This window comes from Alexandromys fortis, unplaced genomic scaffold (assembly GCF_014885135.2).
Source record: "Alexandromys fortis isolate MF-2015 unplaced genomic scaffold, M_Fortis_MF-2015_v1.1 scaffold_28, whole genome shotgun sequence".
In the NCBI taxonomy this organism is placed as follows: Eukaryota; Metazoa; Chordata; class Mammalia; order Rodentia; family Cricetidae; genus Alexandromys; species Alexandromys fortis.
The window spans coordinates 2,017,876-2,084,751 of record NW_026067901.1 but is presented as its reverse complement, the minus strand read 5'-3'; the positions used below and the strand labels follow the sequence as shown (position 1 = coordinate 2,084,751).

The following is a 66,876-nucleotide window of genomic DNA, read 5'->3' as shown; positions in this document are numbered from 1 at the left end:
TCTTTGAGAAATCTATGTAAATAATAGTCAACAACATAGAGACTGTACAATTCTGTGTTATATATGTGCCTAGTGCTCTGTTGGCACTTAATAAATTTTAAGTAACAAAACTGGTGATCATATAGTGAAGGCATATTTTTCTTCCAACTTGAGACAGGATATGACTATATATTAATGAGACTCACTAGACTAAGCCACACATGAGAACTTGTCTCATTATTTTATAGCCATGCCATGTATGTTTTTTTAAACCATAAAATGACAATAAAACTGATTTTTAAAATGAGTGTTTGGATAATTGACTTCTGTATTGATCTTACACCATGATTAAAGTACTGAAAGACCAAAGAAAAGAGTGAGGCTCTTCCTCAGAGGAGCAAGAGTGGGACTTCAAGATCAGCCACAGAGGGCACCTCACACTGTTGTTGGTTCAATCTTACAATTCAGGAAAAGAAAGAGAAGGCATTTATATCCAGCTGATGCTAGTTTTTACTGCTCTCGCGCTGTGCAACTCTTGAAGGCCACAAACAGAAGGGACAACATTACTGGCTGGTACCATTACAGTCAGTAATCTTTCTCTAGAAAAGATTCCTGTTAACTTACCTGCATTGCTTAAAAACAAACAAAAAACTGAGGGGCTGTATTTTGTATGTAGGTAAGTGAATTCATTTTCTTTGGTAATACAACCACACTAAGAGAGTGGGATGGTTCATTCTGAAAATGAAGCACAAACACAAAGATCTGAATTAAATGCCCAGGACTGATACACACACAATGAAATAACTACAGATCTACAGCTACAATCAATATTTTAAGTGAACTAAGACATACATTAAAAAAAAAACATAAAATGCAGTGTGTTACTATATTGCAGCAAACCCTGATCCAAATACTGTTCACATACAATGACAGTCCCCCACGGCTTCAGATCCCACCTTCTCCTGAGCACCACTAACACATCAGAAAGAACTGCCCTGAAGCAGTCACTCGACAGCTTACTACTCGTCTCTGGGTTAGTTTTTTAGTTTAAAGACAGTAGTCTTAACTCAGCACTACTGCTGAAGGGGTTTCCCTATTGCCTATTACAAATGACGGTGCGAAGTGTCTCCTAGTGCCCTTGGGCATGTTTCTGCTGGCTAGTACTTGGGATGGACGTGTAGTTACTATCTCAAAATTCACTGCCATGCAGTCGCTCATGATAATTTACAAATCAGAATCCAAGTTGGCCTGTAGGATGTTGCAGAGCAGTCGTCCTCCTCCTGAGCAGACCCTTTTCATAGTTAAAAGTCTGTAATGGCATTGGAGTCAGTCAGGCGTGGTGGCACACGCTTTTAATCCCAGCAGTCCAGAGGCTAAGGCAGGCAGCTCTTTGAGTTTGAGGCTAACTTGGTCTACAGAGTGAGTTCTGGGACAACCAAGACTACATATGTATCCGTCTCAAAAAAGAAGAGGGCAGGCGGGCGGGCAGTGGTGTCCCAGCGGCGGAGCAGTAAGGCAACAGCCAAGTATTCGTTCCACTCGCTCCTTAGGAGCGCCGGCTTCCCGGCCTAAGGCAATCTCACTGGCTTAAACAAGACAGCTGTGTGCTGTGAGACTGGGAAGGAAACTCGCTGCAGATTTTCACACCTATGACACTAGTGAGTGGAACCTCCTCAGAGATCTTAGGAGACTACAAGTAAACTCAGCATAGAGGCTGTAATTACTCCATGACATGCACTGCTGCTGTGACCATAGAACTATGTGAGAGCTACGGAGAATGTCTATGCTGTGGCCACTAGATCTCAGCAGTGCACAAAGGTGAGGGCAGGACAATCATATTCAAGGTCACTCCCAGCAACATATCAAGCTCCAGGTCCACCTGGGACACATGCATCTATGTCTAAAGAAAAGGTTCTGCGTATGATTTAAAAAGCAACAATGCAATAATCTTACAAGGTAAGACTCCTTTCTACAAAGATTCCAGTGGGCGTACACACCTAACTGGGTTCTACAGCGCTTCACTTGCACCAGCTGTTCAAATACTCTGCAAAAAGTTTCCCATCATCTTTCAGTGCTTAGCAGGGGGAGGGGGTGTCTAAACCCAGATAATTAACAAGATTAGAACTTGAAGGTTAAATGTGTGTGTACCTAGATTACAAACCATGGGACAAGTTATACTTTCATGTTGGTGCGAGGGCTGAGAAAGCCAGCAGTGATTACACAGGCTGGGGTTTTCCAACCCTGACACAACTCTGCAGAACAGGCAGGAACTCAGAGACAATTTGTGCTGGGAGGTGACACCTTACGTTCTTAAGTTTTAAAACCAAGACTCCCCACTTGCCTTCACTTACAGATGATCTTCCCTAATAACTTCCACCTGCTTCTGACTTGGGACCACTACTTGACCACTAACAAACAGGTTTCTCAGCCACAAACCTATGGAGAGTCAAAACCATCAGCCGCCAAGTCCACCAAGTCCCAGGCACTCAAGGAGAGGAGCTGAAGGCCAAGGGGAAAGCACGCCTCTAGTCCTTTCTGCCCTGCCTCTCCAAGCCATAGTTTGTACTTTGGGAGGGAGGCATTATATTTTGATCATACTTTTTATTCCCACTATGGTAATGTAGAAGCCAAGGAAAAGATACAGAGTTCCATCTGTTGGTAGCCCAGAAGGAACTTCTATTTATGGTTTGTAATGGTGAATCTTTTCCTGTAGCTTACACCTGTAATCCAAGATGTGAGACTAAGGCAGGAAGACTGTCCACAGTCCAGTCTCAAAAAGAGTATTGTATATTGGTTGTACCCTTTCTCCATTTACTGTTACAAAAGCACCAATTTCTGCACACATTTAAAATAGTCCCCAAATAGCTTAATACAAATAATCCATAGTTTATATTAACCCTAACCCCCAACTTCACACTACTAGAGATAACATGTGGATGAGGATGTTTTAATCACAGGGGGAAAAAAAATCTATAACCTCTGTAAGGCTTGTATTTTCCAATTGCATTTCAGGGTGTTGTACAGGCTTGCACCCCACCATAGTTATGATGCTATTGCCAGAATCAATTTAAGTATTGCCTTGTAAAGTTGAACACTTTTGACTTAACCACTTCTATTGAGCTGTGGTGGTTTTACCACCCACCCTCAGTGGTGGGACTCAAACCCAGGATGCCTTCATGAATGCTGGGTACACCCTACCATTGAGCTAAACCTCTAGCCTACTGACTGTGTGCTACTAGCAAAAGGAAAATCAACTTGAAGCTACAGCTTAGCTTTAAACCTCCACAAATCTCTCTGGTAGCCACTCTGGGCTTGGGACTCTGACGCTAATTTTGGCTAGAAACACTTTCCATCTACTATTCCAGCTCGCTCATTCTCACGGTTTCACTGTCTACTGGTTAACTAAAGTGCCATCACTTGCCCACCAGGTCCTTGGAGCACCACACACACACACACACACACACACACACACACACACACCAGGTATATATACTATGTACCCACTTCCCTTCATGGTTTAATAAACACACCAAACAGCTGCACTACTAGATCACTATTCCAGTGCCTCAGATGAACTGCACTATCAAAAGACAACACATATAAACACCATGTATGTAATGATTCTGGAAATTAAAGGAGCATGGGGTGTTGCAAAAGACTTGATACATTGAGAGAATTCAAACATTTCAATCACCTAAACCAAGAGGCTACTACTCAAATTGACAAGGCCTGTAGTGCCTGTGGCCAACTGACCCTTAAGTAGAGGGATTTCCACAGCAGCCATGGAAACTGGTCAAGCAGACAGAAACAAAACAATCCTGCCTTGGGCCATGCAGAAGGAGGTAGTTCTGGGCATCTGGAGGAAGAGGGGCAAAGGACACTTCAGCAACAAAGAAGCTTCTGTAGTTCTGCCTTTCTCCTTCCTTTGCTAAAATGTAGATTTTTCTGCTGCCTGTTCTGTAACAGAGTTCTTAATAGTACAAGACAGGATCCACGTGGAGTCAACTTAGTTGCTCTGTTGATTTCAGGGAGGCAGCTTCTTAGTTTTGACTCATTTAAAAAACTTCTTTAAAACAGATATTTGTTTTCAATTATGTGTTTCACTGAGTGGGTCTCTGCACACAAGTGCAGGGACTCTCTGAGACCAGAGGTGTTGGTCCCCTGCAGCGTGAGTTCCAGGCAGCTGTGAGCTGATGGTGTGGGTGCTGGGATCTGAACTCGGGTCCTATGAAGAGCAGTGAAGAGCACATATCTTAACTGCTTGAGCCATCTATCAGTACCTCCTATAAACTTCTTATGGAAATGGTACGGCTTTTTAAAAAACAAACCAATGGCTTTAAGATCAAATGTTTCACATATGCAAAAGAATTATTAAAGTTTTTTAAAAACTAAACATGCCTGGATGTGAGTTGCTGGTAAAGAACTTGCCTGTAACACGTTCAAAGCTCTGGACTAAGATGAAGGGGCGCAGTTAGACATGACAGGCACACTCCCTCACTCACCACCTGTGCAGAACTGTGTCCTCCACCTTCACTTGGTGTCACCTCTGCTACTCTTCCTGTTCCTAACACGGTATCTATGCTCAGTCAAGCACAGACTTCAATGTCTACAAATCTGACATCTGAATCTAGCACTAAGTAACCATGAAATTAGATAATGGCTCATCTTTATACACCTCAATTTTCATATAAAATACTAGAATTGGCTTTATTTATTAAATGGGTACACAAATGTGCCAAGATCAAATGTTTGCAACATGTGAAGCAGCTCCGGGAGGAGAGTATGCACTGATGAGCGGGGACACACACACACACACACACACACACACACAGGGGACAGCGGCAGTCAGCACTGGCTGCCTGCAGAGCACCCACCAGGCAGCTCACAATCACTTGTGACTCCAGTTCCAGGGATCTGATGACCTCTTCTGGTCTCCATGAGCACCAGGCATGGCATCATGTGCAGAAAGATGTAAACACAGACACGATAGCTTTAATGACTTAAACTCCTCTCAGAGAATAAAGTATCCAGATTTAAAATATGAATATCCTGAAATTCAACGCACCTGAGTACACAGAAATAGAAGGTATAATCGTCAGTCACAAAGGGTGCTCTCTAGACAGCCAGAAAAAAAAAACAACACTGTCTAGGACGCAACCCTGCTTTAACAGAATGCAGTGGAGACAGACTGACACGTGAGGAGGCAGACACAGCAATTCAGAGCAGTGCTCACACCAGGGAAGGGACAGGAAATGTACTTTGTCTTACAAAGCTAGTCTGACAATGGGAAAAAAAAACATTTTCTGGTGGCTCTCTACAGACTTGTTCACTTTAAGTCAACAAGTTTTACAAACTAGTAATAACTCAATTTTCAGAAATTATATAATTTTTGAATATTTAGCAAAAATGACTGAATAACTAATTCTTCAAATTACTCATAAATAACAAAGATTTAGGTATAAAAATTTATCTATAAAAACATTTCCCTACTAACATCTTTAGGCTGTTCTGTGTCTTGTGTTTGAGAGTACTCTGTGAGCCAGGCTAGCCTCAAACTCAGCTGATGATCTCTAGTTCCCGATCATCCTTCCTCTACCTCCCAAATCCTGGAATATAAGTTACACCTGGGTAAAACATCTTTAAGTTAGTTAAACTTTACACTCCACTAATTTACTTTATCTACACTTGTAAAAACAACTTAAGTTGGGCATGGTGGCCTTTAATCCCAGCACTCAGGAGACAGAAGCAGGACCTTTGAGTGTGAGGCCAATCTGTTTAAGCCTAGCCAGGACTACATGGTGAGATCCTGTCTCCAAAAACAAAACATTAAACAAACAAATATCCCACAGTAAGGGACTGTTTTACGAATACATCTGTGTAATAGAATACTATGCAGTCACCAAAAGTCATGCTGTCAAATTAATTTTTATTAAAATGGAATATTCCCAGTACATGAATTGAAAAGAACGGATTATAACATAGCAATGTGCATTGTAGCCAGCCTTGAAAGAGGTTAACTTTGGTAGAATTACAGATGATTTTTCCTTTTGTTTCCAGTCTAGCTTTAGAAATTACTAAAGGTTTTAAATTTCCTAAAGTGATTATATTTAGGAAAACTACTATTAAAATATATGCTTATAGCTAACTCTGATTTTATTGCCTGGCTATTAATGTAATCATGATACTCATTACTTTGGTAAAAATCCAAGAAATAATTCAACACATTTGGAAATGGTTTAAATGATATAAAAGTCATCATTTCCCAGAAAACTTAATAAAATTTTGACACTACTTTGTTTAGCAAGAGAATTTATTAGGATATATTACAGATCACAATCTGGTTTAGAGTGTTGTTTCAGCAGACAGCACTGCAAGTCACACTGCAGTGTCTCAAGACTCAGGCAGCCACTGTGCTTCTGAGGCCACGTTTCTTTGGATGGAACAGTCAGCAGTACACATCATGGCCATGTAAAGGCAGATAATGGAGAAGATGTCAACAAACAGATACAAAACTTTTGGAATGTTAAAATAATGAGTAACTACTATTGGGCATTTCTACAACTTGAAACATGGATCAATGTGACTAGCAAGTTAAAGGGCCCACGGTTCCAAAGGTCAAGTCAATACTGAGTCATGATCAAGAGGAACCTGCAACTTAACTGTGTTAAGTTCATCATACACATGCAAAACTAATGTGAATTTAAGAAAAAAGAAAGAAAAACCAAGAATGTAAAAGCAATGTTATTTCTTAACTCAAAGCATGCATTTTCTAACTCATTCTTTAAAAGTTTGTATTTTAATCCAGTTAGAATATATTCTAGTATTAGAATATATTAGAATAGTAAACATTCACTACTTTAAAGCGCTCTAACCAGTGCCCTACCAGATATGGAACACACACCTGTTAATTTCAAGAACAGTGGAGTTCTCCCAAAGACGTAAGACCTTAACACTTCATCACATCACCTACCTTTTCTTCTAAGCTTTAAAACTTGTTTGCAAGACCTAAATTGTATAAACAGATTTTACAGTGTTCTCTACTTCCCAGGAGTCAGTGAAAACCATGCAGGGAAGCGCACGGCTCACCACTAGTCAGCAAGGAAGCAGCATCAGAGTTCCACACCTGTTTATGGGATTCTGAACTGAAATGAGTACAGTGTGCCACTGGTATATGAAACTACCTCCAAGCTTCTTCTGCCATCAAAATCTAAACACAAATTAATTAAAAATGTCTGTAAAATACTGCATCATAAATGCCCAGAAATATAAAAATGAAGAACAAAGCTTTTTGGAAATATGTATAGGACTGTAATCATAACCTAACAAAACTTATTATCTACCTAGTACGATCACTCTGGGGTTGAAATCTCAGAATGGTTCTGCCTACCAAAACTAGACAGGAGGCACTCTGTGGAGCTGAGAGTCAGGTACCTGCACTCACAAAACACTGCCCCCATGAGTGGGGAGTGGTAGGTCTCACTGAGCGTGTGTTCACCTTGATATATCACCATGCTATGGGACATCTTTTCAGATAAAAAAAGTCCTCAAAATTTTAAGTGGTATCAATGTTTATCATAGAATTTTTCTTTCTAGATGGCAATGAAAATAACAGTGCCAAAGCACTCTGAACTTACCTTTCATAAACATTAACATATCCCAATGCTTTAAAAAATAAAAATAAAAAACCCAAAAACCTCTTGTCCCTGATATCCTAAACAAAAACATCATTATCTTATTTTTCTCTCCTTCTGTCAGACACAATAACACCTAGATTTCTGCAGCATGGCTATCAATTACCAGATTAACACTTCATACACTGTAAGCACTCGGAAACTTCTGCAGTGTGAGAAGAACTGCACTGTGATTGGACAGCTGACCTATAGCCTATCTCTGAGCAATTCTCCAATTGGCACAAATAATTCACCATCACTGATAGACAGAAGATAAAATAAAAGAACAAAGTTTTTAAAGCTAGCTGTCTCCCATATTGGTCTTCTAAATTCAACAAAGCTTTGACCTGGCAAAGTTGTCATCCAGCAAATCAAACTGCTATTGTTTTTTCTGGGTGGGAGAGAAGAGCACAAAAGCAACACACACAGTGTGACCTTGAGCTGGTGCCGGCAGGAGAGGAGCACCTGCAGGCTTGAAGCTAAATCTCATGATGGTCTGCTTTTTACCTAAGCATTTACTCAGACATGTGCTTCAAAAATACATTAGGGACCTGTAATTGGTTTATTCTATTAATATCAGAAATATTATTAGTTGCAATACATTGTTCCAATTTCTACAGTCAGGTGGGGGAGTCATGAAGATCATGTTACTTTTCAGCCTGACAGAATAAATGTATTATACATAGATATATAGATATGCCTACAAGTTTCTGATGTATGCACTCCACTTAAGAAGTTGTACATCTTTCAGTATCCACATTAGAACACATTCCTGATAAAAACGCACATTCCATTACACCCTTAATTTTCCCTTGAATTTATTTTATTGGGGGTGGGGTTAGATATAGAAGTTGCAGTGCACAGCTATATTTAAAACAAAACATTATATCCTACAATAAAAAAAATAATTTTATCAAAACCAGATTCTGATCACAGTTGGTACACGTTGAATTGCACTTTGCAGATATCTTGACAGTGTCCTTTACAGCGCTCCCCATGTCAGCCTATGTTTTTTTCAGTAGACACGGGTTCTTCCAGAGCTTTCTTCTGGCTCCCCTTCCGTGAATATTTGTACTTGTCTACATAGGCTTTAACCAGATTTGCCACTTTAGTAGAATTGACTTCTCCACTCTTACTATGACAAACCTAAAAGAAAGGGGGGGAAAAGTTTTTCACACTCAATGCCAAGTGGATAGTAGTATGAAAACCCAAAAGAGAACATCCTGCTTCCATGTGCATACCGCATACAAACCATTCAAAGGTAAAGAAACAGATGAGAACAGGATCTAGTATTTATTAACTACACTTGAGCGTTATTACAGCAGAGGTGGTTAAAACAGTCCAGGCTGCAGCTACACTTACTTTGTCCACTGCTTTCCGTACGATCTCTTTGTACTCTTCCTTGGTGATGTCTTTATTTTGGTAAAAGGGCTTAATAGCCAATTTTACCTCCTGTGCTGCTTTCTCTTGAATTTGCAATTTCTGATGAGAAGAAAATGTGTAATTATTACCTGCCACTCTTAATCTCAAAAACTTTCTAGAAATTTATAAAACTGAAAACAGTATACTGTGACATTGTGAATAATTTTTCAAATATGACATAATACATTTATTAACATATATCTAACATCTCTAAAAATGATTATGCAATATTACCAGTAACATATCAAGCATCAATCCTTCAGATATTAGAATCTGAAACTTCCAATAATAAATCCCCTCCATCTCTCATAAAACCAAAGCTCTCATTTGGTCATCTTTATTATATACAGAATTGTGTAGGTTGCTCTCAACCTTGAACTTGCCTTGTCTGTCTTGGAGCTATCTGCGCTGGCCTCCACTGGAACACTTACTTTGCTTTCTGCCAATTTTACAGCAGCATTAGAGGCCTGGACGTGACTTGATGACGAAGCATTACCAGAACTTGGTCCCTGAACTGGTCCTGTGCTTCCTGGAGCTGCCGATGGAGCAGGCAAGACCTGTGTAGCCATGGTATTACTTACATGAGAAGCACTGGGAAGGCCCTGTTTTAAAGAGGTTTAACATCTGTCAACGGAATACTGTATTCAAAAAAAAAAATTTACTCTGTGTTATCAGGATCGACACTAAAAAAAAAAAAAAACTGGGCATGGTGGCGACCGCCCCCCTTCAATCCCAGCACTTAGGAGACAGAGGGATCTCTGTGAGTTTGAGAACAGTAGCCAGAGCTACACAGAGAAACCTGTCTCTAAGAAACAACAACAAAACAAAACAAAATACCTGACAAAGTGATTCGACCTTATTTCTAAGAGAAGTACCTACTTTAGAAGTGTACAAAGGGCCAGTTAAAGAAAAGTGAATATATTCTTCAACAGAGCTCTTACTTAAGTATATCAAATGTCTTTTAAATTATGTGTGTGATGATGGCAAGATGACTCTGAGTGAAAGTACTTGTCACACAAGCCTGACGACCTGTGTTCAATCCCTGGAACCCACAGGATTCTCTGACATCCACATGCCTACTGTGGTAGGCACTCAAAACAAACATACAACAATAAAAAGTAAGTAAGTACAGAGAAAGCTGCAGGCACCACGTTTTCAAAGTGTCTGCGTGGTTTTGGCTCGCACAGGAATTTATCTCCTCTTAGCACAGTAAACTCAAAATGAAACTAAAGGAGACGGTAATGGACATGTCTTTGTCCAAGGCTTACCCAAGCAGACAGCATAAACCTTATCACAAGTGCTCACGAGTTCCTAACCACCTTGCTCCCAAAAATCATTAAAATTTTAGGGAATTTTTTTAAAAAGTGAACTCAAACCTGATCCTAACTTGAGTTCACTAATTTGACCAAACCAAACAGCAGATAGATAGATAGATAGATAGATAGATAGATAGACAGACAGACAGACAGACAGACAGACAGACAGACAGACAAGTTTGAATGTAAATAATGGCATGCATATAGCCTGCACTTGTTTCTGGTCAATTTTCCTGTCTGGGGATAGGAATGAAAATTAACGAAAGAAATAATGATGAAAAATTTAGAAATAAGTAAAAATACAACCAAATATAGCCCTGTTCCTAAATGCCAGGAAACCCTTTATTATCCTATTTGCTAAATGTTTGGATGCTGATTTAACTCAAGCTACTAAGAACATACCTGTATTTGTTTGCCATCTGGTTGTGAAGCGACGTAGCTGACCTGCTGGGATGGTGGGGGAGGGGGTGGTGGTGGTGGTCCCTGAGGTACACTGGCAGGGGCAGCTACCTGCATGAGAGGCACTCCTGTGTGGAGGTGCAGGGGCAGCTGAGGGTGCATGGTGAATGGGTTACGCTGCATATTCATCAAAGGGGCATGGACGCCCACTGGGTATGGGAAGATACTCATGGGCTGAGGCTGAGCATTCATTGGGGGCTGCATCACATTCATGTGTGGCTGCATCATATTTACAGGTATCTGAGAACCATCAACTTGGTTTGTTTGGTCTTTTAGGTTAGAATCTGTTAAAAGAAAAAAAAGCTTTGTTTAAAAAAGAAAATGATGTTATACTTATCATAAACACAGAAGCAAATAGCAACAGCCTCGGTACAACACCAAAGCTACTTATTTAATCCTGTCATTTATAAATAATATGTAATCACTCTCTAACAAAAGGAAATGCTCACAACGACTAGTGTAAGTTCACATAACAAACATCAAAGTCAGTACAGAAAGCTCCAAGTAGTAGCTCATGCTTTCTAATGCCAGCACTCAGTTTTTTGGGTTTTGAGGCCACCCTGGTTCTACTTAGCACATTCCAGCCAGGAATAACTAATGAGACACTATCTTTTAAAAAAGTAAAATAAAATAAAATTAAGAATTATTAATTCAAACAAATAGTTTTAAAAGATCACATAAATTATAGATATCATACCGACTGAATATTCACGGCATTTATTTTTGGAGAAAAATGAAATACAAGTTAAATTACGTATAGTAACATTACAAATTCCTCTAATGCAGCTGTTGTTACGCATATAATATTTCAAAATAATAAAAATTAAAAAACTGTATTTCAGACTTTGTTGAAATTTGGTGCTAAAGAAATACTGACTTAGCCAGGCATGATGGCACATGGCTTTAATTCCAGTACTCAGGAGACAGAGGTAGGTGGATCTTGGAATTTTTAAGTCCAGTCTGTCTCTTACAGTCAGTTCCAGGCCACACACATATATTTGTATATATATAAATAAATAAAGTAAATGTTTATTTACTATGTGTTTGTATAATTAAGAGTGACTTATAATAACCAGGGTTTGGTTTAATAGCATAATTTTAGTACACTGCATTAAGGATCATTTTCAACTCAAGCTATTATCTAACAGCCTCTTTCTACAAGTTAAACATCAAGAACAAGCAGAGAATGTTACCCTGTTCAGGTGTTTCTTCCTCTTGTCTCATCCACCCGGACTGTGGACCTGAAGAATTCCTCCCGCGTCGAGAATAATAGTTCTGTACATCTGCTGGCAGAGTCTTTCTTACCGCCCAACTGGATGCAGATGTCCACCCTGACCTGTCTGCAGGTGTACCGAAAGAGAGATCTTGTTCATTTTTCCGCTTAGAGGGCTGCTGCTCCATAGACTTGAAGGAGTCACTCCCTGAGAGGGGTGTGCGGCTCTGCCACCTGTTCTCGCTCTGGTCACTGTAGGAAAAGTTACCTCTATAACTGCCTTTCCCTCGGCCACCTCGACCACGGTTGGACATCCAGCCTGGGCCAAAGTTTTTATTCCAAGAATTCCCTGAATTTTCATTTCTACTTTCTTCCCAATGGGAATCCTTTAACTTTTCAGGATTTCTGGTCCTTGGATCTGGCCCAGAGTTTATTTTTTCTGTTACCCAACTGGGACAGTCACTTCTATGCTTATCTGTGGAATTTGGATCATTAGAATCTGTAACGATGTCATTTTTTTCTTTTCTTGTGTTTTCATTCTGTTTCTCTGAGTCGTTCCTTCGGTAGCGGTCATTTCCTCGAGGACACCTCCAACCATCGTTTGTCCACCTTTCCTTCCACCGAGGAGAGTAACTATCTCTTTCATTTCTACCAAATGATGAACTCTTACTTTTTGTTCTCAATCTTGATGGTGATCGAGAGCGAGATCTGGACCTTGACCATCTTCTGGCTCTCCTCTCTCTATCTCGATCTCTCCTCTGCCCATCTCTTTCACTGTCTCGCTCTCTGCTCCGGGACCTAGACTGTTCTCTTGAGGAAGAATCTTTCACTCTGGATTGAGATCTCTGGTTCTCTCTAGGAGCATCTCTTCTTGGGGACACTGACTCCGACTTTTTGGCTTCCCTAGCATTCTCTCTCTTTGGAGACCGAGACTGCCTCCTTTCTCTTGACACATCTTTTTTCGGTGAGAGAGAACGAGATTTTCTTCGTCCTCTGCCAGACTCTCTCTTAGGCGATGGTGACTGAGAACTCTTACTTTCTACTGCAGCCTCTCTTTTTGGAGATGGAGACTGAGTCCGCCTCTTTTCTTGTGCAGTATCTTTGTTAGGAGACCAAGTTGTAGATGGAGAATGAAATCTAGATCTTCGAGTACGAGGCTTTGGGGCTTTATCCACTAGGCTTTCAGTTGGCTGAGCCTCAGTTTCAGTCTTCTCAACAGTAGGATCAGAAGGTAAGTTGTTTTCGGAACTGTGTGCGACAGAATCTTCACTCAGTTGTTTGGAGTCAGTCTTGACAGATGAGTCCATTTCAGACTCATTCTGGTCACTACAAAATGAGTCGCACTCCATAGGGACTGTTTCATTGTTATCTTCACTAAAATGTTTCTCACTCTGTTCAATCTCGGTGTTAGATAACTCTATGGGTAGGGGAACTTCAATCAGAGATTCAGTCCTTTCTTCTAAAGATTTGTCCAGGTGGGTGTTGTCAAGATCATGCTTTAATGAATTATCTTCACAATCTTGAATAGCACCGGAACTTTCATTTTCTGAAGTGTCACATGCTGGAATTACTTCTGTAGTTTCAGCCTGAACATGCTCAGGCAACTTAGTTTCTGAGCTGGCAACAGAGTGTCTGTCCAATGTGTGTGTGATTTCACCCTCAGAAGTTTCCAATTTGGGGCTCGCTACAAATCCGTCTGTATTTACTGAAGAATCTTTCAAATCAGTACTTTCCACTGTAAGACTCTCTTCTATTTTTTCATCATTACCTGTGGACCCTGTATTTGCAGACACTTCACCCAGGGGACTGGACACTGGCTGAGGTCCTTCATTGTCAGAAGTTGGACATGTAAGAAAATCATCAGGAGGGCTCTCTGTGCACACAAGTGCCTGAACCTCTGACTCTGAACTTCCAGGTGCCTGCTCTTTTTCTAATGGATCACTTCCTTTTGCAGAAGTATCTGTAGAAAGTTCATGGTCTACACTTAACTCCTTAGCCTCCATACCTGTATCTTCTCCATCAAGCACAGGAGGATCCTGAGTACAAGATTCAGAATATGAAAATTCCACTTCTTCTTCTATCTCATGATTCTTAGGTTGTTCATCTTCTTCTGTCTGTTCACTGCAACTTTTCAAGCAATTAACCAAATGATTTTCTCCATCTGTTTGAACAGAAGAAACGCTACTACTTTCCACACCTGACTGTTGCTCTTTCTCCAACATGGGTGGTGTGTCAGAGTCGGCTGTTTCTTCCTCTACTGAATCACTAGATGTTGTTTTTTCAGGGGGAGGTACAGATTTACGAAGTTTCTTTTTCAATGAAGGTGGTTTTCTTCCTCGTCTTATAGATTTCCGTTTTGGAGCCTGTCTTGTTTGCTTTTCTGATTCAGCTGGAGGGGAAATACTTACAGAGGAATTACTATTCCCTGGGGCATCACACTCAGAGTTATTTGACACTGGGGACTTCTGGTGCTGACTAACTGTCTCAGCTCTTGTGTTTCGTGTAGACCTCCTTGTAGGAACAGTTGTTGCAGGTTTTCGTCTTGATCCTCTGGTATTTGATGTGCCAGAAGTTTGCTTTTTTTCTCCTCCTCCTTGGGCATGTGCTAATGCATATCCCTTATGAAAAGTACCTGATAATGTTGAAAAATAAAAGGGTATTTTAATGTGTTTCAAAACATAACCTGACTCTAGTTAGTATCAAAATAACAACTGCCTGTAATATAGTACAACAGAGTATTTGTGAATCAAGCTGTTTAGTGTGTCTCTGCTAACAAATGAGTAATAGGTGGATTCATCAATATTTGGGGGACTGAGACAGTCTCTTATATACCAGGTTAACCTTAAACTCACTATGTAGCCAAGAATGACCCTGACCTCCTGGGTCCTCCTACTTCCACCTCCCAAGTGCTGACATGTGCCACATCATCCAGTCAGTCACCATTATTTTGTCAATGCTGCTAAAATAAAGGTACAGCCAGATCGGAGGTGGAAAACTACAGAAAAAAAGGAAGGCGTGGCTCTAGGCACAAACCATTTAAGAACACTTTCTAGGCAAAGGAATCAGGAAATGCTACCTGTGAGTGAATGTGAAGACTATTTGTTTATAATGAATTCACAGATGTGATTTCTAAATAGCCATGACTTAGACACTAGAAACCTAAACAAAGACAGTTTCTCCATGTCTGCTGTATTTTTCACATGACATTATAAAGTACATACTGTAAAATGAAAAAATCCAGCTAATTAACACACCATTCCCATAGCTGTATTTGTGTGTGGTATAGAAATTTCACAATCTCCAAGATGATACTATGAACATAATCACCGTATATACACTGGATCCACTGCCCTTATTCCTTACTCTGACTTTGTACTCTTTGATCAGTAACTTCCCAATCTCACGTCTCAACCATAGCCCACTCCACTTCATGGTAACTGCCATGGTGATCTCAATTCCACATGAGGGTAATTATGTTTACTGTCATTTTGTGCCTGGATTCTATCACCTAGCATAATGTCCTCCAGGTTCATTCATTACAAAAGATGGGGCTCCTCCCTTTTAAATGGCTACATGATAATCCACTGTGCACACACAGTGGTAATGATTTTAAAGCAAGAAAATACTCATTTACAGAAATAGTCAAGAGTTACTCTAATTAACTTAGTTATTCTAAATCATCAACACTCACATGTTTGTCAAAGTAAAAGGAGCTAATAATTATTTTTAAAACAAAAAAATTCACAAACTTTACCAAAATTTTCTAATGACGTGGTACTTGCTGGGAAAATAGTCCTTGGCAACACAGAGGCAATCAGAGGAAGGACTTCTGTCTCAATACTCCAAGGTACAAAACCAACTCTGAAAATTGAAGCAAAGGCTTCTTTAGTTATGTGGTCTAAAAACTGAGCTCGGAATTTAAAACTACAGCATTCTCCAAATTAAATTAGTAATATTAAAATGCAGAGCTTATGCTTTTGCCCAAATACCTAAACATGTAAACTCAAGGTTATTCACCACCCAAACATGGTCACAATTTGCAAAGGAAACAAAACAAAAAAAATCTAATGTTTAAAGGCGTTTTTTTTTTTTTTTTGGGGGGGGGGGGTGTCGAGGCAGGGTTTTGCTGTAGTTTTGAAGCCTGTCCTTGTAGACCAGGCTGGCCTTGAACTCACAGAGATCCACCTGCCTCTGTCTCCCCAGCACTGAGATTTAAAGGCCTGAGCCACCACCACCCAGCTAAAGGCATATTTTTATGTTAAAACAAGATAAAGAATTCAGAATATAGTTCCTTCTCTTTTAAATAATGAAACATTTTATCAAGATGTTGCTTGGGAGTATAGAACAATGTCTTAATGGTTAAGGGTACTTGGTGCTCTTTCAGAGGACTCTAGTTCAGTTCCCAGCATGCATGCTATGTGGCTCACAAACTGCCTGTGACTCCAGCTCCAAGAGATCCTATCCCTCCCATGGCCTCCAAAGGCAGCCACATATGTATTTACATATGTACATTCACACACAGACATAATTATATGTTTTCAAAAAAATAAAAGAATTTAGTCTTTACAAAAAGATTTTAATGTTTATTCTCTTCTGCTACTATAAAAAAATACTAACTTTGAGGTGAACTCAAACTGATAAGTTCCTTTAAGTATATAATTGATGACTTTTAGCCAATATGTATATTCATACATAAGAAGGACCATTTCTATCTTTTCAGTAAGCTTTCTCCCATTCTTCTGAACCATTCTCCCTCCCTCAGGTCACCTACTGAAAGAATTTTTATGCTACATTTACATTTTAAAATTCTTAAACTGAGTGATGTCTTTTCAAAGTTGTCAGGAATGGCGTGGACCAGTTAAGAGTCCTCAAGATTTTCTGCATTCAAGCCCGATCCACTTTTCAAGCATTTTCTATATTTATTTTCCACCATTTCTAGACAATGAAGGCATTAGGTACAGAATTCTATCACGGTGACAAGATCTTCTAACAGAGAAAGAATACAAAGTTCAGGAGCTCATCAATGCACGCAGCAGCTTGAGTCAGTAGTGTGTATCTGGCACTGCCCCAGCCCTGGGACTATTAAAAAGGACTGATTATAGAAAGCCTGAAGGCCAGGGCAGAGCAGGCACTCGACTAGATCATTATTCACAAGAGAATGTTTGGAAACGGAAACAATGACTCAGCAGACAGTACACAGATAGTCTTCAGTAGGCATTTGTAACACCAAAGTTTAATTCATTTTTTATTTTATATACTTTTAATTTATACTTGTAAAAGACACTCCTTAAGAAGATATGATACCATCAAATATGAAACATATACTTAAGAATTTAATGATATTTTTGGGTTTACATTAGCATATCAATTTTAGTGAACAATTTTTACCTTCCAATTCCAGGTAATGTATTAGGGAACCATGACAACTGCAATTCCTGTCGTTTTTGCCTAATCAATGCATTGATTTCACTGACTTCTACAGATTCTGTACTAAAAAAATAAATTTAAACTTTCGTTAGAATTCCAAAAATTAACAAGTGTAAAAACTGAGATATGAAATAATAGCAATAGTTTCCACACTTTCAAAATAAGCATATCCCTGCTTTTTTACACTACAAAGCAAAACATTTAAATAATGCACACTACACCTGGAATCCTACATTATGTGGCAGGATACTGTCTGCCTTGTGAAATGGTCTCAAACTTACTATGGGGTCAAGCTGACCTGCTGTACTGCCAGACTACAGCAGCGCTCCATCATGGGTACTTAGCGATGAGGTCTTTAGGCAACTTTCTATTCAGATATTAACTCCAACTGGTGAAAGAAATTCTTACTCAGGACAATCATGCCCTACTTTAGAACAAAATATGAAAATAAAAAGAGGTGTGGTTATCTTAACCAAAAATAGATTTAGCTTAGCTTTTCACAAAGGGATTCAGATGTAACTGTTTCTTGAGTACTCTGCCAAGCCCTAAAATATCACAATTGTGTTCTACTTTTTGGTTCAGTTAAATTTGTGTAATTTTAATTCAATATTTAAATCACAAAAACATATACTCAACATCTATCTGTAAATCACTATACATCCAAGGAAGACAGAATCAGCTCTAAAATAGGTCTGTTTTAATAGGTACTACTCTTACAATTTCACAAATACCTTGTTTCTCCAGCATATATCAAAATTATACACAGCAATTTACTACTAAAACAAAGATCACTGATATAGGCAAGCACTGTAGAACACAGACTATCACAAAATAACAAGTTTTCTCTTTGCTGGAACTAGTCTGTTTTTCAATAGGAATAACAATAATAAAAAAATTAGTTCTCATCACTTTCACTGAGCCCAGTCAAATTTTCTACCGAAAGTTAATTATGATTAAAACCCAAGTGTAAAGACCAAATACTAACCAGGAAGCTCTATGGGTTTGAGGTCCCACACTGTGGCTGCCAGAGGAAAACAAACTGGACACATAATTTCCGATACAAGGATCCGTACACTGATTTGATCCTTGAACCTAAAAACATAAAAAGTTGTTAATAAAACCAGAAACAAAACTACTTTAAAGTATTGGTATGCACCTTAAACACTAAATAACTATAAATGTTATTATCTTTAAAAGAAGGTATTTTTTTATTTCAACAAACCTTTGTCTTTACTGTGGCATTTTTCTTTTCCCTCATTTTATTGTTTGAAAAGTTTCCTATAAAACAAGCAAACAAACAAACAGAACCTGGTTACTGGTACTTGCCTCACATTTTATTTCAAAAGTCTGTACACCTTTGACATTGATAAAGAATGTCAAAGTGTCTAGGAGTGTTTCATATCTAGTATTATTTGCATTAAAAAAAAACTTTCCCAAATGCTAATTGCATAATATCTTACTAAACCACAAATAAAGAGAAAATGCGTAAGGCTACAATAAATAGAACTGTCATGCTTAGAGCCTTATGGGCATGATTCTAATCAACATTTTCTATCACCTTATGCAAATGTTTTAACTTTTAAAAAATTTTACATACAAGTCTTCAAGCGTTACATGCAATTAACATATTTAGGGCTTCCTATCCAGCTATTAGGACAGTTAGCTGTGTTCATCTCAAGCAGGAGCTGCCCAATGGGAAGTGAGGTGTTTGGCCTGGTTAGCCGAAGTCATTTTGGCCGCTGACAATTCAGATCAAGCGCCCGGTTCTTCCGCTGACTGTGGTAAATCTAAAGTGCTGACTGGCCTTGCATCTGGTGCATCAGTGCTGCTGCCATGTTGCTTATCACTTTTTCTTTTGTCCTCATCTGGAAATTATTTCTGTGTAATTTCAAATTAGGCAGCATAAAGCATATATTCTTTTTATTTTAAGATTTGTTTTATTATTTTTAAGCACATATGGGTGGTGTGTCTGTGTATGAGTCTGTACACATAAGTGCTGGTACCCAGAGTCCAGAGGCAACGGATTCCCCATAGCTGAATTACAGGCAGCTGTGAGCTGAGTGATAAACAGGTATTCAAAGTCTGACTGACTGATTCCAAATTTAACAGATTAGTAACTATATAGAGAAAGCACGTCCTTGAGAAATTCCTGAAAGGAACTGGAGAGATGGCTCAGGTGGTAAAACGTCTGCTGTACAAGCACAGGGATCTGCATGTGAATCCCCAGAACCCACGTAACAACTAACTAAGGGAACAGACACCTGTAATCCCAGAGTGAAGAACAGAGACAGGAGGATCCCAAAGGATAATGGCCAGCCAATCTAACTGAGCTGATGATCTAGTTTCAGGTTCAGTGAGAAAGAGACCCTGTCTCAAAAACTCAGAGTGAAAGACTGATTAAAGAGGACACCAAGACACACACACACACACTGTCACTACATACACCCCCCCTTAAAAAAAAAAAAAAAAAAAAGAAAAGGGAAATGCCTGAGACTTTTTTTGTAAGCTAAATTTACTACAAATGGTAAAAACAAACCAAACTTAAAATTCACTTCAAGGTAGAAGAGCCCTAAGGTAATGCTCAGCCAATCTATGCAAATACTCCAAACTCCAAATGTCTAAGATTCATGGACATTTTACACCTCCCCTGAATATGTGGAATAAGACTACAATACAGGTTACTAAACACCAAGTAATCAGAAAACTTTATTTTTCTCTTAACACACACTTCCTTTCCTTCCTTCTCCCTTCAACCGAAGCACAGAGAACAAAAATAGGGAACAGCACAAATGACCGCCATTTGTAAGGTAATGTAAAGTAATTTTGAAGAGATCTAAAAAGTTCCATTATCAACTATTTTCAAAATCAAAGTATTACTAAGAAATCTAGGGCCAGCAGTGGTAGCACACACCTTTAATCCCAACAATCAAGAGACAAAGACAGGCAGACAGATCTCTGTGAATTTGAGGCCCAGCCTGGTCTACAGAGTAAATTCCAGAACAGCCAGGGCTACACAGAGAAACCCTGTCTTGGGGGGAAGGTGAGGGAGAGGATCTGGCAAACACTAAGTTACAACACACACACACACACACACACACACACACACACACACACACACACACACACTTGAGCAGAGTTACTTACTATACAACACCTTGAAGTCATGAAATTTTTCACACAATAGATCTTCTCGAATGAGGATCCTTTTTCTGTAGATATGGATAAAAGTTTAAAAGATTTTCTTAAAAATCTTGTTCACTTATTTTTTCTTTTTAAATGGTTTTTCAAGACAATACAGCCCAGCCCTGGCTGTCCTAGAACTCACTCTGTCAACCAGGCTGGCCTCTAACTCAAGAGATCCTCTTGCCTCCTGAATACTGCTAGGATTAATGGCATGTACCTCTACCACCCAGCATGTTCATTTATTTTTAATTCACTACCCATCATAATAAATCTATTATGCATAAATCTTATTAATACTACTGGAAGACAATAAATGGTTAAATACTCTCATGAACTCAGATCAAATAGTAATAGGCAAAACTAGATTTTAATATGAGTTGTATTATTTCAGTACTAAAGCAATTTTATTGACTTATGATGACTGGCTACTGAGCCATGCAAAACAGAAGTATGAGAGGTTATTACTTTTTTAAAGGAGCAATTGGAAGTACCAGCAAAAAAAAAAAAAAAGCATGCATGAGTGTCACCTTCCATTCATTTCACATTCTCTTCTCTAACGACTGTAACTGGAGCTTTTTATAGGCAAAAATGCTGCTGCACCCCTTTACTTAACAGGAATGGGGAGGGAGAAAAGAAATGAAGTGAACCTCATCTCAATGTACTGTATGTCTGTAGTATGAAGCTGCCAAAGTTATTTTTACTCAACTACTCATGATCATACCAAATCCCACTTGTAAAGCTGATCACTAACCTTTTATCGCTTTTGGAACTTTCATGATAGAAGAGTTGTTTCTTAAAAGACCTTTCACTTTCCTTGTCTTTTATTTCTCTCAACTGTCTTTTTACTTGAATCTATAAGAAAAGCACAACTATTAGAGAAGTATATCAACACTGCACATAGCTTTTCAATTCTCCTTTGTAATTACAAATTAACGAGACAGAAGTACCTCACTGAAAAGTGCACAGACTGACACTGTGCACTCGGGAGAATGAAGAGGACAAACGAAGAATCCCAGACGAGTCAGGGCAGCATACAAAGATCTTTAGCAACATAATTTTATAAAAATGGTGAAAACAGTTTGTCTTCCGGAGACTCTATTAAAACTTTTATTACCTTAACACTTTTCTCCAAGATATTTATGGAATATGCATATTTGGTAAACAGATAAGCAATTATAACAACCAGATCCTTTTGTTTTGTGTATATGTTTATTTCCAAGTATGAGCATGCTTGTGAAGGCCAAAAGAAGGCTTCAGTATTTTCTCACAAGCACCACTCACATTTTTGTTTCCAAGGCCAGGTCTCTAATAGGCCTCAAACTAGTTGCTAAGTAAGCTATGTTGCTGGCCAGCAAGACCCAAGGCAAAGGTCGCAGCACACACTACCCCTACAATTATTTTTTAAATGTACATGGAACTCAACTACTTATGCGTCTATGCATTTTACTGCCTGGGCTATCTCCCCAGCTCACAAACCTTTCTCTAACATACTTTATTTGTACTGCAATACTGTTTGCACTTTATATCAAGACTCATGAATAAAAATAGATCAAAACAAGTAAAAAAAAAACCTACACTGAAAACTAATACTAAAATAGTTGTTTCTCTATACCCTCCCCACCAGTAACTAAACTGTAATGGACAGCAGTTTTTCTCATAGATGCACCACACACATTATCTATGGTTTTATTTAAACTATCATTTATTGTCATATATTTATTATATTTCTCATACATCTTACTTACTCACCACTGTCCTGTCCTATCTTCCTCTTTTCCTCATGAACTCAGGAATGTTTCTATTTATTTTCTTCTTTTTAACAAGCCAAAAATCAACAATAAAAATATTAATCATTTGTAAGAGTCAGAGGAACAGGATGTGTGCTATGAGACTGAGTGTCAAGAAGCTACACCCATGAAGTCTCATCAATATGGCTGCCTAAACAAGACCCAAACAAGGATGGCCCCAACAGATACACTATCATGGAGGTGGGAAATCCCACAGGGCTTCAACCCTAGACAAAGAACTACAGCTACCTAAGGGATGCTGAGAGCAGAAGAAATTATCTTCTCAGGAAACAATCCCCCAGTTGGCTATCTAATACCAAGTGACCAGCCCTAAAATCATATACATATAGTAACATTACATACTGAGTAGATTATGCTTATATATTTAGGGATATATAGATATAAATACATACAAGCTTATCTATATAATAACAATTAAGAAAAAGAGGCCAGAGGTCATAAATTTGAGAGCTAGTAAGGCAAGAGACCTGGGAAGAGTTGGAGGGAGGAGAGGGTAAAAAGACCAATTATATTTTAATTTGAAAAACTAAAAAAAATTTTAAATATAATAATGACTCATACTAAATAACATCAATGGCATTTAAGTACAAAGATGTCAATTTATTTTTAATTTTATTTAGCTAGTCTCCAAATTTTGTTTTTCATAAGAATGGTTTTTAGATATTTGGAGCTTAAGATTTATGGACGTATCTTTGAATGCAATACTCCAATTAAAACTTTTTTTAATGAAATATATGTATTCAAAGTGCTGCCCAACTAAAAACTGTTTCAAAATACAGGAAAACAATCATGCTGATGGTATTTGGAAATTTAAGTATTCTATTGTAGCACAAATAATAAAAACCCAGAGACAGATATTGTGGTTCAACCTGAAGATCAGAAAAGCAAAGCAGCCAACCACTACAGACCTTTTCCCTCCAACATGTCTTCAGACCAAAGGGGTGAGATCCTGTCTCTACCAAATCTCAGACTGCAATGAGCATCTGTCTCCTCCCACCTTATATTATTCTCTCTCTCTCAGCCCAGTCACCTAGCTCTTGCCTCCACCCCTCTAGTGCTGGGATTAAAGGCGTGGGATGTGAGCTCTTTGAGACAGTTTCAATCTTGTGTGGCCCAGGTTACCTTGAACTCACAGAGATCTGTCAGCCTGAGTTTCCCAAATTCTGGGATTAAAGGTGATACCACCACTCCCTGGCCTGTATGGCTGCTTAGCCCTCTGATCTTCAGGCAAGTTTTATTTATTAAAACACAAATAATATACCAATTATTCTATAGTGAAATCCAACACTTCTTTTAAAGCATCTCATCTACCACATCTGTACAATAAGGTAACCACTATGCTATGCCCACTCTAGAAGGCAAAGGAAAAAGGTCCAGGATTTTAGTTGCCAGTGTTGAAAGCTATGAGCTTGCCATGCTAGAGAAAAATGATGACACACATTAAACCAAAAGGTGAACAATTTTTAAAAATATATTAACTAGAGACTTATCAAAACAAAGTAGCTCCAGTTAACATTCTGAAGTTCATAAACTCAATGAAATCTAAGCTTACCTTAGCACAACCTTCAAATGCACTAAGTTCAAACACGGCCTGAAAAGGTTTCCGGTCGATTGGACAAGAAGCCAGTATCTGAGAAGTGATTAGAAATTATATATTTACATTGTGTATTTAGAAGAGGTTACAATTAAACTACACTAATAGTTGTAATTTTCCACTACCACAGAAATATACTTTTCTAATTTCAAAGCAGAGAGGAAATGACTGTACCATAACACAAAAGCACAAGCACCTCAAGTTTGCTTCACTCACTCAAATGCTCACTAAACAATACTAACTGGAGTAAAGAAATCATGAGCTGTCACATACTCACTAAGATACCATTAGGACGTGCTGCTCCAGTAAATACTTCAAACCTACTGCTCTGCCATATAAGGCTGACTATAATGCTAAGCTTGTGAAATTCTAAATCGGCTATAAAAAAATGCCTTAAGGAAGCCATTTACATTAATACCCTATGATTTAACATTTCTGCCAAATTATTTTGAATAGTTGTTAGAATTGAGAACATGATTAAAATACGGAAGAATGAAGCATTCCTCCAGTCTCGTTGGTTCTAAATAATCCCTCCAGAAGTACTTACATACTTTTGCTGCTACCCAATATACACAAATCTTTTTAGTATTATAATTCATATGATAAATTGCATTGTTTTCTTCTAAATTAATGATCAGACATTGGTTCAAAGCAATTTTTCTTAACATCCTGATATGTCATAAACTTTAGTTTTCTTTTAATTCATATAAGTTTGAACATATTTTCTTATTTTTAAGAGTACATTAAAAAGTTCTTTAAAGGAAAAATCTATCCATATTAATTTTTACATTAGGTTTCCAGTTTTCTTCTAATTTAATCATGTGTTTTTTAGTTTGTAAGGAAATTTGTCTTTTAATTATTTTTGATTAGAAATCAACCTAATTTTGATATATATTCTTATGCTTTCAAAAGTTTGTATGTATCAACTATAATTCTATTGTTAAATGTATGTAGAAGAAAGTATTTATACTGTGAAATTAGTTTAAGACAAACTGTTTTGTACTAGGATAAGAGGAAAAACAACAATCGAATGACATTACTAGTAACTATAGCTACACAGGTAAAAAAGAATTCTAACAATTTAATGCAATTGTCTAAAAGATCAAAGATAGTTGTGGAATTTAATTAGTTCACCTTATACTATTCCTTACTGAAAAATGTTATGTGGCCCCTGATTGTATAACACATTGTGACAAAATTCGTGGAGTTATTAAAAAGCAGCTAAAATATAAACTGAGTCACACAAGAATGTTTCCTCACCCTGAAAAGAGAAAACATGGCCTTACTACAATAAATCACTTCTGACAAGACACCGTAAGGCACTTCCAAATTCTCACGATTTAGGATGCTATTAATTGGCTACCCAAAATGTTTTAAAAGTAGCAAAAAAAAAAAAAAAGTACTCTGCACCGTTATAATAATGTATTTCAAATACATTTTTTTTGTTTTTGTTTTTTTTTTTGAAACAGGATTTCACGGCAGCTTTGGACCCTGTCCTGAAAACTAGGTCTTGTAGACCAGGCTGGCCTTGAACTCACAGAGATCCTCTGCTGGGATTAAGGTCGTGAGCTACCACTGCCTGGCTTCAAATACAATTTTAACTCAAGGAACTGATGTCCTAACAATGCAGCTGCCTGTTAGTCGGCACTGACTGTGAAGGGTCTAAGAGGACACATTCTTAACATCTATACTGAAACCATATAGAGGACAATCTTGCCAGTGTTTTCCATTTTTCCAAAGTTTTCAAATATTTTTATTTACATTTTAAAGGCAATTTGGAAGATTAAACAATGAATAAATGAAAATATTTAATTCATTTAAATGAAACGTAAGTTTCTTTCAGTGTTTGTTGAAAAATAAGATGCACACAAACTCTGTATTTACTTCTTTCCTATTTCCTGTTTTGTCCACATATGGGCCCTGTTACACAGATTCTCTGTGTTTTAAGTATGTAACTTGTGAAAACAGGAATAAAAGAACTTTAAGCTTTCTATGGTAATTGTTTGCAAGTCTTAGAAAAATATGTGGTATACACTAGTTCCTACATAAGATCTAGTTTAACTACACTAACAAAAACCTAAAAAAAACTAACAACAGGAAAATCTGTAATGTGATACATATAAAAATGAGAAACATGATTGCATAAATGATTTACTTTGCTGGGCTAAGTATAATAAATCTATGACCCAAAGAAATTTATGTATCAAATCAGTGGATAAAATTATATTGTCTCATTGTTCTCCTTATTAAATTTCCTCTCGAAATCAGTTAACCACCATTCTTTCCGTTGCCTTTTTTTCATTAATTTATCTTTGGTTTTTTAAGACAGGGTTTCTCTGTGTAACAGCCCTGGCTGTCCTGGAACTAGTTCTTGTAGACCAGGCTGGCCCACCTATCACTGCCTCCTGAGAGCTGGGATTAAAGGCAAGTGCCACCACCGCCTGGCTCCTCTGCAATTTAAAGTACAAGGTTTTAACCTGAGCCACTCTGCTTTGATCTATTTCAAATATGTAGGTTTGGAGCAGGATTGCCATTCCTTTTTCTACTGTGACTAATGCTTTGGATCTGACTAGACCCATTTGAATAAGGATCTCCACTGCTATAGCAAAAACACACAACAAAGGAAAACAAAAAAAGAAGTAGCAGTAATGAGAAACAACTAGTATGTGTTATAATATGGACACACTTAACTTTCCTCAAGATGATGTAATCAACACGAGAATCTTAAAATTGCATTATCTTCTCCAGGTAGGAAAAGTTTAAGTAAAAAAATTAGCCCAGAAAGGTAAGATAAAAAAGCCTTTGCTGGGAAACAATGCTCCCAAATGTAATCTTAAAAAACATACATTGTAGAAGAGCACTTCAGGAAGAAAACAAAAATCTAGTATCTCTTCTCCATTTTCGAAGTATATGTAAATAAAATAATTATAGAAGTCAATGGAAAAAATCAAAATATTAAAAAATTAAGAACTGTTATTTTCCATAATATACTCTTACACATCAAGTATCAAATTACATCATGTGATAATTGTACAGCTTTAATAGAAAAAGTTTACACCAGAGTTTGTTTTATTTTTAAATGGCTTAGACTGGCTACTTTAAGGCATTCCCAAAGGATTCTCATCCTTACATTTAATAGATAGTGAGAAAACCCCAAGACACTTTGGTCTTCAAAGTATAGTTTTCAAAGTGATTTGTTTGGCCACAAATATTAACTGAATTTTTAAGCTTCAAGTTTTAAAAAGCCCCTATTTAAGGCTAATAGATAAAAATTAACATTTTAAATGAGTTTAACTTTAAAGACTATTAAACTTTTTATATGCAAAATTTTGTGTTCACCATTTTGATTCTTTACCATATAACAAAAATATCATTATTTACCTATTTTATATGTGACTTCAAGTAATTTTAAGTATCTAATTAGTTTTATAACCAAAGTATCTAAGAACACCATTCAACTTTATGATACAACTACAGCTCATAAAACTTGCTCATTGTTTTACAGTGTAATGTGTATGAAAAACAGAGCACACATCTTATAGCACATGCTCTGTACTGTTATAGGAGGCAATTTTGATTAAAAAAAAATCTTTCCTAATGATTTTAGTAAAACATACCCTAGTATTCTGAAGCGTTGTAAATTCCCAGCTCAGACAAACCCATATTTAAATGTAACAACAGGAAACCTTCCTTATTTGGGAATTCAGGATTCTTGGTTTCTAACATTTCTTGCTTCCTGATGCTGCTCTATCCTCAATCACATAGGCTGCCTATAGATAGCCCCTCCTAGAGAGAGAGAAGCAAGTGTTAAAGGACGTGTTTAAACACTAAGTCTCAATACCTATGCTTACAGGTAGGTCTTCCTGTTCGTGGGTATCTACAACACCTATCTCTGCCACTAAGGAATAAAGCATATTATGCACAAAATTACAGTTCAAAATCAAAGATAATTTAGGGATGCAAACCGTTAGAGGTTGGTGCTTATTTTAGAATTGTTAACCATTATCCCTTTCTCAGTAATAGTTCCAACACAGTTAGCCATCAAGGCTTGCCAACATTGAGCCATGCTACATGTTCTCTATCATGTCTAAACATTCACTCAAAACAGCCTTTGCCAATGCGCAGTTGGCTGTTTTTTCTTTCTTTTTCCTTTAATTTTTTTGAGACAGGGTTTCTCTGTAGAGCCCTGGCTGTCCTGGAACTTGCTCTGTAGATCAGGCTGGCCTCAAACTCAGAGAACCGCCTACCTCTGCCTCCTGGGTGCTGAGATTAAAGGCGTGCACCACTACCTCCAGTACACATCTGGTTCTTTACACCAGCTTTCAGAAGCATATCCATAAAATTAATGACTGTCAACGGTAAAATTAACACTAAGAATGCTTTCAATATACCCACTCGAGTAAAAGGAATATTTGCATATTCACCAAGATACACTGTTAACACTAGGGTGATAATGTACTTTCTCTAATGTCGTCTGACATCTAATAATTAATGCTCTTTTTCTAATATACAAACAGAAAATTCAGTAAATTGACTATATAAATCATTTTAAATATTCTGACATTTACAACTAGCCAATATAGAAATATGTATGTAAAGATTAATTTATCTGAATGGTAAAAAATATTAAATGAAGATTCTCACATATATTCTATAGTCTTTAGGTAACAGGTGTCAACTGCTTTCTAAACCTTTGCTGTTTAATCTATCTAAAGACACACTTGCACCTGTGTGCACACTGCTCTTAAGAGCTCTGTGTCATCTTGAGGGTATCTTCATTTCTATTCTCAGGAGAGTGCCTTTGTTAACTGCCCAATTTGACTTCATTAACCTTTCATTCTCAGACTAAAGTTGTCAGTATTACAGAGGAATAGAGGATTGAGTTAAGCAAATTCAACAATTTCCTTATGTAGAGAAACTAATTACATTTTTAAAATAATACTTTAAAAATATGTAAGATAAAAAGGAGAACCCTCAGTAGTTATCAAGACTATACTAGTCACGCACAGCACAAACACCACACGCCCTTGTAATGCAGCATATCCAGCTCAGTGCAGAAGATGTACTTAGTATACTCAATCCTCAGCACCAACACGAAATATAGTATGAACTATTAAACCTTTAACCATGCAATACTTCTCAAAGCATTCTCATGCAAAGTTCTCAATCCATAACTCTTTAAATACCCAAACCCAAAGTGAAAGCCACGCTTCTTACTCAGTACATACAGGTGAGGTATCTCCTCCGTAGAGGATCATAAATATGATCAGCAGTCACTACTTCCACTGACGCATCCAACTTTTCTAGCCTTCGCCTTTGTATTTTTAAAAGGGCAAACTCAGATAAATGAAGTTAAACTTCTGTGTGCTCAAAGCTCTATTTAAGAAAAATATTTGTGTGCGCGCACATGCGCGAGCAAGCGAGCGAGCGAGCGAGCGAGCGAGCGAGAGAGAGAGAGAGAGAGAGAGAGAGGTCCTTCTGTCTATGTGTTGCTTTTACTGGTTAATGAATAAAGAAACTGTGATAGGGTAGAGTAGAACTAGGCAGGGAAAATTAAACTGAATGCTGGAAGAAGGAAGGCAGAGCCAGAAGACACCATGTAGTACCAGAGGAGAAAGAAGGTTAGCTGGAACCTTGCCAGTAGGCCACAAGCCTCATGATAAAATATAAAATAATGGAAATGGGCTAATTCTAGATGTAAGAGCAATATGCTTAAGCTATTGGCCAAACAGTATTGCAAATAATATAGTTTCTGAGTGATTATTTCAGGGCTGAGCAGCCAGGAACTAACTAGTGGCCTCCTACAATGTGTGTGTGTGTGTGTGTGTGTGTGTGTGTGTGTGTGTGTGTGTGTGTGTTCACATGTAACTGATAGTATGTGCAGGCACCATGTGAGCGTAGAAACCCACAGAAGTCAGAAAATGATGTAAAAACCCCTGGAAGTGGAATTACAAACTATTGTGAACCACCATGTGGGTGGTGGGAACTAATGCTCATAATCGCCGAGTCATCTCTCCAGCTGAGAAACAGCAGTGTGTAAGAAAAAGAAATCTTTTTTTTTTAAGATTTATTTATTTATTATGTATACAACATTCCTTCCATGTATGTTTGTATGCCAGAAGAGGGAACCAGATCTCATCACAGATGGTTGTGAGCCACCATGTGGTTGCTGGGAATTGAACTCAGGACCTTTGGAGGAGCAGGCAATGCTCTTAACCACTGAGCCATCTCTCCAGCCCCAAGAAAAAGAAATCTTTTAAGTGAAAAGGTAAAAGCACACTGGCTCTATAACACTTATCAGGACAAACGCCTTTTCTAAATTTTAAGATTCTTAGCTGCAATAGTAATGGCCTACTAAAACTTTCAACAGGGTACTTCTGCCAATTACATTTTTGTTAAATATTCCATTTCTTTTTCTTCTATTCCCCCTTTCCCTTATTTAAGACAAAGCCTTGGTATACCGTCCTGCATAGCCTGGTACTTGCTATGTATCCCAAGCTACCTGCCCTCTTAACTTGTGACAATCCAATCTCAGCTTCACAATACTGGGATGGCACATGTACAACACCATATCGGCTTTTCAGAACTCTATGTATCCTGGTTGTACTTTTAAGATAAGAACCTTGCCATCTAAAGAACCTCTTAACTGAACATAGTCATAAGAGGTTCAATCTGTTCTAGTATACCTACAGCAGGCCTTTAGATTCTGGGGCCTCGACAATGGTACAGGGGAAATTAAGCTGAAACCTTCTTCCTAAGTAAAGTGAATTCTATGACATACCTAGAGACCACAGACTGTCAGTTAGTTACTTTACTGCTTCAATTTTGTTTGTTTGTTTAACCACAGAAACAAGACTTTAGAGTACCAAGAAACTCAAACTAACTTTTATTTGAGGAATAGGTACTTTAGGAATATAAAAAATTTCAGGAGTCTGTACAAAATAAAAATATTATACTAAAATACACTGAAACTTTTCTAAATAACCAGTTTCATATAAGAATTTCTTCAATGCTAAGGGTGTGCTTGATACCCTTTCTTTTCTTGTTTTTGCTTTTTTAAAAAAAATACTTTATGGCTTATTTAACTTTATTTTTTATGTGCATTGGTACAAAAGTGTTAGATCCCCTGCAACTGGATCTTCAGACAGCTGTGAGCTGCCATGTGGGTGCTGGGAATTGAACCCGAGTCCTCTGGAAGAGCAGTCAGTACTCTTAACCACTGACCCATCTCTCCAGCCTCCTTGTTTTTGCTTTTTGAGACAGGGTTTCTCTGTGTTGCTTTGGAGCCAGTCCCGAAACTAGTTCTGTTAGACCAGGCTGGACTTGAACTCACAGAGATCCAGTTGCCTTTGAGATCCAGTTGCCTCTGCTACCCACACCTTGATACCCATTCTTAATCATACTTCAGTAAACCTCAACTACAAACTGCAGCAAAGCTGCATCTCTAAAAGACACAAAAATCTAGAAAAATGATCCAGAACGCATCCTATGCTTTTCTTATCCAAGTAGCACAATTTTACTTTGATATCTATGCCTCTCCTAGAATTGGACATTAGTAAAATTTTAAACTAAAGATTCTTAAAAATTATTTTAACTTTAGGCTATTCTTGAGATGTCTGCAAATTACTTTAGAGTCTAGAGTGCTTGCTTTGTACAAAAAATAAACATTAAAATAGTGAATTAAATGAAAGAATAGAAAATATAACCTGCAAGGGTCTCTAAACATAGCATTTATTTCCAGTACTCAATCTGAAACAGACTGCATAACTCTTTAAACAGGAGGTTGAAAAAAATTAGAAAGCCCTTTAATGGTGACAATAAAAAAAATGAAATTAAAATCTGATTCTGTTTGCCAAAGCATTTACATAATTTAAAAAGCATCTAATTGTTATCAGAACAAAAGACTGAATGAAAATTTAGAAGTCTAAGTAACTCTGTAAGCCTGCATTTATTCATGATTTGTAATGAACAATATTTTTGATTTCTCTATTGTTACTGGTCAATTTAATGGTTTACTAATGGCTGCTATCTCCACTAGGAACAATGACCTAGTTCTGAATGTTCTCTCTTCTCTCCTTCCAAGGTTACTTACTTTGTTAAACAGTACAACAACTCCACATTACCCCGTAATCGCAACTTAAGACAGCAGTACAATAGTACACATAACTTGCTTTTGAAAAGCAACTTCACTTCAATAAATTGTTTATTTTTGAGAAAATACTATGGCTGGAGAGATGGCTAAGCAGTTAGGAACATGCACTGCTCTCTTGTAGAGTTCTCTTAGGGAGGACTCAAGTTTGGTTTCCAGCACCCATGTCTGCAGCTCACAATTAGCTGTAATTCCAACTCCAAGACTCAGACATCCTCTTCTGGCCTTGTAGGCACATACTCCCACACACATATACACACACACAATTAAAAGTAAATTTTTACAAAGTAACAAAAAGCAAGGAATACATTATATGTTAAAAAAAAGGTGCTGACTTTACATATATTGCCAAGTATTTTCAAATTTAAAATGAGTTAAAATATAGCTATTTACCACTGTTTAGTGCCATTAAATTACATATAATCTATATGTATGATAGCCATTACAACTTCTCAATACGTACCCCAGAGAAACCTGTAACATGTACATCATGATAAAGTTTATGTTGAAAGATGCACTTGAGGTGGTAAAGGAAGGAAGGAGAATCATGTATATATATTCTAATTGTCTTAAAGAAAAACACACATTATTTTGAAGTTCATAATTATATGGTCACTGAACACAATCAGGAAAAAGACTGAAACCTTCAACTCAACTCATGCAATAACAGGGTTTCTCAACTCCCACCCAGTTAAATACATATATAATCACAGATGCACTAACTTCAATAAAATTTACATCTGTAGTTGAGTGGCAGAGAAAAGGCATCATTTCAATAAGCAGCACTGCACTTACATATGAACATTTAACAATATTCTCCCCAAATTCATATCTCTTCTTGTCATCAAAGACTAGTTAGGTTTTTAATCTAGATTAAAGGTTTTTTCATATATTCATTAATTCAACTAGTCTAATGAACCTCTTATAAAGGTTAACCAGAAAAACAGGATTTGCATACATGAAGTTAGTGTTTTATGGTATTAAAAAAACATCCAAACACAAGAAAAAACAATTTTAAGCCACAACTAATTTTTACTAATTTACTTACTTCTTATTACTAATTTTTAATATACTCACAAAATAATAAATCAAAACCTGATATAAAAACACTAAATTTGTTATTTTATAATTTATAACAACAGGGCTTAAGGTTAATATACACTTCAACTTATTTGGCCCAAATTGATTCAGGGTAGTCAAAGCCCAAAATATCTTGTTTCTTATTTTTATAAAGAATCTAAAGGAAAATCTGTAACTCAAACTCTGAAATTACTTTATGATAAATTAAAAATTAACAACTATATAATTCTAAATTGATAATAGCCTCCCAAGATATGCAATCTGGGCCAAATTACATTACATTAACATGCAAGATCCCTAAGCTTTTAAAGTAAAAAGACACTATGACATCTGTTCTTGTTATCCCATAGGTTAACATAAGAAATCAAATAAACCTTTGTGAAAACATAAAACAAAAAGCACACAGGAATGTTATTAGTAGCAGGCAGGTGCAATACCCTAAAAGTCAGAAAGCTGTTTGGCCTGCTCTTCTTGTAAGGTTTTCTTCAAAGTATAAGTACAAATTCTTTAATTATATAAAAGAATAAAAACGCTAAGTAAAAAACAATTAGAAGGAAATATGCAGACAGAAATTGAACAGACAGGGAAATGTGACTATAGTAGTGGGAAAATACCTTAATATGAAAAATTCATGAAAGGCAGTAGCAACTCTTTAAGTGAAATAAAACTATAACAGGAAATTAAATGCAATAATTTATTACCTCTGCCCACTTAAGAATACAGGTCAGACAGAAGACATGATTACAACTTTCTGGAAAACCAACTTCCTTTCCTAACAAGCAACTAAGACATATTGGACATCTGTCCGCTCCACTGTATAAAAGGCCAGAGGTACCAGCATTATTTCTGTTTTCTTCATCTGTAAAGAAAAAGAAAAAGGTCATGTTTTCAAAAGCCCCAAAACCAATGACTTATGTTGAATAAGCAATATGGTTGCCTGTATCCTCAAAAGGTAGCCCTCCTACTCTGCAATTAGATCTTAGATAAATGACAAATATACTCTTTAAATTCAATAACACCAACTATTACTTTCTTTTGTGCACTGTGTGTGTATGTTTATGGAAGGAGTATGGAGAGTTTAGGAAATTTAACAAAGACCTTGTATATACCAAGCACATGCCCTACCACTTAGCTAAATTCTCAATCAACTTTCTTATATCAGTGACGAAATGGGGGCATAAATGAACAATTATTTAATTTTAAAGTATTATTTACCTGATTCAAATGTAAAAATGATTAACAGTAGCAAACCTACCCATACACCCATCCACTTCTGTCAAATCCAAAAATAACTCTAAGTTTCTTTTGGTACTCCATTGTTTTTTAATGCACAAAAAAGAAATTCCTTCCTCGCCCTCCCACAATTAAATCAGGGTTTCTTGGACTGGTAATGGTAGCACAGGCCTTTAATCCCAGTACTTGGAGGCAGTGGTAGGGAATTTTGAATTTAAGGCCAGCCTGGGTCTACAGAGTGAGTCTCAGGACAGCCAGGACTACACAGAGAAAGCCTGCCTCAAAAAACATTTTTTAAAAAGTGCTTCTCAATAGGTAGGCTGGCTTCAAACTCCCGATACTCCTATCTCAGGCTCCCAGGTACTAGGATCGCAGGGTTAAGTGAACAAGCTAGTGTAAACCCTAAAATATATTCTTCCATATTTCTTTTCTTTCTTCACACAGACACCAGAATATTATACATACTAATCTGCTTCTTAAAATAATTTATTAATGAACATTTCACTTGTTTTCAACCATTAGCTATGACAAAGAATGAGAATCATGGAGCCCAGAACTCCATGCATGAAGCATGTACTCTACCAATGAGCTTATATCGTAACACAATCATCTAACATTTCAAAAAGTGTATCTACAGAGCAATTCTTAAAAACTGGAATTACTGGGTTAACATGTACATTTATAACACAGGAATAGATATACCAAATCTATCTCTGTGAGACTGTACCAATTTAAACTCCTAACAGTAATCAACTTAAAAGCATATATACTGGGCCATAAGCAAGCAGTAGGTACTGTACAATACATACAATTCAATACAACCTGGAGCCCCCCCAGACGGGAATACACTAATCTGAAAAAGAGATCAGGCTGGAGGAGCGGAAGGACTTCCTGCAACAGATCAGTATTAAGCCAAGACACTCAAATGGAGCTCACATGGTTCCAGTATGAGTCTAGGATGAAGGAATACAAACTCTATAAAGAATATCTGAACTGGGCATTTAGGGTTTCAGATTAAACATCAATATAAACACACATAATAATAGGCACACACATAATAACAGACACACAATGTAGGCGAAATACCCATACACATAAAGTAAACAAATAAAAAAGATTAACTTTAGAAGATAAGAAAACACTGATGCTTTTAAAACTTTAAAAAGAAAGACTAGCCAGATAGCTCACTCAGTAATGTGCTTGCCAATTCCCAGAAAACACATTTTAAAAGTTGGCCAAGTAACACATGTTTGTAATTCCAGTGCTAAGGAGGCAGAGACAGGCCAACTGCTGGGGCTTTTGCTGGCCAACCAACTTGAAAAGTACCAGGCCACTAAGAAACCCTGTCTCCAAAAGAAAAAAGAGTGAGGAGTACCTGAGGAATAACACGCCAAACACCCAAGACTGTCCTTGGGCCTCCACACACAAATGTGTACACATACACAGACACACTTAACCCAAATCAAGGAAAAAAAAATACAGCCAGCAGTTAAACTAAAAATGCTCAATCAATGAAACCAAGAAAAGTGTATAATTCTTACAACTATAAAAACAAGACAATAATACTTTAGAAATCTTAATTTTAAAGCCTAGTGACACTATTTGACTTTCAACACACAGGCTTTATAAACAACAAAGTTACCTTCCGCATCTTCACACTCCTGATCACCCACATTCTGGTTATACAAAGATTTCTTCTTCATCTCTATTTGTGAAGGAGTCTCCTATAGAATAGTCACAAGAGAATGTTTATGTTTGCCATCTCCCAACCACATCAAAAGTTTCCGAATGGAAAGAAATCATTGCACACATAAAAGAATAAGCCAAATCAGTCAGTCTATGGACAACCCAGTATTCTTATTAAAACTATTTATCTATTATTATGGGGGGAGGGGTTATAGTTCATATGCGATGTCAGAGGACAACTGTGCAGAAAGCTGTTTTCTCCTTCCACCTTTTAAGTGGGTTCTGGGGATTGAACTCAAAGACTAACAGGTTGTGCTGCAAGTACCTTTTAAAGCCATGTCGCCTACTCAAAATCCAGTTACTCTTTCATAGTACTTACATCAAGAGCTGCTTAACTGGCAAGATCTAGAAACACCTTGGAAACAAATTTCTAGATATAACTAGGTTAAAATGGGAAGATCACCCTAAATAAATGGGAATGTGCAGCACGCTCTGGACTACATAAAAAGGAGAAAACTGGCTAACCACCAGAATGTACAGATCTCTGCTTCATGGTCAGACTGAACAATCTGATCAATGTGATCACCCAGCAACCTGCTCCTGCCACTTGACTTTCCCCACCATGTGGTATTTATCCCCTTGAATTCTCAGACAAAACAAACCCTTTCTTCAGTTTCTTCTTGTCAGGTATTTTGTCACAAACACAAGAAAAGTAACCAACACAAAAAGTTTTATATAACTATTAGTTATCAAGGGTTAGATAATAAATTCTCTAACACAGACCTAAGTATAGTGTCTTATATATGGAAAAAAATCAACTTAAAATGGAATTATCTGGTAAACTGATGTTGTATGTGGAACTTATGATATTCAGGAAACAGCAAAATAGGGGGAGATAAAATAGGTTCACAGAAAATCTGTACAAAAAATCGCTACATGGCATCTATAACCACACACAACTTTCTGTACTATCAACATTCCAAACTAGAATAATTTTTGTCAAAAATCAATTAATCTTACTTAATACGGTATTATCACTCAAACCCATAGTTTCTACTTAGAGTACACTCTTGGTGTTGTACACCCCATAGGTTTTGACAAATGTAAGACATCTATTAACCATTTACAGCTGTGGTGACTGAATAGGGTTCACTGCCCTATAATTCACCTGTGTTCTACCTATTTACTCCTTCCTACTCCAAATCCCTGACAACTATTGGTCTTTTTAACTATGCGCATAGTACTGCCTTTGCTAGAACATTATCTGGTTAGAATCACAGCTTATATCCTTTTCAAACTATTTCTTTTAGTAATACATGCATTAAGGGTCCCTCTTTATTTTTCTCAGCATATATTAACTGCATAAAACAATTGAGTTTCATTGCAGCATTTTCTTATATATGCCTATTTCATACCATAATCGTGGTATTCTGCCTCGGATCTTCCCACTAATCCTATTATCTTCCCTAATAGTCCCTTCTGATTTTATATATCCCCTCACCTTTTCTAAATCCCCATGAGTGAAAACATGTGATACCTGTCTCAATTTGCATTTTCTCACATAATTTCCAGTTTCATTACTTTTCCTGAAAAATGCTGTAATTTCATTTTTCTTAACATCACTAACTTAAATGACAAAGTCAAACCTAAAATTATTTTTAAATCACTACTTCCATAAATGCTTATATGTCACCTGAAGAGAAACACTGTATATATAGGAAAGAATTTACATTTAGCAGATTAAACTTTATGTCTATTAGAGACAAAGATCACTAAGATATTATTTTATAACCAAACACTACCACAAAACTGTAGGAGCACTCAAGAAGAGCACTCAACCCTCAAAACTGGCAAGCAAAAAAACCAAGAGAAAAAGGTACTGTGGGCGGCAGTATAGAAATAGAAGATTTCGTGATTTTGTTATTGTTGTTAAATCCTTCTCTTTTAACCAAAAAAGGACAATGATCAATTAAATGGTAATTCCTCCCAAACCACCAACCTTAATACAAACAAACAAAGAACAGGGCACAGAAAATAAATCTGTCTTATTTTGCTTGTGCTACAAAATACTTAACTTGTGTTCTCCTTAAATAACTACAACTTATTTCTCACAGTGCTGTACTGACAGGTTTGTATTTAGTAAAGGTCCAGTTCCTGTTTCTAAGATGGTGCCTTATTGTAGTGGCCTCACATGTCGTAACAGACAGATGGGCAAAATGGCCGGGCTGGTCACCCCTCAAGCCATTTAATAAGTGACTAATCCTATCCAAAAGATCACATGGCCTAACCACCCCTCAGAGCTTCACCTGTTAACATGACTGCACTAGGAATTTGAGACTCAACGTGAAAGGGACACGTATGATGTGTGAAGGGGACACATTCAAACTACAACAAAACTCCCAGAGTTCAAGAGTAAAACGAAAGAAAACATGATCAAATAGACTTGACTACTATAAGGAATGAGAACAGACTCTTCCATCTACAATAAAAGGGAACAAGAAAATGTTCAAAATGTTGTTTATGAATTGATTATACTTTATTCTTTTTAAGCAAAACTTTTAAATCTTTGAGTTTTAACTCCAGAACCAGTCTCTTTTTAAACAAATACTGTTATTTTTTGAAAGGTTTCTTGACACATGATCACCTTATTTGCAGCTATCTCTTACATATTGATACATATTGCTACAATGAATAAACTATAAAAAGTCATTTTACATCATAAATAACATTTCCACTTCTTTACTAGTACTGTTTACAATGTGAATCCCTTAAACTCCTCTTCCTAGTTATTCCAAAATACATGTATTTTATGATGCTTATTAAATAAATGTGTCCTTAAACCAGTATTTCACATTCCTTAAATATGTATTTGACAATTGTACTCCTATGAAATAGTTACTCTAACCCAGATATTCATATAAACTTTTAAAAAGACCCACTTAATACATTAGTACCAGGCATGTATAGATACTAAATTGTTCTACTCAGTATAGTCTTCTAAAGAAAAATGTTACACTCAAGTATCTATGATCTGGATTTCTGTGTAGCTGCTACTTCCTAATAGGTGATAAACTGTCTCACTGACCTCCCTTAGTACCCTGTCAAGAAGGCATCTCCATTTTACATGAAATAAGTAACTAACAGAGCAGATCAGATGCTGCTATGAGCTAAATAAATTTCTTGTGTTAATTAAGTACCCAGCTCAGGTATTTTATAGTACCAGGAAACAGACTAATCAACACCCAACCCAACATTTCAGAATAACAGCTTCTACAGCACTTAAGTATCTTATTAAACTACTATTTTGCATAAGTACTTTAATATAATAATAATAGCTAACTCTATCGCTTGTCCCATTCCCTTAGGTTTGTTTTGTTGACTTTCAAACCCTCTTAGTCTAAGAGTAATTTTAACTGCATCAAAACATTACTGTTCCACCAAATTGTGGCATACCACAATTATTTTGAACCCTCAAAACACAACATGAAAAACTAAATCAATAGTGGAGAGATATCAGCCACTGGACGAGGATGCAGCTAGGAGGTAGAGTACTAGCCTAAAACGGAGGGAGCAAAGAGGGGAGAAAATGGAAAAGAAAACAGTTTGCAGTATCTGATGCAGAAAAATATTTTAATTTAAAAAAGTCAAGTTTAGTGAATCTTGTCTATAATCTCAGCACTGGGAGGCTGAAGTGGAAGGATCACCAATTCAAGGCCAACAAAGACTGGGGAAGAGGGAAGGATGGTAATGGGGAGTTGTCTTGTGTTCTGATTTGGGAAGCATGCTACAGGTCTAATACCGTCCAACATACATTAAGCCTCTCCCCTAGCCCTGGCTCAAGGATTTACAAATTAACAAAACTATAGAATATATAATATATAACACAAATAAACAAATAAATAAATCCTTTAATCCCAGATCTAGGAGACAGAGACAGATGGATCTCTGTGAATTCAAGGCCACCCTGCGCTACACAGTTCCTCGTGTTGTGCTGACCCCCAAACATAAAATTATTGTTACTACTTCATAACCATAATTTTGCTGCCGTTATGAATTTTAGTGTAAATATCTGATATGCAGGATATCTGACCCTGTGAAAGGGTCATTCAACAATGCCAAAGGTTCACAACCCACAGGTTGAGAATCAGTGTGCTAGAAAAAAACATAAGCAAAACACTTCAAGACAGGAGTGGGCAAGGATTGTTCTGAAAGGACCTACAATAGCACTGGAAATAATCCCACAATGTGATAAACAGGATCATAAGAAAGTAGGAAGTATCTGCACAACAAAAGAAACAATCACTGAAATGAAAAGAATGCTTCCAGAAATGGGAGGGAAATCAATGCCAACTACATGGATTTAACATTTAAACACCAAAACATCCAAATCATCCAATTATCTAATGAACTAAATAAACAGTTCAAAAAAAAAGTGACCAACAAATGCTTGCAAAAATTTGTTTGCCATCCTTGTCAGTTAAGAATATTCAGGAAACAAAGGACAACACTAGCTAAGATTTTAAAAAAGCACAACCCGGGGGCTGGTGAGATGGCTCAGTGGTTAAGAGCACTGATTGCTCCTCCAGAGGTCCCGGGTTCAATTCCCAGCACCCACACGGCAGCTCGCAGCTGTCTGTAGCTCCAGTTCAAGAGAATCTGACATCATTATACCAATGCGCATGAAATAAAGGCAAATAAAGTTTTTTTTTTAAAAAAAAAAGCACAACTCTTACTCATTGATGCTATGAATGTAAACATTTACAGCCATTATGGAATTTTGCATGAAGATCATCAAAAATAGAAACACCCCCCAAAAAATAAATAAAAATTAAAAAAAAAAAAAAAACAGGTCTTGAAAAGAGCAGAGTTACCACTACCCTATAACCCAATACCACTCTCAACTATACTCCTAAGTCAACATGCCAAAGAGATACTTACTGGTCCATGTTTACAGCTATTCTACTCACATTAGTGAAGAATAGAACAAGCAATGATGTCCATCAACATAACAACTGAAAAATTATAGTACATATACACAGTGGAATTTTATGCAGTCAGTCATTAACAAAATTGAAATGACAATTGAAGGAAAATGGATACAACTGAAAATCATTATGTTAAGTGATATAAATTAGTCTTGGACACACAGTGTTTTCTTCCATACATGGAACGTAAATGAGTGTGTGTGTACACATGTGTGTTCACAGGTCATCAAAATAGAAAGGGAATCAAGAGATAGAAAGATCTCAAGAAAGCAGGAAACAAGGTAATAGATGAAATTAAAAAACGAAAGGGAAAACTAGAAGGAAACCAGTAGGAGAGAGAAACGGGAAGTAGTGAGAAAACAGGAGCAAGTGAGCAGACAGACACACAATAAAACTTAGCATTTTGTATTCAACCTTAAAAAAATAAAAAATTCCAAGCCCAACAACAAATAAAAGAGAATGTGCCCTATCAAGTTTAAAAACATTTCTATCATCCCAAAAGAGAAACTACTCCCTCTCAAGATGTTCATCAGCTTAACAGCTTCCTAGTGTTCCTCTTCCCTAGCCACATCCCCTAGAAAAAGTCATCACTGTGTTCCTTCTCTCATCTCCCCACTTATCCATCTGTCTCAAACAAGGGAAAAGGAGAGGACCTTAGACTGTCCTCTAACAGGCCTCCCTCCCTCCTGTGCTCCCATACACACACACACACACACACACACAGAGAGAGAGAGAGAGAGAGAGAGAGAGAGAGAGAGAGAGAGAGAGAGAGAACAGAAACAGGTAAAGACATAAAAACAGAGAATTGAATTATATCTCCCTAAGAAACTCACTTTATGTGCAAAGACAAAGAAAGTATAAGTGTCTTTTGCCATAAAATAGGGAAAACATGCCACACAAATAATACTCAAAAAAGCTGGGGTAGCTTGTTAATATGAAATGCATTTTTAAACTTACTTTAAAGCTTAGTTATATTGGCTTCCCCAACAGTTAATTTTACTACTTCTGTGGCAGTTTTAGGATTTTTTTAAAATGTATATGGCTGTTCTGCCCATGTAAGTCTGTGGATCATGTGCCTGGTACCCACAAAGATCAAAAGGTAGCAGCCCTGGAACTGTAGTTATAGCTGGTTGAGCCACCATATGAATGCTTAGAATTGAACCCAGGTCTTCTGAAAAAGCAGCCACCAGAAGTTCTTGCCCTCTGTTATCAGTTTTGAAGCAATAAAGACGAGTACTGTTTCATGTACCACATTCACGTATGTCACTGTAAGTAAATGTTCTTAGAGAAATACAGTGCACTGCACTGAAGTCGCCCTACCTGAAAAGTTCTTTCACAATAAGGACTCAAGAAAATGAGTCCTTACAATTTTTCTTTATGTTATTAACATTTACTCTCCATTACAATACCGGCTTTATAAAATCATTTTACAGATTATCAGCCATATATAACAGTGCCACAACTGTATTTACAACAAAATACCATATATAATTTATAAATTTCATTGCTCTGGGAATCATATAACTTTTTCTCTCATACAATACATTGGAATATAAAGACAATGTAGATTAAGATACGGTACCCTTTTTTGACATGGAGTTAGAGAAACACAATACAGAAAATAACAAAACTGCATATACAAGTACCAAGTGTGAGATACAGTTAAGGAGTTTCTAAGAAATTCAGATGGGAGTAACCACTGACTTTAATAAGAGTAAAGGAGGGCTAGAGAGATGGCTCAGTGGTTAAGAGCATTGCCTGCTCTTCCAAAGGTCCTGAGTTCAATTCCCAGCAACCACATGGTGGCTCACAAAAATCTATAATAAGGTCTAGTGCACTCTTCTGGCCTGCAGACATACACACAGACAGAATATTGTATACATAATAAATAAATAAATATTTTTTTAGAGGAGTAAAGGAAAAGTATTCTAACACATTTTCAGAAATAATTCAATCAGATGTGCTTAAGGAAGCAGTAGGTATAGGTGAGAGGGGGGGGATGGAAAGTACTAGTTTTGAGATTAACACAGCAGCAAGCAAGGGAAAACAAACTACAGAAAACTAGTTAGAGAAGGAAAGAACACTGGGTGACAGAAGAGCATCTGATTAAGATGATGCTTGGCAAAGATATGGACCATGATCTATCGTAGACCTAACTAACCCTCACAAAAATCAACAAACCAGCAGCAAGTCTGTTCAATGCAGTATGCCTACGGTTTTATCATGCAAAGAGCCTCTTACATTAGAAGCTCACTGCAAACATAAAAATACCAACACTAATCATTGAAACACTGTGTTAAGGCAGTGAGTGGTTCTCAACCTTCCAAATGCTGAGACCCTTTAATACAGTTAAAATTATTTCATAGTTACTTCATAATTGTAATTTTGCTACTGTTATAATTATATTGCAAATATCTGATATGCAGGATATCTGGTGTGCAAGCCCCAAAGGGACTGTGATCCACAGCTTGAGAACCACTGCCTGAAGGGATAAGGAGAAGTCTTTAAGTGTTAAAAGTCCCTGCCTTACAAGCACAAAGACCTGAGTGATTCTCAGATTTGTGTGTCAAGTGAGTTTATTATATTAAGCAAGAACTGTTAGGTGGCTGCGGCACAGGCCTTTAATCCCTGCATTTGGAAGGCAGAGGCAGGCAATCTCCAAGTTCGAGGCCAGCCTGGTCTACAGAGTAAGTTCAAGGGCAGTCAGGGCTACACAGCAAGACCCTGTCTCAAAACAACAACAACAAAAAACACACACACACACAATAATAACATAACGGAAAGTCCTTGTTCCTGTATTTGTTTGAGATGATTAATAGAATGCATCTGCAACTGAATCTCAAGTAGTTCTGAGGGGAAATGTTTACAGTAGATTTACAAATCTTCTGAAAGTTTACATTTTAAATAATTCATTTAACTTTATTTTGTGTGCATAGGTGTCAAGGTTTCAGATCCCCTAGAACTGGAGTTACAGATAGTTGTGAGCTGCCATGTGGGTGCTGGGAATTGAAGCCGGGTCCTCCAGAAGAGCAGTCAGTGCTCATAACTGCTGAGCCATCTCTCCAGCCCTCAAAGTTTGCAATTTTTAAGTAACTTACAAAACTTACATCATCTAAAAGTGGTATGCAATCAAAGCAGTACTTTGGAACGCTGTTTCTCAACCTATCAGTCATAACCTCTTTAGGGGGCAGAAACCCTTTTACAGGGTCAAATATCAGATATTCTGCCTATCAAACATTTTCATTACAATTCACAACAGTAGCAAAATTATAGTTGTGAAGTGTTGCACAATTTCTAATTGGTCTTAATAATAAAAACCCAGAGTCAGATATTAAGGGGTAAAAGCTGAAAGATCAGAGAAGCAGAGCAGCCAGCCACTAGAGTTCTTACCACTACAAAATCCTTAGAACCAAGGGGACAAGAACCTGTCTCTACTGACTCCTCAGACTGAATGTCCTCTCTACAGAACCTCAGACTGGATCCTGAGCTCCTGTCTCCTCCCACTTCATATTTCTCTCTCCTCACAGCCAAATCACTTCCTGTCTCCACCTCCCTAGTGCTGGGATTGAGGGTCTGAGCCATCATAGCTCTTGGCTGTTTCTCTTTTAGACTGATTCAATCTCAGGGTGGCCTTGAACTCACAGAGATCCGACTGCAAGTCTCCTGAGTGCTGGAATTAAAAGTGTGTGCCACCACTGCCTCGCCTCTATGCTATGGCTAACTAGTATGGCTCTGCACTTTAAGGTTCAGGCAAGCTCTATCTGTTAAAAGCACAAAGAAAATATCACACAGTGAAGTAGCAATGAAGATGATGCTATGGTTAGGAGTCACCACAACATGAGAAACTGTACTGTATTAAAGGACTGCAGCATTAGGAAGATTGAGAACCACTGCTCAAGAGTGAACGTTTTCACATGTTTTTTTTATTCTGACACTAGAGATTAAAAAAAAAAAAAAAACTTGTACCTGTTAAGCAAGTGCTCTACAACTAAACTAAATCACCAATACTATTTTCAATAACTTCTCATCTATAACCACTATACTCATCAGTTCCCCAATTACACTGGCCAGATTTCTTATTGCTATCAGCTACTATAGTAGGCAATGGAGATACATGGTATTTGCATCACAGAAACGTCTACTGGATGGCAATGGTCTACAGGTGGGAAGGACAACTGATAATAATGACTATTTATAGCCCAACATTAGATGGTCCTTCATACAGATATGAAGCAGATACTCTAATATATTCAATCTCTCTAGAAACTCAAAAATAATTTCTATATTAGACTAATACATCTAATATTACAAAGCTACTGAATAGAATTTATGCAATATCTACAATTAAAAGGTGAAATATCTACAGTAACCTAACGGTAATTATTTGATTAACATCAGGTGTCTTCTCTACTGTGGATAACTTCTTAAACTGATTTCAGTTCTGTTAGAATTAGTAGAGCAATTACACAAACACCAATTAGAAAATAAACTTCAATTCCTACCTGCTCATTAAGCCATTGAGTTTTGTACTGCTATAGGGAACAAAAACAAAAGTGACTTTTAACCAGCTCCCATCCACATTTGACCTTACTGACTACACTCCCCTTGAGACTTCTCTGTGGCTTCTGTAACAACACACTCAACTCCTGCTTCTCTGACCTTCAGTGCTCTTTGGAAGCTCACATTCTTCCAGTAAATTTGTTAAGGCCACTGTGTTTCCATTCTAGGGCATCTCTCTTTTCTTCCTAGTTATTCCCACCCCTAGACAATTTCATGCATATCTATTGTTTCAATTATCTATTCAAGGTTTTTCATCTCCCCAGACTACTGCTAAAAGCCTCCAGATTCATCTTCCCATTTTCACTACTGCTGCCTCTCCTTCCATTCAAGACACATCATCAGAATGGCAGTCCTATCTACCCTTCTGAACTACCAAAAATACAGCAAATACAACCTCTAAAGGAACATTTTTTTAAAGACAAAAAGACAGTTACATCACTTTGCTTTTATTCAAGGGTTTCTATATTGAAAAGTGACAGAGTCAAGGCCACAAACTGTCACTTTTCTTTTTAAAAGGACTCCTGGGCTAGAGGGAAGGCATTTGTTGTTCAATAATGAGGACCAGAGTTCAGATCCCAGCACCTATGGCAAGTGGCTCACAAACACTTGTAACAACAGTTTTGGCCTAAGCAGACACCCACAAGAACAGACACTCAGATACACATACATGTGTGCACATATAATAAGTAATAACAAAAACATGGACTCTATCTGAACGTGGTTTATACACACAAATGTAAATAATTTACTAAACTTTAAAAACCATAATACTAGTTTTACTAGTTACAACAAAAATCATATGAATCCTCTAAATATCATTTACCTACTATAATGCTGCACACTGTTCAAATTTTTAGGAATAAAACAGTGACAAAATGACAAACTCTGGGCCAGTGAGATGATTCAGCAGATAAAGGCACTTGATGCTAAAGACTGGTGATTTGAGTTTGATCCCTAAGGTCCAAAATAAGAGAGAAGTCACTTTCTCAAGTTGTCCTCTGAACTTCATTCACGGGCTGTATTTGCAGCTGTGTATACACATGCAATATAAGTAAATATAATACAATAAGGATTAAGATAAACTCTGTTCTCATAGAAGCTGCATTAGACTAAAAAAAAACCCACAAAAGTCTTGTTAGTAAATTAACAATTGTATGTGAGAAAGTGATAAAATGCCACGGGGAAAACTGACATAAACTATATTGGGAAACATGGGGAGAAGGGAGGGGATGCTGATTCATATGGAAGAGTTAGAGAATACCTCAGCAGCATTGGAGAAATGGGTTTGGAGAAAATGTAACGAGATGAAGTCAGACAAGAGACTCGAGAAACTTAAGAGTTACGAGAAGGCCACGGTGAGAACTACAGATTCTACTAGGACGAAGAAAAAAGCCTTTTGAGAAGGTAAGTAACACAATCTAATAATACAAATGGCTCATTCTGGCTGCTCAATGTTAAAGACTGTGGGCTCTCAAAGATAAGCAAGCTGTGTTATTGTTTTAGGAAGTTATTTTCCAAGCAAGAGATGTTGGTATTTCTAAAAAATTCTCACTGAAATTTTATTGTGCCATAATGTAAAAAGAAAAAAAAAAAAGAAAAGAAGCAGGGCAGTGGTGGCAGAGGCCAACCTGGTCTACAAGAGCTAGTTCCAGGACAGGGTTCAAAGTTACAGAGAAACCCTGTCTCGAAAAAAAAACAAAGAAAAGAAAGACACAATTCAAATGAAATTCTTAGGAATAAAATTCAAGTGATACCGGATCTATTTTTTCCAGCGTACTTATTACTATTGTGCTGGGGCGGAGGGGACCACAGCACACACACTGACAACAGAGAACAGCTTCCATACTGACTGTTTTAACTCTCAGCTCTAGGGTTTCCTACAAACAGTCACCACTGCTCAGACACAAAGTAAAAAATTGGAGGTAGGCAGTGGTGGTGCATGCTTTAATCCCAACACTCGGGAAGCAGAGGCAGGTGGATCTCTGTTGAACTAGAGGTCAGGCTGGTCTCCAAAGTGAGTTCCAGGACAAGCACCATAAATACACACAGAAACCTTGTCTTGGGGGGAGAGGGTAGATTTTGGTTTGGCGACCAAAAAGATGGCTAAGCAGTTAACAATACTTGCTGCTCTTCTAGAGAACCAGAATTCAGTTCCCAATACCCACATCTGGTGGTTCACAACTGGAGATCCTACACCTTCTTCTGGCCTCCATGGATATAGAAAAATAAAGAATTAAAAAAAAAAAAAAAGATCTAGGCTTTAAAACTAGTACAACTGTAATCCCAGCACTTGGGAGGCAGAGGCAGGAAGACCACAAGTTCAAGGCCATGAACTTTACCTGATTTTCAGCAAAGTAAGGCAGAAGCAATTTACATCACTGAAAGACAGGAGCAGAAGTTCGGGTGGACAGTGTACAAGACTTTTTAACTAGCTTTATTACCTGAACACACACCCCCTAAGTGTGGTTTTACAGCTCTCTTGCACTGAAGCACCTACAACGCACAGTGCTCCAGGCTGATGCGTGGTTTCCACTATACTTCATTACTAAAGGTGTGGGACGCAGCAGCAGCAGCAGCAGCACAATAGGTGAACCTTATCCCTATCTGGCTAATAGGACGAGTTTTCATGAAAACTGCCTGGAAGCCAACCAGTGCTCCAAGTATGATGAGAAAACTGAGTACCCCTGATAGGAGGCCTATAACCACATGAAGGAATTCCAGGAAGAAAATTCTTCTTAAAGTTTCTCTATAACACGTTTTTAAGGAACATAATTTTACATTTTCTTCTTTTGCATTTTTCTCCTCTGTTATATTGAAGAATGTCTTTTCAGACTGAGTATATTTACAGAAGAGCAGCGTTCAAGTTTTACCCAACTGAAAACTTAAAATGTACTTCAATTTGAAAGGCAAAGTCCACTATAGTGAAAGTGAATGACTGTTTACTTATTTACAAACACCGACAAACAAAAACACTAATGCTAAAGTGAAGCTACAGGAAGAACCGTTGATCTTTGAAAACATGACTGCATAAACAAAAGGCAGATGAGTTCATATTATCTTTGATAGTCTAGTATACCACGAATCCAAAGATACTTTCAAAATTTCGTTTCCCCAGTCTGATAAGGTTAAATTAACAATAACTTTTTCCTTCAGGTTTTAATAGCAAAACAGTGAAATGGTCAGGCCAAGTACCAAAGCAGGATAGAAACGACTTGGTCTGCAGAGGCAGGATTACAGTTAGAATTTTACTGCCAGTATACTACAAAGACCAAGAACCTACTACCTTCAGTGTTTTGCTGCTGTGGCAAACAGCCATGCACGAGTTATCGTTTCCTTGAAAACGAGAAAAATACACGTACTAATTGCCTTTCCCAAAATTCAGAGAAAACTGCCCAAACTGGAGGAGCTTCTATTCGTCAAGGCATACTAAAAACTTCATCAGTTTTGCCTACATGCCTTAGGTCATACTAGCCTAAGGACGGTGGCCAATGTAATCCAAAATGAATGAAAAAAGCTGTGATCAGACATCCTAAGAACGGCATTTTACACAGTACAACTAATGTGTAAAACTTACATTATGCATTGTTTACTACATCACACACGAAGACGGCTAACTATATACTAATGTAAATACGGCATTGTATATATTGACACATGGACATCTTAACTCGCCATTTCAATCTGGGAATGTTTTCATCAATCACAACCAGGTGTCTTTTCAATTAAATTTTCAGAATAACGTGCAGACGACCTGGCACAAAATCCCTAAGTCTAAAGTGGGGTGAGCGATTACTTTAGTTTTGATCTCTCGGCCGGGGAGTCCATCGGCAGCCCGGGCAGCGGGTTTAAAAACGAGGCGGGGTGGAGGTGGGGGAGGTGGGAGGCGGCAGCTGAGGGCATCTGAGGGAAAGGCCGAGTGAGCCGAGGCGCCGGCTCTTCCTCAGTCAGGCGCTGGGGAGGTCACAGCGCAGTGAAGTTTGGTTTCACTAGCGGGCTGGGAGGCTCGGCGATCGACGCGCACTCCGGGGTAAAGCGGCCAGCCTGGGAGCGCCCGGAAGCCCGGCCGACACGTTTCCACTGGGGGTGGGGGAGCGGCTGCGGCCCTGGCCTGGAGCCCCTTCCTGGCTCCGCCGAGGCCCGGCAGCCCGCGCCTAGGCCCCGCGCACGCACGGGACCTCCACCCCGCGCGGCCGCCGGCGCTGCCCGGGGCCGCGGCTCCAACTTTGCTCGCAGCGCCAGGCGCCGCCCGAGCCGCGCGCGAACCCCAAACTTTGCCCGCCCTCCCGCCGCCCGGCCCGCGCCCCAGCCCGCCCGCCGGCCGCGCTGCGCCCCAGCCCTGTCCGTCTTCTCCCCGGGCCGGCCCCGTGTTTACCTCAGGCCGAGGTCCAGGCGTCGCTCCGGCGGCCGCGCCAGCGCAGGAGGCCAGCTCTCCCGTCACTCAGTCCGCCGCTAAGTTCCGCACCATGGACTCGTCCGAGCCCGCGGGTTCAGCCGGCCCGGTCGGGAGCAGGCAGCCACGAAGCCGTGGACCCGGACAGCGCCGCTCCGCGCCGCTTGCGCCACCGCCGCTCCCCTCCCCCGCCGTGTCGGGCGGCCTCCCTCCCCCTCTCCCTCCCTCTTTCGTCCCTCCCTCCCTCCCTCCCTCCGCGGGGCTCAGCCGCGCCGCCACAGGTCGGCGCGCGGTGGTGACGACGCGGGCGGACCTGCCGCACGCTGGCTGCTCGCGGGCGCCGCAGTGCTCGACCGGACCTCCAGGGGGCGCCCGGAACCTCAAGGCGACGGACCGACGTGGTGGGCGGGGCACGCCGCGCGGCCCGAGAGCGGGAGCTCCGGCAGCGGCGAGTGGCCGAGGTTTCTGGGAAACCTTCCTCTCGCCCCGCCCCCGCTGCCGCCCGGAGCGCTGCGCGCCTGCGCAGCCCGCCCGCGTTCCCGGCCGCTCTTCGTGGTGGGCTTCCCGGCCAGGTCCGCGGGGACAATAAAGATGTCTCTGAGAGCCCGCGGTCCTGGCTGCAGTAGCAGAGCTTGGGAAGAGTTCATGCGTTGTTGGCGCGGAGGCCGTATGCAGCCAGCTGTGGGGCGCACCTGCTGCGCACGTGCGCGGCGGCCCGCCAGTCCCGGGCATCCTCCCGCGTCCCGAGCTAGCGTCACCGTGGCTAGACGAGCACGGCTGGCTTTAAGCGCCTCCGCTCTAGGGTGGTGGCTTCCAGTCACTCTGCGACGTCCTGCCCTGGAGCATCCTCGTATCTTTTGTTTCACCCCGGAGGTGTTTTTTTTACAGGCTTCTCGTCGGTCGCTGGCTCTTTCGTCCCCTTCCCCACGATCTTGCCTTTTCTCGTTGTACTCTTGCTGTCCACGCGCGCTGCTGTCGCCGGGTCACCTCGACTCGGGCTGTTCCCTCCCCTCTTCGAGCCCGCGTTCTCCCAGACTGCTGCTTGCCACGTCCCCAGCTCTCTGATGGGGCGCTTCCCTAGCACCTTCATCGTGTGCTGCTTGCCTGCTCAGAGCCCGTCACGTCACACTGAAGAGTGGGATGGTGTCTCACCAAGCTCTTCACAGAGCCGAGCACCTACAAGGCACTGGGTAAAATGCTGCTGCAGGGATGCTTGAATGGCAGCCTTGTCTCTCCCAAAGTCTGCAGCTTTGCCGTGCGTTATCTTTATAGGAGGTTTGGGGATTTGATGGTGCTGCTGTATGGCGGTTTTTGAGGGAGCAATGGTCTAGGGGTGCAAAAATACTTTATTCTGATGAAACAAAACCCCTCTGAAGGACCTTTCCCCGGTAGTAGAGACAGTTAAGGCTGGTGATTAGGAGACTCTGAAAACCTGTTGAAAAGGTTACGTGACAGAATCAAATAAAAGGTCCTGTTAACCATCCAACGGCTGAAGTTTAGCCTTCCTGTGTGCAGCCAAGCTCCGGAAGCCACCCTAGAGATTCTTAGCAGTAGAGTAGCTCCTGGTGAAGATGTACAGCGCAATATCCTTTTGTATGTATTTTATATTTATGAGTTTTCTGAGGCAGAATCTCACTATCCAACCCAATCTACCCTCAAAACCCTGCTCTCCTGCTTCAACGTTATTGTTTGTGCATATGTCAAGAGAACATTTAACATTTATAGCCATCGTGTTGTGTAACAGCATCAAAAATGATTCCTCCTCCCTCACTAAAGTTGTCCTTTGACGACCTTCTCCCCATCTACGAGCGCATCTTAACAGTGTGCGCTCTAATAGGCTATCTCTTGCTCCCCAAAAGAGAGACCATGTCTATTTCTATAGATAGTATTCTCTTTACTGTGTTTACATAATAAAAATGTGTTGTTTTCTTTGTTTTCAACTCTTTAAATTTATAATAAAGAGGGTCAGAGTTTTAAATAAAGGATGGACTATTAAATGGATGTAGTTTGGCCTACTTGTTAATATTTTAAATTTAATTATAACCATAAAAAAAACAAATGAGGGCTGAGGAGATAGCTAGTTAAGTAAAGCGCTTACCATACAAGAATGAGGATCTGAGCTTGAATCCCCAGGACCCATGTAAAGCTGGGCACCATGGCAGGTGTCTGTAATTCCAGTGCTCCCACAGTGAGGTGAGGAGAGCCCTCAGACACTTGCCTGTCAACTAGCCTATTCTCAATGACAACAGACCCTGCCTGCAGATCAAGAATCAGCACCCAGTGTTGTCCTCTGACCTCCACATGTGTTCTACGGGACACATACCTTCACTCATAAGGATTTGCACACACACATTTTAGTTTATTTGTATATGTATGGGTGTTGTACCAGTATGTAGATCTGTACCACATTCTTGCAGTGCCCATGCAGGCCAAGAGAAGGTGTCAGATACCCTGTGGCTGGATTTGTAGATGTTATGAGCCACCATGTAGGTGCTAGGACTCACACCCAGGGCCCCTGGAAGAGAAATGCTAATAATTGGCCTGAGCATCCGCCTTCCAAAAGAAATTTGCTAAAAACTACAAATGGTGCACATAAAAATATCTTCATCAAAATGCACAATTGTTCTGTTGCACTTTCCAGCCAACTTACTTTCCATAGCATAACAGACACCCATAGCAGCGTCTTTGATGATGAATGTGGTCAATATATCGATCTTGACAGTTTTATCAGAAATAATAGCTATACTTTGTCTTTTATTAATAGAATGCAAAATAAAATTCACATTAAGAGAAGAAATCATAGTATAAAGACCTTGGAATAAGTGAGAAAGGGGTCACTTCAAATGCCTTTGCAGTTTTGAACAAATAACATCATGTTTTTTCCTCTTCGGTTTTTAGATAACAGAGGAAGTTTTAAATTTAACGTCCATGGCATGTTTGCATCAGTAAAATTGACAAATTCAAAGGGCATACAATTAAGACTTGTGAACAGCACATGGTCAAATATGTAATGTCCATATAAGAAATGAAGCAAATGCTACAAGGAACAGTTGTAGGAATTTTCACAAAATAATACAACTTTACTAAAGCCGTTATTCCACTCAAGAAATATGAACCACCACATACATACAGTCTTTTACACTGATCAACATAGCCAGACACAGATGGAGTCAGGGTGTGTCCCATGAGCATTCTCCATTGTGGTCAATAAAGCAAGCCCTCCAGGGCACTGGCAAAGACACAGAAATGGCTATACCCTGTGTGATACTGTTGTGGAATATTCTTTATGTTAAGATGTGTTACATCTGTTTATGCTGTGGAACATTTGTTTCATGATGCAAAGATGTGTTGCTTCCTTTAAGCTGCATTTGTCTAACCCTGTGAGGCTGTGTTACGTTGCCTGCCTAAAACACCTGATGGTCTAATAAAGAGCTGAATGGCCAATAATGAGGCAGGAGAAAAGATAGGCGGGGCTGGCAGGCAGTGTGTACATAGAAGGAGAAATCTGGAAGGAAAGGAGCAAGAGAACAAGAAAAGGAATGTGGCTAATATTATCATAAGGTGTGTTGCTTTTGTTTATGCTGCATTTGTTTAACTCTGTGAAGCCGTGTTTCTTTGCCGTGATTCTTTGCCAGAAGGTCTAACAAAGAGCTGAATGGCTAATAGCAAGGCAGGAACAAGAATAGATGGAACTGGCAGGAGACACAGGAAGAAGAGAAGCAAGAGAATAAGGAGAGGAGGATGCTAGGGGTCAGCCATCCAGCTACACAGCAAGCCACACAGGAAGAAGTAAAGAAAGGTATACAGAAATAAGAAAGATAAAAGCCCAGAGGCAAAAGATAGTCAGGATAATTTAAGAAAAACTGGCCTTAAGGACTCGAAAGTTCTATCTTAGTGGATCCAACGGTGAGAAGAGAATTGGCGGCAGCAGGGCGATCTCTCAATGGCACATGACCCCAGAATCTCCAGAGAAAGGAACAACCAGCTAGACAATTGCAAATGCAACAGCTTAGCTTTTGCCACTTGAAGCTTGACAAGCTAGTAGCTGCTGTAAGACAACCTGTGTGGTATGTAATAATAGTATTCTTGAACAAATTATGGCTTTTGCCAATTTTTTTATTTACATTTGTTTAGAAGCTAGTCTATGAATATTGTCATTGGATATATGGAGACAGAAAAAAAGCTATTATGTGTACTGTCTGATAAAATATTACCCTGTCTTATTTTAAAAGTTCTTTGTGCTTTACTGTATAGTGCCAATAATGTTTAAAAAAATGTCTTACAGCTTCAATATTATGGCTGACTTTTAAAAAATGTGTTTGCAATAAACTGAAGAATTGTATTAAAAAAAAAAAGAAAAACTGGCAAGAAACAAGCTAAGGCTGGGTATTCATAACTAAGAATAAACATCTGTGTGTGTGATTTATTTAGGAGCTGGGTGGTGGGCCCCTCAAAAAGCCAAAAGAGTAAAACATCACACAACATGTATTAGTCCATGATGTAAAGATAAAGATTGTCAAACAGCGGGACAAAGACATCTTCAAAGGCAAGCAAAGCCAGTTTGCTATGTCAAGTTCTTGATTGCCCTGAGAATGTAACAACCAAAGCCCTACTGTTATTGACCAACTAGTGAACTATAGACAATGCATTGGCCATCAGAATGAAACCTTGGCTACAGAAGATACTTCTGACCTCAGAGGCAATGCCTTCCAGCACTGGTAGCTGATTTCTTTCTCATCTGAACAAATTTTAATCTTAGTTTCCACATTTCAGGAGATATATTCTCTAGCTAAGCAAGAGAGACTTGACTACACCCCAACAAAAGTCCCTTGGTCTCCCAGTCCCTGTGCAGGGTTTGCATAGTCACCTAGATACCCAGTTCATCATTGTAGTTCATGTCAAACACTGCCTCCCATCCCCATGTGTCCCCGGAACTGCGGGGTCCTTCCCATAACTCCATTCTCTTCAGGCCACACTCTTGTCCAAGGTTGCCTAACTTAGGCTTCTGCTCATTGGAGTTCATAGCTATTCAAGTGTGGGTCTAGATGCCATAAACAAGCTCTCCTGTGCTTACATCTCAGGGGTTTGTAGACAAGTCACCTGACGCTCTACAGAGAAGTCTACCTTCCTGTCAAAGTGCCGACTCTGTCCTTAGGTCCTTAGGCAATGATCAAATCTCAAAGGCTTGGTACCCTCCACTCACCTCATTCTCAGAATAGCCTTCCGACAAACCAGAGCAAAGTGTCCTGAATGAAACCTTCTGCCGCTAGAATCTCTGCACACGGTCCGCCATGCTTCAGTACAGACACTCAACACCAACTCCCATGCTTGGAGACAGGTCGGCTTGTGAGTGTGACCTGAGGATCAAGACATTTTAACAATAGAAACTAAACTCCGAGGGAAGGAGGAGTCAGAGGAAGTCCCATTGGAGGAGAGTGTCTGGTTCCTGGAGAGATGCCTGCTCTGATTGACACCTCTCAGACGACTCAGGTGATCCAGAGTTCCATTTTTCTGCAACTCTACTTGGGAAAGAACTGCAGCAGAAACAATATCAAGTCATGTCTCAAAGTCCTTTATTTCCATAGCTTATGAAAATATAAGTGGCTTAAGTCACTCCTAGTCATGGCACCTGGGCCTGCAGACACAACTCCTGGTCACAACACAACAGCCTCGCAGGAACAGCAGGGATGTCTCTTTGCCTGTTTGTGTGTGTGTTATTTTTTAATTTAGTCAATAATTTCATACATGTATATAATAACTCCTGGTCACACTCATCACTTCCATGCCTGCCACCTCTTCGCTTCTTGCTACCAAGCCCCTCCCCCACTTCCATGCCTATTTTCTTGTTTTTATTTTTTACTTTGTGAGCCACTGGGTTTAACCAGAGCCATTTGCATGGGCATGGGTTCCATCACCAGGACAATGGCTTCCTCTTCTGCAGTAGCACGCCACTGCCATTAGCTGCCCAGGGCTCAGTCTAGTGCAGGAACTACACAAGCAGCCATAGCTGTCACAGTCACACCACGCACGTAAGAGAGCATCTCACAGCCGGCTCTTAGGTTCTTTCTGCCCCTGCATGCTCAACGGTCACTAAGCCTTGGATGGGGTGCTATGGGCATCCTGTTTAATGCTGAGCACTGGACAGTCAACTTATTCTCATTGTGACCACCCATGTGTCACCACTGTAGACTTCCTGACCAACAACACATGAGAGATGGAGCACAACCAGCCCTCAGATTTTTATTTAATAACCCATAGATTCTGGGACTAACATTGTCCACCCATGCATGGTATCTTTGTTCCAAGTATTTTTAAAATTGTTTTCAGATTATTTATAAAGTAACGTGCTGTGGGACAATGGTCTTTTATCCTGCCACTTTTATTATTTTTAATAAAACCCTGATTGGCCAGTAGCCAGGCAGGAAGTAGAGGCGGAGCAATGAGAATTCTGGGAAAAGAGAAGTTTCAGTCTGCTGTTGTTACCCAGACACAGAGGACACAAGATGTTGACTGCCTTGCTGAAAAAGGTACCAAGCCACGTGGCTAACACAGACAAGAATTATGAGCTGATATAAGTTATAAGAACTAATTAAAGCCGGGTGGTGGTGGCACACGCCTTTAATCCCAGCACTCAAGAGGCAGAGGCAGGCCTACAAGAGGTGGTCTACAAGAGCTAGTTCCAGGACAGGCACTAAAACTACAGTGAAACCCTGTCTCAAAAAACAAAACAAACAAACAAACAAAAAAAAGAATTAATTAATAAGAAGCCTGAACTACTGGGCCAATCAGTTCATAATTAATGTAGACCTCTGTTCTGTATGATTGCTTTGGAACTTAACGACTGTGGGAACTGAGCAGGACAGGAATTAGGCGGGCTAGAAACCTCAGTCAACAGTAATGAGTTTCCAGATGACTTATTTGCACATCCTTAGTTCTGTTAACACTCTCCTTGTGTCCCATCTCCTCCCACTACCCTATCTCTGTTTAGAGTTTGCCCACCCCAATATTCCCTTCCTCTATTTTGATGGTACATGCTCTCCCATCCCACTCCCCTTTAAGACCTCTTTCCCCTCTTCCATTGCTCCTTTGTTGTTTCTAGGTTTCTAGAGACATCTCAACTTAAACCAAAGGCCCAAAGTTGTGATCTACAAGAGAACACGCAGCATTTGACTCTCTGCTCCTGGTTACTTGGTTAAATACTTTTAAAGTTCCATCCATTTTCCTGCATTTTTGTAATGCTTTCTTTACAGCTGAAGAAAATCTCTTTGTGTTTACGCAGCACGTTTTCCTTGTCCAGTCACCACTTGATGGACATCTATCTGGGCTCTTTCTGTGTCTTAGCTCGTGTGAACAAAGCAGCAGTAAACATGGTTATGCAAATATTTCCGAAGTAGGACAGAGTCCTTTGCTTATACGCCAAAAGAGGAGGTATTACTGTGGCTTCAGACTGTGGCCCGGCTATTCCAACAATGACTGTTTTCTGGTGGAAAGGCCACGGATTCAGTACGTGTTCAATCTGAAAGGCTGGATGTCTCAGCTACTCTTCAGTCTTTGTTGGAATCCTGAAGAATTAGGTTCTAATTCCCTCAAAGTAACACCTCGGCATATGACCTTGCCAGTAAAGGGTGAAAGTAAGCAGGCGAACACCAAGAGCCTCCTTCTTTCATGTGCCTTTAAGGAAGCCACAAGAAGGGATGATCAGATGTAGTGGTATTTCATCTGTATTTTAATAAATAAAGCTTGCCTGAAGACCACAAAACAGCCACGCTGGTCAGCCATACAGACCAAGCAGTGGTGGCCCACACCTTCCTCCAGCAGCTACACTAGTTAGCCATAGAGACCGGGTAGTGGTGGTGCACACCTTTAATGCCAGCACTAGAGAGGACGATAAGGCAGGATGAGACAGGAACATGTTTTCTTTCAGTCTCAACATTTCATAGAGGTAGAGCTCTCTAGTGGCTTGGCTGCTTTGCTTTTCTGATATCTATTTCTGGGTTTTTATTTTCTGATATCTGTTTCTGGGTTTTTATTTATTATTTTCTGATATTTTATTTTTCTGATATCTTATTTTCTAATATTTTATTCTATTTTCTGGTATCTGTCTCTGGGTTTTTATTTTCTAGTATCTGTCTCTGGGTTTTTATTATTCATGCTACAATCAACCTTATTTTTGCCACAAGTTTTAAACAAACTTTTTCTCTCTTTCGAAACTTACAGGGTTTTTGGTTGTGTTTGTTTGTTTGTTTGAGACAGGGTTTCTCTGTGTAGCCCTGGCTGGCCTAGAACTCACTCTGTAGACCATGCTGTTCTTAAACACAGAGATCCGCCAGCCTTTGCCTCCTGAGTGCTAGGATTAAAGGTGTGCCCCACCACCTGGCAGAATTTTGCAGTTCTTAACCTTCCCCGACCCCCATGTCTTACAGGTTCATGGGGGGGGGGGGGGATCTGCGGATTACATTCTATCAGGGGCTCCAGAGAGGCCACTGACCTTCAATGGGAGACATTTTGGAGGTGGCAAACTCCGAGAGCTAGAGCATTTGTAAGAACATAGACATCTTTTCACCTCTTAACTGTTTTTAGGCACACAAAGCTTTTCTGTTTTTCTAGGCTGTTTGTTGGGTGTTTCCAGTGACCAAGAGCAGGCTATGGCTTCAGAATAATGCTTGGCATTTTAGTTCGGGGGGTACTGTGTTTATTAAGCCAGGAACCACAAAAGCACAACTCAGGTATAGGTAAGGGGAGCATGGTGACATTTGCTTTGACTATACATTCAGCAGGTATTTTGGTTATGCATCTGGTCAGGGTCAGGGTCATTGAAAGTCTTGAATGTGTTGACAAGGTTCAGGGAGTTTAGAGGCTGAAAAGCTCCTGCTCAGACACAAATGGAGTCAGGGTGAGGTCAGGACAAAAGAGCATAACCTCCATCACTTCAGCACCCGTTCTTTCTAGAAACATGTGTCTTGTAAAATTTAGCCGCTTTCTAGATCTATCAGTTTCCTGAACATCGCACCGTTTCATTTTTCTTTACAAGTAAGTAAAATGTCATTGTGTATTTCACCGATGAAACTAACGTGGACTGCAGTAGATTGTCTTGTGATGATTCTAGTCACAGACATTATCGTTAAGTTGAAATCCCACGTCTTCAGTTATTCTGTTTGCAAAGCATAACTGCTCATTTGGATGTCTTTGTGCATTAATTTTTAGGAGAGTTAGAACTCTGTTGTGACAGGGGACTATAAGAGGTTGGATAATAGTTTTACAAACCAAGCAGGTAGCTGACTCAGTTTTTGGACTGGCAATTATAGATGGGTCCACAGTGGTAGTACCAATAATGCTTCTTTTCCCACCATTCTTTAGAGCAAAAAGCCTCTTAAATTTTCCACCCTTTCTTAAGTCTTTAACAGCTCCTTCTGTTGCACTTCATGTTTCGTCAGCTAGTCCAAGTTTAGTTTCCTTTCTCAAGCACATTTAATTGATTTTTTTTCTTACTTTAGAATCCCCCAGGCTTGGCGGTGGCTCTGTTCTGATACGTCTGGAAAAGATAATGTTCGAGATAAAGACGAAGACATAAAAATAACCTGCGCAAAGCTAGAAAAGCAAACAAAACGGGAGGGATTTCCTTTCGTGAGCCTAACTCCGAAACTTTAGGGACCCAGCCTATTACGACCTACCCGTGAAAGAATAGACACACTGCCACGTGAGGACAGGACAGAGAGATGAGAGAAGGCAAATGTGACAGACCAGGTTTTGGAAATACTCAAAGTCAGTTCAATGGAGAAAGAACAGACTTTTCAAAAAACAGTACACTATTAATTAGACATTCAAACTCCATTAACAGGGGGGTGGATGTATTAGTTAGGAGTCTCCAAAGCAGTGGTTCTCAACCAATGGGCCATGACCCCACAGGGGTCACATACCCAATATTTTATATATCAGATACTTACATTGTTATTCGTAACAGTAGCAAAATTACAATTACGAAATAGCAACAAACATCATTTTATGGTGGGGGAGTCATCAGAATATGAGGAACTATATTAAAGGGTCATAGCGTTAGGAAGGTTGAGAACCACTGGTCTAGATGAACAAAAATTAGAGAGTTGATCTCTTTATATATAGATATATAAAAGGGGTTTATAAGAGTGACTTACAGGCTGTGGTCCAGCTAATTCAACAATGGCTGCCTACCAACCAACTGAAGGTCTAAGGGTCCAGTAGCTGTCAGTCTGCAAGGCTGGATGTCTCAGCTGGACTTCAGTATACTCTGGAATCCTGAAGAAGTAGGCTCTAATGCAATGGGAGGGATGGATTTGCTAGTGAGGGCAAGTCCAAGCTGGTGAAGAGAGCAAGCTTCTTCCACCCATGTCTTTTATAATAGGTTGCCAGTGGAAGGTGTGGCCCAGATTGAAGGTGGATCTTCTCACCTTAAGGATCCAGAATCCAAGTGGGTCTTCCTCCTTAATTAAGAAAAAATTAAGTCACAGGTGTGCCTAGTCATTTGGATTTTAGTTAATTCCAGATGAGATGTAGTCAAGTTGATGACCAAGAATAACCATCCCAAGGGATAGACAAATTGTGATATGTCTAGAGGAAGCAATTTTGCTCAGATGTAAGAAGGAACAAAGTATGACCCATACACTACGACATGGACAAACCTTGAAAATATCTGTGCTAAGTGGAATGGTTCAGACATGGAGGTCTCCCGTTTAATTATTTTGTCTAGGGTGTGAGATACAGATCTACTCTTATTCTTGTACGTGTGGGAAGCCAGTTGAAGAGGCTGTCTTTTGTAACGCAATCCTAATCAGTCTTATTAAATAAAAACCCAGAGTCAGATATTGGGGTAAAAGCTGAAAGATCAGAAAAGTAGAGCAGCCAGTCACTAGAGTTCTTACCTCTCCAAATGTTCAGACTGAAGGGGCAAGATCCTGTTTCTACAAATCCTTAGATTAAATGCTTTGAGCTCCTGTCTCCTCCCACCTTATATTCCTCTCTCTGCCCAGCCATATCACTCCTGTCTCCACCTCCCTAGGGCTTGGATTAAAGGCTGTGACTGTTAGGTACTTAGATTAAAGGTGTGAGTCACCACTGCCTGGCTCTGTTTCTCTTTTAGACTGAATGGATCACACACATCCTAGGGTGGCCTTGAACTCAGAGATCTGTCTGCCTCTGCTTCCCAGGTGCTGGGATTAAAGGTATGTGCCACCGTGGCCTGGCTTCTGTGGCTAACCAGTGGTTTAGCTCTGCACACTGATCTTCAGGAAAGAATTATTTATTAGATCACAAACAAAATATCACCACAGTCTTTTCTTCAATAAATGTCATTGGAGTTTTGATGGAGAGTGTGTTGACTCTGCTTTCAGTATTGCAGTCATCCCCACAATATTAATTCTCCTAAGCCAGGAGCATAGGGCTGGAGAGATGGTTCAGCACTTAAGAGTATTGCCTGCTCTACCAAATGACCTGAATTCAATTCCCGGAACCACATGGTGGCTCACAACCATCTGTAATGAGATCTGGTGCCCTCTTGAGGAAGAGACCTGGTCATCCTCATCAACTTAATCCATGAAACCCAATATAGACAAGTTCAACCGAACCACCATGTACGGGCTGCCCATGCATGCTTCAGCATTGCCAGGGCATAAATTTCATTCAATTCATTCATTCATTCATTCAAGCCAGGAGCATTGGGAGATCTTTTCAATTTCTGCTGCTTTCTCCAATCTCTTTCTTTAGCGCCTTGAAGATTTCATTGTTGAGTTCTTTCACCTTCTTGGTGATAGCGAGTCCTAGGTATTTTAATTAACTAATGTTACTATATGATTTCCTGCCCCTGGTTTCTTCTGACATATTCATTATTAGTATACAGAAATGTTACTACATCTTTATGAATTTTGATGTTATATCCTACTATAACGCTGCAAATGTTTATCGGGTTCAAGAGTATGTTGGTTTAGCCTTCAGTTTGTCAAGCATAGGATCGTGTACTATGTAAATAGGGGTAGGGTAACCTCTCTATTTCTACCCCTTTTATTTCTTTCTCTTTTTTATTGCTCTAGCTAAGACTTCAGTAAAATATTGAATAAGAGTGGAAATATTGGGCGCCTTTGCCTAGTTCTAGAGTTTGGAGACCACCCTCTCAGGATTTCACCATTTAGAATAACATTGGCTATAGAGATTACACAAACATAACCTTTATTTTGAGGAGGTATTGTGATCCCAAGTATCCTTAGGGACTTTATTACGAAGGGAAAATGAACCAATAGCTACAGCCCTGGCTTCAGAGTTCTTGGGCTCTATCCGTGAACTACACTGAGGTTGGCTTACCCACTGGCCTTAGGTTCGGTGCTATCAACCGCCAGAGTTGTTCAGACACATTCCAGCTGAAAGAGGGCCATATCTCCGTATGTTCTTGCTGGATTGGTGCCTTCTGCTGTTCATCTCTTTGGCTTGTCAGTGTTTGACTCTCGTAGGTACCCTCCCACCCAGTCTTCCCTCACGCTGGAGGGTGATAAACTACACCAGACTTGCTGACTTGCGGTTCTTACATGATTTCAGGCCCCCAGAGCAGCTAAGACTGTAACAATTGGTTCTCTCTCAGGATAAAGCCAGGCTCTCAGAGTTATAGAGATTTATCTTCACTGCTGACCTGCCTGTGAGAAGAATGACGACTCACCAAAACATACCACTGACTCGAGGCTTGTGGGCTTGTCCCAGGGGCTTACTGTTGGAGAGTGGCTGTTGTCTCCCCCTGCCAGTGATTGGCAGAATGAAAACTTCACTCTTCCCACTTCCCAATGTCTCTGGCCTTCTCTGGGCTCTTCAAGAGCCCTTTCATTCATTTCAAAGTTCTTCCCTCTGCGTCTCTCTTTAGAGTAGAGCATGTTCGTTTGTTTTTTTGTTTTTTTTTTACACTGTCTCTGCCTCTCTCCTCTTCACCGACTTTCATGGCCACCGCCTCTAGCAGTCTACTTCACCTGTAAGTCCCAAGTTCAACACTCTCTTAAAATGCCGAACAAAACCTAACCACGGGATCCAGCAACTGTGCGCCTAAGTATGTGTCAGCAAACTATGTCCACACAAAACCTAAAGATAGGGTTTGGGCTAGGGTTAGGGTGTGGCACCATACTGATTTGCTAATGTTCTAAAAAAATAATCAAAACCTGTGCTAAATAAGGTTATTTCTAAATATGAAACTTACTTACCACATAGGCAGGTTCGTGGTGATGTGGGTAAAAGGGACATATGGTTTAACCGCCTCTGCAGACCTGGGCTCTGGTAGTTCAGGTGAGTCGCTGGCCATTGGGTGAGAGGAGCGTGCACAGGGATCTAGATTTAGAGGTTTAGTTATTAATAACTACACAGACATAAACAGGAAACAGCTGTAACCATCGATGCCCGAAGGCATTTGCATGGCTTGTGACAAGCTGTGCAGTTCTTCTGAGCTTCTTCTCTGGGCCTCTCTTAGTTCCTCACGAGATGTCACATTCTCTCACTCCCAGGACTTTCCCCCTGTGGCTTTCGTATTGGTTCTCTTTGCTGCATTTCTTCCCTCAGATTTCCCAGCCAACATTCTCTAGTCTCTCCGCAAGACCCCAAAGCCAAGTGCAATTAGGGCATGCAGGATGTAGGATGATGAATACCCCCAGAAATAAACCGCAAAATGCTTTATTAATTTTTGAATTTTCTAAACACCAATGAGAAAGGAACAACAGCTGTAGAGAGACATACTTTAAAGATGTACTGACCTGATAGAACATCCCCATTGTCTCAGTGTGTGGGTGCACCCCTCGCGGTCCTGAGTTCCTTGCTCGTGCTCTCTCTCCTTCTGCTCCTGATTTGGACCTTGAGATTTCAGTCCGGTGCTCCAATGTGGGTCTCTGTCTCTGTCTCCTTTCATCGCCTGATGAAGGTTAATATTCAGGAGGATGCCTATATGTTTTTCTTTGGGTTCATCTTCTTATTTAGCTTCTCTAGGATCGTGAATTATAGGCTCAATGTCCTTTATTTATGGCTAGAAACCAAATATGAGTGAGTACATCCCATGTTCCTGGCCTGGGTCTGAAAAAGCATGGGATAAAACCAGACTTGCTGAACATAGTGGACAATGAGAAAGGGTTTTTGATCCTACTGCACGTACTAGCTTTGGCAGTTTGGATGCTCACCTTACTAGACCTGGATGGAGGTGGGTGGTCCTTGGACTTCCCACAGGTCAGGGAACCCTGATTGCTCTTCGGGCTGATGAGGGAGGGGGTCTTCATCAGGGGAGGAGGAAAATGGGAGTCGGTGGTGGGGAGGAGGCAGAAATCTTTAATAAATAAATAAATAAAAAGATGTACTGACCTTATAATGGAAGCCAGGAAATGTGTTATGTTGGGGAAGGGGTTTTGCTTTTGTTTCCATGGGAGAAGAAAAGCTATGGATACCATCAAAATTGATAAAGATACAATTTGAACAAGAGACACCTCTTAATTAGAAGAGATGATAGTTCATCAAACAGCATGGCCGTTTAATCTAAACTAACCTATAAAACTAACAAATGCTTTTTATTTGATCAGATATAACTCGCTAAAGGAGAATCTCCCCAAAATTAGGGTTGGGGAAGGGTTTCATTTCTGTCTTTTTAGGAAAATAAAGATATGCAGCTAAGGAATCTGAAGGCCACTGGACAAATAAGACTTTTGAAAAAAAGGACAAATCATCCAGAAAAAAATGTCTCAAGAAAAAGAGTAAATTGACCTATTGGTATATCACATTTCCAACAGGATAAAATTTCATAAATCTTCCCAAATGTTTGTTTCTGCTGTTCTCTACATACATATAATGCAAATGGTCTTTTTGTGGTCCCAGTCTAATTAAAAATCAAAGCTGGCTTTAGAGTTAGAGTGTGGCTCTCTCCTCTAAACCCAAGCATGCTTATTAAAGTGAAATCCAACGTCTCTGTCTCATGTCAGAAGAGCCACCTGATATCAGACAAAAGAAAAACAAATATTTAAGGGCTATTATGTTGCGACCAATCTCATAATACTTTGGTTTTATATTGACTCTTTAACAGCTTTCCTTAAGATATAGGATTTATAAGATTAATATACATACATATATACATATAATGTGTGTGTTTTAAACCTTCTGTCATGATATTAATGGTCATATAGAGTACTAACTAATTCTAGAAAAAAGTTTCATCTACCTTTCTATACATGATTTTGGGTTTGAGTCTCTCTATCAGTTTTCTGCAGTGAACCATGAGCCTAACAGCAACATTTCAAGTTTTCAAAAGGATGATGGGGTCCCACAGTGATGATTCCTCCAGGACTATGATAATATCACTAAGCTAAAAAAAGAACACCCCATGATGATGGACTTTTGAACTATAAATTTCTCAGAACAATTTCAAGGTGGCTTGCTGTGGTAATCCAGCCTCACAGACTACTCTAGCCAGGACTCGAGACAAGTTCTTCACTTTCCCATTATTCAGAGACTGGACAAGTGATACAGCGACCTCTTCCAGGACTTGACAATAAACCCAAATTTTTCTTTTTAGGATCCTCTAAAGATGTTGTTGCCCTAAACGACAGGAAGTAAATTTAAGAACATGCCAACCACATTCCCAAGAGCGGTAAGGCGAGACAGAAACTCTCTCTCTTTCAGTCTGAAGATTTCATAGAGGTAAGAGCTCTCTAGCAGCTTGGCTGCTTTGTATTTCTGATCTTCAGGTTGAACGCCAATATCTGCCTCTGGGTTTTTATTATTTGTGCTGCAGTTGTTGGATAATGTATGGGTATTGTTGGCTTTTTGTGGCTAAAACATCTCAGGAATGATGTGGGATGTCCTTCTGTATAAGTGTTGCTTTTATTGGTCGACAAATAAAGCTACTTTGGCCTATAGAATGGCAGAATATAGTCAGGACAGAAGAGATTTAGAGAGAGAGTAGGTGGAGTCAGAGAGACACCATGTAGAGCTGCCAAGGGAGAAAGATGCCAGCTGCCAGCTAGAACATTACTGGGAGGTCACAGCCACATGGTGATTCATAGATTAATAAAAATGGGTTAATTTAAGATACAAGAGTTAGCTAGGAATATGCATAAGATATTGGCCAAACAGTGTTGTGATTAATATAGTTTCTATGTTATTATTCGGGTCTGGGCAGCTGGGAAACGAAGAAGCAGTCTCTGCCTTCCACAGGAAGGATTTTTATCTTATCGATTCTTAACTGTAATAAACTTCACATAAAAACACTATAATAAGTAAGGTGCTCCTACAGTAGAAAGTTGATGGATTGGGCTGGAAAGATGGCTCAGAGGTTAAGAGCACTGGCTGCTCTTCCAGAGGTCCTGAGTTCAATACCCAGCCACCACATGGTGGCTCACAACCGTCTATGAGACTTGGTGCCCTCTTCTGGTAGACAGGCATACATGCAGACAGAATATTGTATACATAATAAATAAATAATTAAAAAAAAGAAAGTTGATGGATTAAGTAGCACAAGAAATATGGGGGTAATTAGAGAAAACTTTACATATAGAGTAAAGCTTTATCCCAAAATTGGTGCTATGCAACTCTTAGAAAAATGAATTTTACTTCAAAAGCCTCGTCTGTGCTATGACAAAGATTTATGCTGCTGTAAACCATTCTTTCAGAGAATTTTCTCCACCCTAAAAATGGAAAATGAATGTAAAAATCAACTAGCTTTTCTCTGACATTCTGAAGTCTCAAACTCAA

The 66,876-nt window shown here is 39.3% G+C and overlaps 2 protein-coding genes across 6 annotated transcripts in view; one reads left to right on the top strand and one right to left on the bottom strand.

Moving 5' to 3' along the window:
- Positions 1 to 287, top strand: part of Arid2 (AT-rich interaction domain 2) — a 144,120-nt gene extending 143,833 nt beyond the window's left edge. For both annotated transcript variants that reach the window (XM_050127849.1, XM_050127857.1), the window contains one exon: positions 1 to 287. This exon is cut by the window's left edge and continues 2,738 nt beyond it. The gene's annotated coding sequence lies outside the window, so the exon portion shown is untranslated.
- A 7,437-nt stretch (positions 288 to 7,724) lies between these two features.
- Scaf11 (SR-related CTD associated factor 11) lies at positions 7,725 to 50,318 on the bottom strand. Of its 4 annotated transcripts, none has more exons than XM_050128651.1 (15): positions 50,137 to 50,318; positions 36,176 to 36,257; positions 34,002 to 34,159; positions 24,030 to 24,107; positions 21,421 to 21,521; positions 20,631 to 20,695; positions 18,709 to 18,764; positions 18,472 to 18,578; positions 17,448 to 17,549; positions 15,814 to 15,920; positions 12,040 to 14,691; positions 10,790 to 11,130; positions 9,503 to 9,673; positions 9,012 to 9,131; positions 7,725 to 8,795 (listed from the first exon to the last, which is right to left on the bottom strand). In XM_050128651.1, the coding sequence occupies exons 2-15, from the start codon at positions 36,234 to 36,236 to the stop codon at positions 8,649 to 8,651; spliced, it is 4,266 nt and encodes a 1,421-aa protein (XP_049984608.1). In that variant the 5' UTR covers positions 36,237 to 36,257; positions 50,137 to 50,318; the 3' UTR covers positions 7,725 to 8,648. The 4 variants fall into 4 exon arrangements, with proteins under 4 accessions (XP_049984608.1, XP_049984591.1, XP_049984599.1 ...); XM_050128634.1 differs by having other exon boundaries at positions 9,455 to 9,673; positions 50,137 to 50,317; XM_050128642.1 differs by having other exon boundaries at positions 9,455 to 9,628; positions 50,137 to 50,317.
- Positions 50,319 to 66,876: the final 16,558 nt, after the last annotated feature.

What these genes read in the sequence shown, in the direction of transcription:
- Scaf11 (XM_050128634.1), bottom strand. Translation starts at nt 36,236, where the DNA reads ATGAAGAAGAAATCTTTGTATAACCAGAATGTGGGTGATCAGGAGTGT. An exon ending in GTATTCTTAAGTGGGCAGAG is followed by an intron (nt 24,108 to 34,001) that starts GTAATAAATTAT and finishes ATCACTTCTCAG; the next exon opens with ATACTGGCTTCTTGTCCAAT. An exon ending in ATAGCTCCAAGACAGACAAG is followed by an intron (nt 9,132 to 9,454) that starts GCAAGTTCAAGG and finishes TCTTCTCATCAG; the next exon opens with AAATTGCAAATTCAAGAGAA.